Source organism: Salvelinus fontinalis, chromosome 26 (genome assembly GCF_029448725.1).
Source record: "Salvelinus fontinalis isolate EN_2023a chromosome 26, ASM2944872v1, whole genome shotgun sequence".
Taxonomy (NCBI): Eukaryota; Metazoa; Chordata; class Actinopteri; order Salmoniformes; family Salmonidae; genus Salvelinus; species Salvelinus fontinalis.
Genome location: NC_074690.1, coordinates 28,341,198 through 28,413,286, shown reverse-complemented (window position 1 = coordinate 28,413,286; position 72,089 = coordinate 28,341,198). Strand labels below are relative to the sequence as shown.

Here is a 72,089-nt window from a genome sequence, read left to right as displayed (position 1 = left end):
ACAATGACATTCTAGATGTTTCTGTGCTTCTTTGTGGCAACAGTTTGGGGAAGGCCCTTTCCTGTTTCACCGTGACAATGCCCCGTTCACAAAACGAGGTCCATAGAGAAATGGTTTGTCGAGATTGGTGTGGAAGAACTTCACTGGCCTGCACAGATCCCTGACCTCAACCCCATCGAACACTTTTGGGATGAATTGGAAAGCCATCTGCGAGCCAGGCCCAATCGCCCAACATCAGTGCCTGACCTGACTAATGCTATTGTGGCTGAATGGAAGCAAGTCCCTGCAGCAATGTTTCAACATCTAGTGGAAAGCCTTCCCAGAAGAGTGGAGGATGTTAATTGCAGCAAAGGGGGGACCAACTCAATATTAATGCCCGTGATTTTGGAATGAGATGTTCGACGAGCAGGTGTCCACATACTTTTGGTCATGTAGTGTATTTAGGACAGGAGATACATATCTGTGATTACTTAATAATTACCTGTATAATGTGTATATCCTTAATTAGTCTGGATATACTGGCTGATGGCTTAATTGAGATTGTAATATGCTGCTTTGTGAATTCATTGATAAACATTTGAAATCAACTCAAGCCATTCAACATACTTTCTTGAGTTTATAAATGCATGAGAAGGCTCTGGCCTAGCCAGTATGTTAATACCGTATGCATCTATTAACTTTCCACCATCCCAACTGTTGTTCAGCTATCCGTGTGTGTGTGTGTGTGTGTGTGTGTGTGTGTGTGTGTGTGTGTGTGTGTGTGTGTGTGTGTGTGTGTGTGTGTGTGTGTGTGTGTGTGTGTGTGTGTGTGTGTGTGTGTGGAGTAACAGTTCAAGAGCCAGTGACTCCCACTTTTAGGGCTTGAAAAACATATTTAGGTACATGCAGCTTTTCTGAACTCACCCACCACAACGACTTCTTTGATTTAAGAAATTCTGCGTCATCATAAGCAGCGGAGTAGAATGTGCCTCAGGCATGTCAAATAATGCATTTAGGTCACATCAGGATAAAATCACATACAAAAAATGGACTAAATATTAATTTATGTTCAAGCATCAGCCAATTAAAAGTAGTACACGTGATCAAAGACTAGATGTTAGCTGTTCCCATTATAAACTCAGCAAAAAAAGAAACGTCCCTTTTTCAGGACCCTGTCTTTGAAAGATAAATCGTGAAAATATCAATGACTTCACAGATCTTCATTGTAAATGGTATAAACACTGTTTCCCATGCTTGTTCAAAGAACCATAAACAATTAATGAACATGCACCTGTGGAACGGTCGTTAAGACACTAACAGCTTTCAGACGGTAGGCAATTAAGGTCACAGATATGAAAACTTAGGACACTAAAGAGGCCTTTCTACTGACTCTGAAAAAAAACTATAGAAAATGCCCAGGGTCCCTGCTCATCTGCGTGAACGTGCCTTAGGCATGCTGCAAGGAGGCTTGAGGACTGCAGATGTGGCCAGGGCAATAAATTGCAATGTCCGTACTGTGAGACGCCTAAGACCGCGCTACAGGGAGACAGGACGGACAGCTGATCATCCTCGCAGTGGCAGACCACGTGTAACAACACCTGCACAGGATCGGTACATCCGAACATCACACCTGCGGGACAGGTACAGGATGGCAACAACAACTGCCCGAATTACACCAGGTACGCACAATCCCTCCATCAGTGCTCAGACTGTCCGCAATAGGCTGAGAGAGGCTGGATCGATTTGGTGGTGGAGGGTTCGTCATGATCTGGGACGGTGTGTCACAGCACCATCGGACTGAGCTTGTTGTCATTGCAGGAAATCTCAATGCTGTGCGTTACAGGGAAGACATCCTCCTCCCTCATGTGGTACCCTTCCTGCAGGCTCATCCTGACATGACCCTCCAGCATGACAATGCCACCAGCCATACTGCTCGTTCTGTGTGTGATTTCCTGCAAGACAGGAATGTCAGTGTTCTGCCAAGGCCAGCGAAGAGCCCGGATGTCAATCCCATTGAGCACGTCTGGGACCTGTTGGATCGAAGGGTGAGGGCTAGGGCCATTCCCCCCAGAAATGTCCGGGAACTTGCAGGTGCCTTGGTGGAAGAGTGGGGTAACATCTCACAGCAAGAACTGGCAAATCTGGTGCAGTCCATGAGGAGGAGATGCACTGCAGTACTTAATGCAGTTGGTGGCCACAGCAGATACTGACTGTTACTTTAGATTTTGACCCCCCCTTTGTTCAGGGACACATTATTCCATTTCTGTTAGTCACATGTCTGTGGAACTTGTTCAGTTCATGTCTCAGTTATTGAATCTTATGTTCATACAAATATTTACTTATGTTAAGTTTGATGAAAATACATGCAGTTGACAGTGAGAGGACGTTTCTTTTTTTGCTGGGTTTATAACTTGGCACATTTAGCACTATGCTAATCTCACCAGGTGGCAGTGATTTATTTCCTGTAACATATTTCACATCAGATTATCAACGATTTTAAACTTCATCCACAAACAAATGGCATTTTTTATGGTCAATTTGGCCACCAGAAGGACATGTTTAAACGTCCAAATTCAAGTTTACTTATGTTTCCCTTCACTTGGTCTGTTTCAAGTGTAGAGTACCAACATTGCATGAATGTCACATCCTTGACTAGGTTACTTACTAATGTTACATTAGACAAAACTTGTTTTCGCATATAGGACAAAATCCAAAAGTTTTTGCTTGTTTCACGTTCACTTTAGCTGTGGCTTCGAGCCCCCCTCCTGTCAAACTTTTTTGTTAAGGAACTGTTCACTGCCGGTTGTCAATGCGGATGCTCGATTAAAATTATGCATATGTGACGAAATGGATGGTTATAATAATGCGTATAAGGGTGTTTTCACACTTGGTCCCTTTCAGACAATGTTTTTGAACTCAGTGCTGTCTTAATTGTCGATAGGTGGTCTTTGTTCGGTTCGCTTGAATTTCGCGGTTTAGTTCCCTTTTTTAGGGCATTGTAAACACAAAACTCCCCACGTTCGCTTGTCATTATTCCCGCACCACACACTAGACTACTGCAACACAACACCGTTTCCCCTGCCATAACCCCTCATATTGGTGCCACGAAAGAGAAAAGATTATGATGTGCATGTTAGAGGAAAACAGGTGCTGTTTTTGGATATTGATTAGCGATTTTTCTAGGTTGCACAGGAATTGAAAATATGTCTAATTTTTTGTTCAGGATTATTTGTTTTCAATAACTGATCTATGGGCTAAAAGAGCTCCATACTATTATTTTGATTGTGGGGTTTGAATAGTGTGAGAAGACAACAACTTACTTGATGAGAATCACAACATAGGGTACAGAATCTATTCTAGCTCTTAAAGGGGCAGCAGCCTTCACGGGGTGTAAAATTTTCAATTACAGCATTATTTAATCTGCAGTTATTCTATTACCAATTATATTTACATCTTCATATTATCTTCTAATTACAACTATTATGTCTCATATTTTAGCTAAATGCAATCTATTAGCTTCGAAAATGTAAGTAGGTATATCTAGCTGTTCGACAACACATTCTGATGAAATGGCTTGTCCTGCTGTCACGACTTCTGCCGAAGTCGTTGCCTCTCCTTGTCCGGGCGGTGTTCGGCGGTCGACTTCACCGGTCTTCTAGCCATCATCGATCCATTTTTCATTTTCCATTGGTTTTGTCTTGTCTTCCCACACACCTGTTGTCAATCCCATTCATTACCTGTTGTGTATTTAACCCTCTGTTTCCCTTCATGTGTTTGTCAGAGATTGTTCATTGTCAAGTGTTGTGTTGATTGTGTATAGGTGTGCGACGGGTCTTCGTACCCAGATTTTGTTTTATATTTTTTCCGTGAGTGTTATGGAGCAGATTACTGGGACTTTAATTAAAGTACTCCATTCTACACTCTATTTGACTCTCCTGCGCCTGACTTCCTCTGCCACTTATACACGCCATTGTGACAGAATCTCTGACCATAAAAAATGAAGTCAGCAGGAGGAGGCACTTCGCTAATGGAGGTTGAGGAACGCGTCCTGGAACACGCGGCGGAGATTGACAGTCTGTGCGCTGCCATGGATCGCATTGTCCAGAGTATGGACCGCTGGGAGAGACAGGGAGCTTGTCCAGTACCTCCACCACCTGGAATTCCTTTGAACGTTTTTTATCCTCCGGAACGGAACAGGATCCAGTTATCCCTACCCACGGGATACAATGGAGATACTGCCAGCTGCCAGGGTTTTCTCCTAAAACTGAACTTGTATCTGGCCACGGTCTCTCCAGTACCATCAGACCGTGAGAAAAGCTTCGCCCTCGTCTCATGCCTTACCGGGAAAGCCCTGGAGTGGGCCAACGCTGTGTGTGGAGAGGATAAGGCGTTGGACCATTTTGAGGAGCTCATCTGCCATTTCCGGAAGGTATTCGACCACCCATCCGAAGGCAGAGCAGCAGGTGAGCTCCTCTATCATCTGAGGCAGGGGAAGAGGAGTGCTCAGGAGTTCGCGTTGGAGTTTAGGACTTTGGCTGCCGGCGCTGGATGGAGCGACAGGGCCCTGATCGACCACTACCGTTGTAGTCTACGCGAGGACGTCCGTCGGGAGCTGGCCTGTAGAGACACCACCCTCAACTTCGACCAACTGGTGGATATGTCCATCAGGCTGGACAACATGCTGGCTACTCGGGGACGTCTAGATCGGGGTCTGGTTGTTCCATCCTCCCGCACTCTCTCTCCCGAACCTATGGAATTGGGAGGGATGGTGCGCAGGGAGACCGGAGGGGGTACCCGCTCGAGCACCATCTATGATCGCAGAGATCACACTGCTGATCGGTGCCGGGTTGGTTCCTCTGGGAATAGAGAAGGCAGGCAGGGCACTCTGGCATCACCCCAGGTGAGTAGGCACCATACTCATCCAGAGCCCTCTGCTGCATTTATGTTTGTCTCTGTCACCTTTCCGGATTTTTCCCTGCATTCCCAGTATAAGGCGCTAGTAGATTCAGGCGCGGCTGGGAATTTCATTAATAAAAATTTTGCTCATAGTTTAGGGATTCCTGTTGTTTCTGTGGATATGCCTTTCCCTATTCATGCCTTAGATAGTCGACCAATAGGGTCAGGGTTTATCAGGGAGGTCACCGCACCTTTGTCTATGATAACGCAGGAGGGTCACAAGGAGAAGATTAGTCTTTTCCTTATTGATTCCCCTGCGTATTCTGTGGTGTTAGGCCTACCCTGGTTAACTACTCATAACCCCACTGTTTCTTGGCCACAGAGGGCTCTCACGGGGTGGTCGCGAGAGTGCTCAGGTAGGTGTGTAGGGGTTTCCGTTGGTGCTACTACGGTGGAAAGTCCAGACCAGGTTTCCACCGTGCGCATTCCCTCAGAATATGCCGATTTGGCACTCGCCTTCTGTAAAAAGAAGGCGACTCAATTACCACCCCATCGACAGGGGGATTGTGCGATAGATCTCCTGGTAGACGCTGCATATCCCAGGAGTCATGTGTATCCTCTGTCGCAAGCGGAGACAGTGGCTATGGATAATTATATCTCTGAATCCCTGCGTCAGGGGTTCATTAAGCCATCCATTTCACCCGCCTCTTCGAGTTTCTTTTTTGTGAAGAAGAAGGATGGCGGTTTACGCCCGTGCATTGATTATCGAGACCTTAATAAAATCACGGTAAAATATAGTTACCCGCTACCTTTGATCAATACAGTAATGGAGTCAATGCGCGGGGCCCGCTTCTTCACAAAATTGGATCTCAGGAGTGCGTACAATCTGGTGCGTATTAGGAGGGGTGATGAGTGGAAGACGGCATTTAGCACCACCTCAGGTCATTATGAGTACCTGGTCATGCCATATGGGTTGATGAATGCTCCATCAGTCTTCCAATCGTTTGTAGATGAGATCTTCAGGGACCTGAACGGGCAGGGTGTAGTGGTGTATATCGATGATATTTTGATATACTCTGCTACACGCGCTGAGCATGTGTCCTTGGTGCGCAGGGTGCTTGGTCGCCTGTTGGAGCATGATTTATATGTCAAGGCTGAGAAATGCTTGTTCTTCCAACAATCCATCTCCTTCCTAGGGCATCAGATTTCCACTTCAGGAGTGGAAATGGAGAGCGACCGCATTACAGCCGTGCGTAATTGGCCGACTCCAACCACGGTAAAGGAGGTGCAGCGTTTTTTTAGGGTTTGCCAATTACTACCGGAGATTTATCCGGGGTTTTGGTCAGGTTGCAGCTCCCATTACCTCACTGCTAAAGGGGGGACCGGTGCGCTTGCAGTGGTCGGCCGAGGCGAATAGGGCTTTTGGTAAACTGAAGGCTCTGTTTACCTCGGTGCCTGTGTTGGCTCATCCGGATCCCTCTTTGCCATTCATAGTAGAGGTGGACGCATCCGAAGCTGGGATAGGAGCAGTGCTCTCTCAGCGTTCGGGTGTGCCACCGAAGCTTCGCCCCTGTGCTTTCTTTTCGAAGAAGCTCAGCCCGGCGGAGCGTAACTATGATGTGGGGGACCGAGAGCTGTTAGCTGTCGTAAAAGCCTTGAAGGTGTGGAGGCATTGGCTTGAGGGGGCTAATCACCCTTTTCTCATCTGGACTGACCACCGCAATCTGGAGTACATCCGGCAGGCGAAGAGACTAAATCCTCGCCAGGCAAGGTGGGCCATGTTTTTCACTCGTTTTGTGTTTACGCTTACTTACAGACCAGGCTCCCAGAACGTCAAGGCAGACGCATTGTCTCGGCTGTATGACACAGAGGAGCGACCCATGGATCCCACTCCCATACTCCCAGAGTCGTGTTTGGTGGCGCCAGTAGTGTGGGAGCTGGACGCGGACATTGAGCGGGCGTCATGTGCAGAGCCCTCTCCTCCTGAGTGTCCAGCTGGTCGTCTGTACGTTCCGTCTGCTGTCCGCGACCGATTGATCTATTGGGCTCACACATCACCCTCCTCTGGTCATCCTGGGATAGGTCGGACGATGCGCTGTCTTGATGGGAGGTACTGGTGGCCCACTTTAGCTAAGGACGTGAGGATTTATGTTTCCTCCTGTTCGGTGTGCGCCCAGTGCAAGGCTCCTAGACACCTGCCTAGAGGTAAGCTTTTACCTTTACCCGTTCCTCAACGGCCGTGGTCGCACCTGTCAGTGGATTTTGTGACTGATCTTCCACCTTCACAGGGTTACACCACGATCCTGGTCGTTGTGGATCGGTTCTCTAAGTCCTGTCGTCTTCTCCCTTTGCCCGGTCTCCCTACGGCCTTACAAACTGCGGAGGCTCTGTTTACACATGTTTTCCGGCATTATGGGGTGCCTGAGGATATAGTGTCTGATCGGGGTCCCCAGTTCACGTCAAGGGTCTGGAAGGCGTTCATGGAACGTCTGGGGATCTCGGTTAGTCTTACCTCAGGTTTTCACCCCGAGAGTAATGGGCAGGTGGAGAGAGTTAACCAGGATGTGGGCAGGTTTCTGCGGTCCTATTGCCAGGACCGGCCAGGGGAGTGGGCGAAGTTCGTGCCCTGGGCAGAGATAGCCCAGAACTCGCTAAGTCACTCCTCCACTAACCTTACCCCTTTTCAATGTGTATTAGGGTATCAGCCGGTTCTGGCTCCTTGGCATCAGAGTCAGACCGAAGCTCCTGCGGTGGACAATTGGTTTCGGCACGCTGAGGAAACTTGGGAGGCAGCCGACGTCCACCTTCAGCGTGCCATAAGGCGCCAGAAAATTGGCGCAGACCGTCGCCGCAGTGAGGCCCCGGTGTTCGTACCAGGGGACAGGGTCTGGCTCTCGACCCGAAACCTGCCCCTCCGCCTGCTCTGCCGGAAGCTGTGTCCGCGGTTTGTGGGGCCGTTTAAAGTCCTGAGGAGAGTGAACGAGGTATGTTATAGATTACAACTGCCCACTAATTACCGTATTAACCCCTCGTTCCATGTGTCTCTCCTCAGGCCGGTGGTGGCTGGCCCACTCCAGGAGGCTGAAGTGCGTGAAGTTCCTCCGCCTCCTCTAGACATCGAGGGGGTCCCGGCGTACGCTATTCGATCCATTTTGGATTCGAGACGTCGGGCGAGGGGCCTTCAGTACCTCGTGGACTGGGAGGGGTACAGGCCGGAGGAGAGATGCTGGGTTCCGGTGGAGGACGTTTTAGATCCTTCCATGTTAAAAGAATTCCACCGCCTCCATCCGGATCGCCCTGCACCTCGCCCTCCGGGTCGTCCCCGAGGCCGGTGTCGACGCGCTGCTGGAGCCGCGTGTCAGGGGGGGGTAATGTCACGACTTCTGCCGAAGTCGTTGCCTCTCCTTGTCCGGGCAGTGTTCGGCGGTCGACTTCACCGGTCTTCTAGCCATCATCGATCCATTTTTCATTTTCCATTGGTTTTGTCTTGTCTTCCCACACACCTGTTGTCAATCCCATTCATTACCTGTTGTGTATTTAACCCTCTGTTTCGCTTCATGTGTTTGTCAGAGATTGTTCATTGTCAAGTGTTGTGTTGATTGTGTATAGGTGTGCGACGGGTCTTCGTACCCAGATTTTGTTTTATATTTTTTCCGTGAGTGTTATGGAGCAGATTACTGGGACTTTAACCTGTCTAGGATCAGCGTGGCGCTAGCGGCACCCCCCCCCCCCCCCCACTGAAAAACCAGTGCCGCGAAATTCAAAAAAAATATTTTTTTAAAATATTTAACTTTTCACACATTAAAGTCCAATACAGCTAATGAAAGACACAGATCTTATGAATCCAGTCAACATTTCCGATTTTTAAAATGTTTTACAGGGAAGACACAATATGTAAAGATGTACATCTATTACCTAAAAACACATTAGCATAATCCACCATCTTTTATTTGTCCACCAACACCAGTAGCCATCACCAATTCGGCTAAACTAAGATATTTATAGCCCCTAACCAACAAAAAAACTCATTAGATGACAGTCTGATAACATATTTATGGTATGGGATAGGTTTTGTTAGAAAAAAGTGCATATTTCAGGTATATGGCATAGTTTACAATTGCACCCACCATCACAAATGGACTAGAATAATTACAATGAGCAACGTGTTTACCTAACTACTAATCATCAAACATTTCGTAAAAATACACAGCATACACGAATCGAAAGACACAGATCCTGTGAATACAGACAATATTTCAGATTTTCTAAGTGTCTTACAGCGAAAACACAATAAATCGTTATATTAGCTTAGCACATAGCAATTAGCAGCCCAGCATTGATTCTAGCCAAAGTGAGCGATAAAAGTCAACATCGCCAAAAGATATTAATTTTTTCACTAACCTTCTCAGAATTCTTCCGATGACACTCCTGTAACATCACATTACAACATGCATATACAGTTTGATCGAAAATGTTTATATTTAGCCACCAAAATCATGGTTAGACAATGTGAAATGTAGACAAGCTGGTAAAGAAAACGTCCTTGCGCCACTTAGACAGTGATCTACTCTTATACATAAATACTCATAAACGTGACTAAAAAATATAGGGTGGACAGGGATTGATAGACAATTTAATTCTTAATACAATTGCGTTATTACATTTTTTAATTTATCCTTACTTTTCAATACAGTTTGCGCCAAGCGAAGCTACGTCAAAAAACATGGCGTCCTAAGCCACTAAAATGTTTCGACAGAAACACGATTTATCATAATAAAAATGTCCTACCTTGAGCTGTTCTTCCATCAGTATCTTGGGCAAAGGATCCTTTCTTGGGAGAAATCGTCTTTTGGTGGAAAGCTGTCCTCTTGCCATGTGGAAATGTCAACTATGTTCGGGATGAACTGAAAAGCGTGCCCAACTTTTCACATCGTTGCAAAAATAAATGTCCCAAAATCGCACTAAACGGATATAAATTGCTATAAAACGCTTTAAATTAACTACTTTGTGATGTTTGTAACTCCTATAACGAGTGAAAAGATGACCGGAGAAATATAACAGGCTAAACTAACGCTTGGAACAGGAGAGGGTCGGTGTCTTCCACGCGCGTTACGCAGCAAGAAAAGACTTGCTAGCTAAAGGTTTTTTTCATTTGTAGGGCCTGTGAACGAGCAATCGAGCCCGTTGGAATCGTCATCACGTAAAGGCATCCAGGGGAAGACGTAAGAAGTGTCCGTATAGTCATAGCAACGACAGAGCCCTTTTAAATGACTTCAGAAAAGTGGCCAACGTTTCTCAAATCTGACTCCATGTCAGGGAAATTGCTGTAGAATGGGCTCTGTTCCACTTAGAGACAAAATTTCAACTCCTATAGAAACTATAGACTGTTTTCTATCCAATAATAATAATAATATGCATATTGTACGATCAAGGATTTTGTGGGAAGCCGTTTAAAAAATTAGCCACATTAGCATAAATAGTCTAAACAGCGCCCCCATCCCCAACAGGTTAATTAAAGTACTCCATTCTACACTCTATTTGACTCTCCTGCGCCTGACTTCCTCTGCCACTTATACACGCCATTGTGACACCTGCACTGTAAAAACCCTGCTATAACCCAGAGTGCATTGAGGGAATGTTGAAAAAGGTATTGGTACCTTTCTAAACATAGCAATATGAATGCAAAGAGGACTCAGACCACAAAATAGGTGAAGTGAACTGGCAAAATAGTTGAGTCCTCATTCATAAGGAAGGGCAGTGTGAATAAAAAGAGAACTGAGTTATTTCGCTTTTTTTACCCCAGACTTCACTTTAAAGAGGACTTAGATCGGTTGTTCTAAAGAGGACTATATGTGAAAACACCTTAACCTTAAAAGGTTGTACATGTAATTGTAGCCCACATAAGAAATTAAGTGGTGTTTTTGGTCAAACAGTAACATTATACTATGCTATTATATTTGATATGTTAGGCCTATGTAAAATAGTAATTCATCAATAAGTGATCTTGCGAGAAATTGATTCAGCTTTGATCCAAACTTTATTAAACGAGCACCATTCTGAAAAGCGGTGGAGCGTTGCTCTGGCATCGGCAGCATTACACCCCTGTATAGCAGTAGCCTATGTGTCGGTCTGCAAGAGGGTGAGAAACTCCTCATTAAATAGATTTTTTATCTTTATTTACACGGTTTTGGTTGCACTTCCTTTCAGAACACACTATCACAATAAATGTAATTCTACATTTCAAAGGACAAAACAATATCTCACTTGGGATTGAAACTTGCTACAAACAGTGAATAGTACCAGGAGACAGGCTGGCTACACTGCTAATGATCCAGTTGACATTTCTTGCATGTTTAAGTAACTTTGAATAGCAGATCGTGCCATTTGACTTCTCTTAAGGACGCTTCCATGAACAAGTGTTGGATCATGTCCAACTATGTCAACGATTTTAATAAGCTGGAGAAGTTAGTATATGGCTTAATGTGCCAGGTTATGAAATGAAAACAGCTAACATGTAGCTTTTGATCACGTGCAACTATGTCAACAGTTTTAGTTGGCTGATGCTAAACTTAAACTAAAACTTAAACTGTTTCTAATGTTCCCAAGTATGGCCCCACTATTTGTAATCTACTGGCACTGCCATTTCCTGTTGAGGCGATAACTGTAGATTCTCCACAGTGCGCTGGGGCATGGACCAGAGAGGGGTTTTGAAGAGCCAGTCTGTGGGCCTGGGGGTAGGGATCAGTAGGGGTGTGCTCTGACTTCAGACTGTCCATTCAACATTGTAATATATTAGCCTGGCTCTGCCAGAGCCTGTGGTGGGCATCCTAATTAGAAAGACATAGATGTGTTTCAAATAGCACCCTATTCCTTATATAGTGCAGTACTTTTGACCAGGGCCAAATAGGGCTCTGGTGATAAGTAGTGCACTATATAGGGAATATGTTGCCATTTGGGACTCCAGTATTGGGTAAGCTAGCTGGAAGGGAATTGTTATATCAACTGGGTTATGTGTATTATCGATCTGCTACATGATCATTGAGTACACGTGTGACTGTTGAACCAATAAAACAATAAATGTTTACTTTGTTTTAGATGGATTTATTTTACAAGTTATCCAGTAAGGGTCACTGTGAGGCTTGCCTCCTATCTCTGCATTCACCTCACATGTCACACTTCTAACATATTCTCAGATAACACTAGGTAACATATTTTCAGATAACACTAAGTAACATTCTCAGATAACACTAGGTAACATATTCTCACATAACACTAGGTAACATATTTTCAGATAACACTAAGTAACATTCTCAGATAACACTAGGTAACATATTCTCACATAACACTAGGTAACATATTTGTATTTGTTATTTAACCTTTATTTAACTAGGCAAGTCAGTTAAGAACAGATTCTTATTTACAATGACGGCCTACCCCCAGGGACGGGGGCCTGGGATTAAAAATAAAAAAAATTATACAGTATAAATATAGGACAAAACACCCATCACAACAAGAGAGACAACACAAATCTACATAAAGAGAGACCTAAGACCACAACATAGCAAGGCAGCAACACATGACAACACAGCATGGTAGCAACACAACATATTAACAACATAGTAGCAACACAAAATGGTAGCAGCTCTAAACATGGTACAAACATTATCGGACACAGACAACAACACAAAGGGCAAGAAGGTAGAGAAAACAATACATCACACAAAGCAGCCACAATTGTCAGTAAGAGTGTCCATGATTGAGTCTTTGAATGAAGAGATTGAGATAAAACTGTCCAGTTTGAGTGTTTGTTGCAGCTTGTTCTAGTCGCTTGCTGCAGCGAACTGAAAAGAGGAGTGACCCAACGATGTGTGTGCTTTGGGGACCTTTAACAGAATGTGACCGGCAGAACGGGTGTTGTATGTGGAGGATGAGGGCTGCAGTAGATATCTCAGATAGGGGGGAGTGAGGCCTAAGAGGGTTTTATAAATAAGCATCAACCGTTGGGTCTTGCGACAGGTAGAGATGACCAGTTTACACGAGTATAGAGTGCAGTGATGTGTCCTATGAGGAGCATTGGTGGCAAATCTGATGGCCGAATGGTCAAGAACATCTAGCCTCTTGAGAGCACCCTTGCCTGACAATCTATAAATTATGTCTCCGTAATCTTTCATGGGTAGGATGGTCATCTGAATCAGGGTTAGTTTGGCAGCTGGGGTGAAAGAGGAGCGATTACCATAGAGGAAACCAAGTCTAGATTTAACTTTAGCCTGCAGCTTTGATATGTGCTGAGAGAAGGACAGTGCACCGTCTAGCTATACTCCCAAGTACCTGTATGAGGTGACTACCTCAAGCTCTAAACCCTCAGAGGTAGTAATAACACCTGTGGGAGGAGGGGCATTCTTCTTACCAGACCACATGACCTTTGTTTTGGAGATGTTCAGAACAAGGTTAAGGGTAGAAAAAAGCTTGTTGGACACTAAGAAGGCTTTGTTGTAGAGCATTTAACACAACATCTGGGGAGGGGCCAGCTGAGTATAAGTCTGTATCATCTGCATATAAATGGAGGAGAGAGCTTCCTACTGCCTGAGCTATGTTGTGGAAGTAAATTGAGAAGAGCGTGGGGCCTAGGATCAAGCCTTGGGGTACTCCCTTGGTGACAGGTAGTGGCTGAGACAGCAGATTTTCTGACTTTATACAATGCACTCTTTGAGAGAGGTAGTTAGCAAACCAGCCCAAAGACCCCTCAGAGACACCAATACCCATTAGCCGGCCCACAAGAATGGAATGTTCTGCCGTGTCAAAAGCATGGCCAAGTCAATGAAAATAGCAGCACAATATTGCTTAGAATCAAGGGCAATGGTGACATCATTGAGGACCTTTGACCTTTAAGGTTGCAGTGACACATTCTTAACCTGAACGGAAACCAGATTGCATATCCGAGAGAATACTATGGACATCAAGAAAGCCAGTCAGCTGAATGTTGACAAGTTTTTCCAACACTTTTGATAAACAGGGCAACATAGAAATAGGCTTTTAACAGTTAGGATCAGCTTAATCTCCCCATTTAAATAAAGGACGAACCGTGACTGCCTTCCAAGCAATGGGAACCTCCCCAGAAAGGAGAGACAGGTTAAAAAGGTTAGAGATAGGTTTGGCGATGATAGGGGCAGAAACCTTAAAGAAGAAAGGGTATAAACCATCTGACCCAGATGTTTTTTTGGCATCAAGTTTAAGGAGCTCCTTTAGCACCTCGGACTCAGTGACTGCCTGCAGGGAGAAACTTTGTAGCGGGGCAGAGGACAAAGAGGGGAAAGCATCGGGGATAGTCACATTAGAAGGGGTGGGAGATAAGGAAATGTTGAATGGGCAAGGAGGCATGGCTGAGTCAAATGGGAATCCTGACTTAATGAAGTGGTGATTAAAGAGCTCAGCCATGTGGTTCTTGTCATTAACAACCACATCATCAACATTAAGGGACATGGGCAGCTGTGAGGAGGAGGATTTCTTCTCCAGGTCTTTAACCGTTTTCCAGAACTTCTTGGGGTTAGATCCACAGAGAGAGAACTGCTCCTTAAAGTAACTAACTTTGGCCTTACCTGATAGCCTGAGTGCACTTATTTCTCATTTGCCTGAACGATAGCCAGTCAGCCTGAGTATGTGTGTTCCGAGCCCCTGGTTCAAAGATCACGGTCGAACCAGGTGCTGAACCTGTTTTTAATACTCATTTCTTTATGGGGGCATATTCTCAGATAACACTAGGTAACATATGTATTCTTTTATTTAACTTTTATTTAACTAGTCAAGTCAGTTAAGAACAAATTCTTATTTACAATGACGGCCTACCCCAGCCAAACCCACAAGGCCAATTGTGTGCCACCCTATGGGACTCCCAATCATGTCCAGATGTGATACAGCCTGAATTCGAACCAGGGACTGTAGAGATGCAGTGCCTTAGACCGCTGCACCAATCGGGAGCCCATATCTCAATTTTCTCAGGTAACACTACATTCCGTTGTTCTCGTACCTGTGTAGTAACAAAGTTATAACAAAAGTAACATTGTATTACCAGGTAGTTACATCTTTATTGTTTGGTGTGTGTATAATGATATATTAATCAAATACTTCAGAGAAAAGGTTAATGTGACAAAAGGAATGTGTGTCTAGGTCCCCAGAGGGAATCCTTCCACCTCAAATATTAACAGAGTTACAAAGCTTGATACCCCTTTTTAAAACAAGTGATGCCCCTCTCTAAAACAATGGCTGTCAAAGCACAGAGCCCCAGAGCTCAAACAACACACAGATGAGACTTCACCGGACATCACATAGAAGCTGTGATGAAGCTGCTGTCAGAGTGAGAAGCACATCCCTATGGCCCTTTAGCCGTTCTAACCGTCAGATAGTGACAGTGCTCAGGTGCCTTCCTCAACCACCCACCCAGTGCCTCACAAATGCTGACCTTTTCCTCTCATTACAACATTTCATAACCAACAACCCCAGTCTATGTGAATCAAAACAGCTTGATTTAGGGCAAGTGTAAAATAGTGCAAAGTGTGGGATATCGGACATTTAAGTGGCTAAACTTAGTGGTAGCAGCTGTATAGATATAGGCACAGAAGGACATTTTGTCCAATGCAATAACAAACTTCATTATTAAAATGCTCTCAAAACATTAGCAAAGCATTGTCAAGCTATCTTTGTATCTTTAATTGTTACAGTGGTTGTGGAATATTAACTTATTTGCAAATGTTAATCAACTTTGAAAGGCAGGAGAAGAGCAGTATCCTGTTAGAATGGCTCAGAGGGAAAATATGTGCTCCTGTCGAAAATACGTTGGAAAAACCCCTCATAAATATCGGTGATGAATTCGTAATTTTCACCTCAGCCTGTCCCTTTAATCGTGGACCAGCGCGTGACACCCAATCAGAAGCAGCTAAGGTCCGACAACTTCCAGAGGGAGAGATGCTCATCATGAGCGAGAGAAAGGGAGAGAGAGACCACTCCGTGTTCAGTGTGTCGGTCGCATACAACGGATTCACACAGGCGCACCTTTGATTGAACTTTCTGCTACGTCAAACCGTGGTAAGTGTCAATGTGTTTTATTTAACTGTGGATGCTGAAATAGCGGTCGTGAAATATTGTCTTTTTGACTGTCTTTTACAATAGACGAGCACTTTAATGTGTTCAATTGTTCGGTAGGCTGCGCTTCCTCCAGTTTGTTAAAAAATAACTGATAACTTCAACAAAGTTGCTTTCATTTGATAATTTAGAATTAAACTATCTCATAACTTGGTCTAATTGATCTTATCAGGCTAAAACCTGAATGTTTTCTCGAAAATAAAAATGCACTAGCTTTGTGTCGAAAAAGCTGCATATTTTCATGTTCCCTGTATAGTCTGTCATGATACAATCAGACCCCTTAATTTAATCCGATTTAAAGTTATCTAAGTTATTTTTTATTGTTATGTCTTTAGTGATAGTGTTGTTTGGCACCAGTGGCGCAAGGTGTGGGTTCCTGTTTCATGTTACATGTCAGGGAATTATATCAAGGCTCCCTTGTAAAATATAATTGTTTTTTAGATTAAATGGATTATGATGGCCATGTTTGTGGAATGGTAATGGGAAGTCTCATGATATAGTAGACTACTGTAGGTTACTGTTTATAGTGGTATTGTATTAGTGGTAAAGCACTCATAGCCAACAGTGAAAACCTTTTGTATGCCCTATTAGAAATGCTTGGTGTGTACTGTTTTATTTATTGTTTAGACACTGGCGCTCTATTGCTGTGGACCTGGACATACTCTAATGTAGATGTGGGTGTTACCCTAAATCCAAGTCTAGTCTACCCGTTAGTCAGAGCTGAGGCAAGACACCTGTATCTCCGTTCTCAGACGGCTATGTCCTACGTGCAGAGCATGCCCCAGGAGTTTGTGAATGATAAATTATGTAATAAAAGAAAATATAGGCAAAACATCGCCCTTTATTTTCCACAGCAATAATTAGAATCTATTTAACCCATGAATTCCAGGTGGTTGCCAAATAGCATTTTTAATGACTAAGATAAATAAATAATTGTGTTAAAGATCAATTAGCCTGTTCAAATTAGTCAAACATTTTTGTGGTGTGTATTCATGAATAAGAAAGTGTTTATTTTGGTAAAGCATGACTGATTATTAACACACCTTCTTGAGCACATAGTACTGCATAGCCGACTGTACCAAGACAGGCAATGGGTCTAAAACAATTTCTCTGAATGTTAGAAGCCTGAAATACTGAAATGCTGTTGTAAAAAGCTTGCAATACTATTGATTGATGATGATTATCTTATAAATGACCTGTTGTGTGGATGTTGTAAATATACCCAACATTCAACATTCTGAGTGTCTCCAGTACTATAGAAAGCCCAGCTCTATGCTAGTTTCCCACTACCCACCCAGGTCATTGTGACCTTTGGAACAAACTGCTTTCCACTGATTACTCCAGCAGAAAAGATTGGTTATCCCACTGTCTTAAACCTAGATTAAAACAATTATGTGACCCTTCACTATAGGGAATTATGATTAATTTCTATGTCCACTATGTGAGGTGCTCCAATTGAGTCTCATTTGGAAAATCCACACATCTCTTTAATTGTGCCCTCATGTGGTCACAGAGGAACATGCACACAGGAATGGATGTTCCCATATGGGTATATTGATCACACAGTAATGTTTTCACACCTATGTGTCTCTTGGAATAGCCTTTTTCTTAACTACTTTCATCTTACATGTCTAAAAGTGTTATTGAGAGTGAGTGTGAATAGTACATGCCATCCACTGTATTCTCAGAAGACCTATTCTTTATTCACATCATCCGTCAGCAGTTTCATTTTACCACAGCGTAATCCGAGTGCACTCACATTTGTCAAACAGTATAATCGAACTGAAATTATTTTAGGTCTGTATGTAAATGTAACTAGATTTGTAAATAGTGTTGTATGCTAATTAGCTTGTGTGTCACCTCATTTGACAATGGGCCATTGCCCCGTGTGTTTGTCCAGCTAGCGAGAGGTTGGAATGCATTGACTAGCACAGGTCTGTCATCAGTTACACAGGAACTTACATATAAAGGTGTTTGTGATATTTTTATTGATCAAACTCCTGAAATTTGGGATGACACCATGAATACTGGTCTTCTGAGAGAACAATGTACTATATCCAAGCCATTGAATAGCATAGGCAGAGCTATAATGAGTTACTGAATTGTTATATTCAAATTAACAATTACTTTTGACAACAAATCTGCTCTTCTGCCTGGAATAGAATAATTAAATTGTCTTTCGAAGACAACTTATGCCCCTTTTCAAACATTTTCATGCACTGTTTGACAGCCATGGCAATTATAGCTTACTTGAGAGGGAGCCTTATCAGCAGTCAGCATGTCTATAACAAGGCCTAATGTTGTCATTAAATCTCTCTTTGTTTTTTAACACTACTGTACCTGGAATAACAAGGACAAAAATAGTCTAAAATAACAACATACATTCCCATGATAATCTATCATTGGACTGAAAACACTACTGTACATTTAACACACAAAAAATACAATAAATAGTTTTCAAAGATCAGTGAAGGCATGGGAATGAATGTATTCTTTTCAGATAGGTTGGTGTACTACCAACTATGAAAACAAGCCCATCGATTTGTTATTGATTGAGAGCTGCAACCTCTAGTACAAGTGTTCTTTGCCACGGGCCTTATTTTGTATCATTGAAGGATTGGCTGTAAATGTGAGTTTGGTGTTTGAAATAGAGAGGAGCTCTTTCCCTGTTAAAGCTAATAGATTGTTTATTTCTTCCCAGTGCAGAATCCCCACCCTGAGGCTAACACGCACGCTGGTGTCATACCCACACACAATCTCTTCTTTCCATTAGAAATGTTAGCTTTATTTGTTTGGTTAGTTCTCAGGCTTTGTCAAGCATAATTGAATGTGAAATACTTCACAGAAAGAGATTTGAAAAGAGGGCATTGATGTAGGAAAGCTAGTTTGAAACATAATTGCTCACGGACCCACTCGCTCTATTAGAATGGCAGCTAAGTTTTCAGAAACACTCTTTGTATCTGCCATTTCAATTATTGAATTTAAGAAGTATGGGAAAGAATGAGAATTTGTTGGTAAAAATGAAAAGCAACGTTTAAATGTTTATTTTGTGCGATAGTTTAACCCTTGTATCCATCAGCTGCAATGTGTTAACTGATGCAATAGACGTATTTGCTCTCCTATTGACCATTTGCAAGACATTTAGCTGTGTATACAGTTAGGCCTAACATCAAGTAGTTTATTGACCAAACCTGTGGAATAACTCAAGATGGCCAGTGCTTCTTTCACATACATCTTAACCATGATGACACATGTTGACCTCTGGGGGTCATCCAGTGCTTGACCCTGCCCTCTTCCCACTGCACTGATTTCTCCAAGGGAGTTCGTCTTAATGCTGCTCCCCCTTCTGACATGTGTGGGTGTTTACTGTTAACATGGAACAGGGAGTGGAAGGTCAAACATTTTAGACTTGAAATATTGAATATCTCTTCGGCCCAACTCCCAGACACATTCTTCTCTTGCATGAGGACAGTAGGAGTTGGTTGAATATGGACAGTGGTTTTGAATTAGATATTATTATATAATTTTTTTCCTATGGTTTTGGCAATTGCTAGCAGTCTCATGATTCCTTTATGGTTCATTAGAGAAGCTGGAACACGGCCATAGAACAAGCCTACTGGGCACAGACGTCAATTCAGTGTTTATTCCACGTTGGTTCAATGTAATTTGAAACAGTGAAACGACGTGGAAACAACGTTGATTCAACCACACACACACACACACACACACACACACACACACACACACACACACACACACACACACACACACACACACACACACACACACACACACACGCACACACACATAAACAGTAGCTCCACCAGACGCTGGCACATTTGCATTGTAATAGAGAGGCAGCCACATTCCAGTTCCTGGCCACAATGGCGGAGGAAAAGCTCTGACTTGAAGACTCCTGCTGGGTCTTTGCACAAGCGGACCATAAAGCTGCCGTTCTCACACTTTCTCCTCCTCCAAGGAGGAACCCAAACAGCCACCCACAACACACACTGGGAGACACTGGGTTACACACAGGAAGCCCCATTGACGACGACGCCATAAATGAAAGACACACACAGGTTAAGAAGGTGTAATCTTCTTTAGTATCCAACACTAAAGCAATGAACCACTACACACGCATGGATGATTGAGGAAACAAAACAGCTTTGGGAGGTCTAAACAAGACAACACACACAAATGTATTTATCTGGAAAACTGTTAGCTGACATCTATGTTTGGGTGGAATGTGTTTGTCCTCAAAATGCAATCATGTAAGAAGAACTTCTGTAGGTGCAATGGTGTGGAACTGACATGTGTCCCGCCATTCAAAGACAATGATGGAAACAGGACCAATACATACAGAATCAGAGGTGGCACAATGTAATGAGCATTGCCTCCAAATCACATCATGCCTCTTTTCTGGTTACGTAATTAAGAGGTCCCATCTGGTATGAGCATGACAGCGACCGACGCTCCTTGACAGTAATTGTGTTGGTGCACATGGCAGTTCCATTCAGGAAAACGCACACACTCAACATCTATTATCTCCTCTTGTTAAGATTAGTGCACACATTTTGATGGGGAGATTATAGTGGGAGTGGGGAGGGACTGGGACCCTTGTAAGTGATGGGAGATGAGAGGGGGAGATGGGAGCAGGGATTAGCACCCATGTTTTGTGACAGTCTTCTCTACTCAGAGAATGCACTATAATAGTTGTACAAGCTCAAATCAGACTGCTCAATGCAAATAGGTTTTTTGTTCTGAAGGGAGGATTGCTATATTGAGTAAGATATGTCAGGTTATCATTCATCATTTGATTTCACTCATTGTTTTGTTTTCAACGGTACAAAACAAAGAAATAACAGATGTTACATGAGAGGAGGAAATCTTTATCACTTAGAGCAGACAAGTCAAAGAGTGTTGCAAGCAGAGCCAAGCAAAGTGATAGATAATATGGCATCATGAAGTCTATAGTCTAGACAGACTCCCCTCCCTAAACAGACAGATCAATAGGTATTGATGGCCTACTGGTCCCTGGGGAATGACAGTCAGCTGCTTGGCTGCCTATCGCTCCGAGTGCTGGCAACCTGATAGCAGCCCCCCTCCTAACATCCACCACCCAAATGCAATTTACCTTCCAGACATACATTTTTTTTATAGGGAAGTTGGATACTGTGGAATAGATATAGAAAAACATGTTTTTCTGGCCTTGGGTGCTTTTAGTGTGCTTCTATTATTTTATATCAGCCTTAGCTGCTGTACCATACCAAATTCATACGCTTTTGTAATACAGTACACATTAAAACTGTTCCAAAAGTTAGTCAACAGCTGATAGTTCCACCTCCATGACTTATTCATTAGCAGTCTGCAGACAGTGTGCGTGTTTCTGTGACAGGAACACCCATTAGGTGCCTTTATAAGGCTGCTCTGTCCTGTTGTTGTAGCAGTCCTTTCACCTGTTGACCGCCTACCCCCTCTCCCTCCTCACACACAGGCAGCCCAGGGCTGACATTCTCCTTTCTTCACCTCTAATTGCTCCTGTGGGACTCATTAGGCCCACTGTGGCTGTGGCTGTGGCAGTGGCTGCGGCAGTCTCATCAGGCTCGCTGAGGCAGTGTCTGAGGCAGTCTCATCAGGCTCGCTGAGGCAGTGGCTGAGGCAGTCTCATCAGGCTCGCTGAGGCAGTGGCTGAGGCAGTCTCATCAGGCTCGCTGAGGCAGTGTCTGAGGGAGTGGCTGAGGCAGTCTCATCAGGCTCGCTGTGGCTGAGGCTAAGGCAGTAGCTGAGGCTGTCTGCAGGGTGGCAGAACAGAAGGGATGAGCTGCTGCCCTGGGTTCTCACCCCCACCACATGACACAATCTTAAGCCCAGTTCTTCACTCCTGTCACCCCCACAGGTGTTGCTAGTCTATTGGTCCTCGCTCTCCACCCGCCTCCCCGCTGACTCCCCACAGCCTGTCAGACCCCCTCTAACCCCCCTACCCCGCACTACTCTTCAACACCCTACGGCACAGCCCTCCTCCCCTTTAAATCTCCCTGCCATGAAATGCAAGGCTATAAAGGCAGCAGGGAGAGAACGAGTGTCGTGTCACCTGAAGGTCATACTAGATGGTCTAGTAGGTTTGTATTGCAGTGACATGAGATGGCATGGTGTCCAAAATAGAAGATAGATTTTTCCCCTGTGTGTTTGTATTATGTCTGTATTAGTCTGTATAATGAATGTAATACTAATCTATATGGTAATGTATATTGGATGCATTTAGATAGATATTGTATGTATCTCATCCAGAATACAGACTCTGAAATAAATATGATGTGTTATTAATATAATGATTATTCAGCTTAATGTTTAATAATATTGAGCAGTCTTTGGATGGTTTTAATGTGTTATTGTATTAACGTACAGAGGTAGGCTCCAGTGAATCTTAACCACTGGCTTGTTCGTTCATCTCACACAAGTTGATATTCAGGCTGCACTGCATGGACCCTTGTCTCTCAGCAGGACCTGTCAATGCATTCACAGACATTTTGTAGTGGGAATGTATGGGAAGCTGTGTGTCTGTGTCCTCTGATATAGTATGTAAAAAAAACACTCTAGATCCAGGTGACTTCCCCCAGTGAGAGACTCTCAGGGGATTTAACAGGTCAGAAAGCTGAGGCAAATGGCTCCCGGCTGGGCTGGGGCCTTGACTAATGTGCTTCACTAGGCTAGTCCCACTACTCTACTTTGCAGTTTTCTAGGCCTCACTTCCACACTGATATACACAGGGATTAATCCCATCAACTGAACATATAGTAAGAACCCCCAGCCCACGGTCCCCAGTACCCTAGCACACAATTACAACCCCCTGGGGTCCTTTTAACCAGACTGATTCTGACAGCAAATCAATACACTTTAGTATCTGTTGGTACCTTATTCAATTAGTCTAATTCATAAAGCAGGCATAATGGTCCTAATGGAAGAGAGGTTGAAAGGTTGAATGGCAGCAGTAGAAAAGCGACGACATGATTGCAGGAGTTAATCCGCCCATCTTAATTATGTATTTTAAACTGATTCGTGGCCTCTGCATCCGTCCCTGTCACCGTTAGTGAAGCAGTGTTGACCCTTAGCTTTCTATGCTGATGAGTAGGCACACATTTAATGCCAGCACCGACACTGTAGATCACACGTCGTAGAGGGGAAACAGAAATGCACTGAATAGAAAATACATCTGCACTACCCTCCCCTTTCCACTGCAATCACGTTGGCAATTTCCTTGATAAGTAGAAAAGGGGCCGAGGCATGGCTTGACGAGTGAAGCCGCTGATGATTGCTGGAGATGATGTTGGTAGCAGGATGCTTCTGTGTGTGTGGTTTATATTTCATCTGGTCAGCATGGCATGTTATTAGGTTGTATAACACCAATGCAGATAGTGTTCACAGTAGATACAGAAAAGGACATTACCATAAGTGACATATTGGCTCTGTAAGTGTTCTGTTCTCTAAAATAGAGCAGTGCATGTGGATGTGGACTATCGATTAATTGATTAGTGTGCAAACCCCTTTTAGTCTTTTCTGTGTTAAAGGCTTATTGAAATCAAAGGCATTCCATTTTTTTCAATTAAGGTTTTCAATAGCATTATTCAATTGTCTGTTTGTTTTTCTGTTAGATTTTATTGTCTGTTAGATTTTCTATTTCTACTTTGCACATTCTTCCACTGCAAATCTACCATTCCAGTGTTTTACTTGCTATATTGTATTTACTTCACCACCATGGCCTTTTTTCTCCTTTACCTCACTTATGTCACTTCATTTGCTCACATTGTATATAGACTTATTTTTCTACTGTATTATTGACTGTATGTTTGTTTTACTCCATGTGTAACTCTGTGTTGTTGTATGTGTCGAACTGCTTTGCTTTATCTTGGCCAGGTCGCAATTGTAAATGAGAACTTGTTCTCAACTTGCCTACCTGGTTAAATAAAGGTGAAATAAAAAATAAAATAAATAAATAAATGATACCCCATATTATTCAAAATGGATGGAAATTGGAGGGGAAAAAACGAAATGGGAAACAAAATTATCTCCAGAGTGAAAATATGTCCCTAAAATTGTTTCTCATCTTCCCCTCCGCAAGGTTTCCCCACAGGCATCAAGGAAGAGGACTATGAGAGTGAAGCCCAGCTCCCTTAAAGGACGTAAAAACCAGCGCGGATAGAGGATTGGCGTTCTGTGGAAATACCACAATTCCACCATGAGGACTTGCTTGCTGACCATTATATGGGCGTGCTTGTCCCTTTATGTGAACTCCACGTCTATTAGCAGAAAGACTGTGTTAGAGATGGGAGGAGAGGAGGACAGCGATGGAGCAAAGGGAGGGAAGACACTGAAACGTTTCAAACGAGGATGGATGTGGAACCAGTTCTTTCTACAGGAAGAGTACACTGGGAGTGATAAGCAGTACATTGGCAAGGTATGTCCATTATCCTCCTTTTGTTTAATTGTTGCCATGCACTTCAGTGTGTGGGGAAAACTCCACTGTCTGCAACTGTTGAATTCCGGCCTTGACACAAAGATAATATGAATATTGAGAAATCTTCCAGAGCATCAAATGCCAATTAGGCTTGGGCGGTATACCGTATATAACGTATACTAGGGTATTTTGAAATACCGGCGGTAAGATTTTTAAAACCGTACAAAAAATGTCATTTTATTTGACATTTTTGGGGGGTTGGGGGCCCACTAAAGCTCGGCTGCGGGGGTGCGTGCTACACCGCTGCTTATAACTATAAGTAATGATAACACTTTATTTGGATAGTCCATCTGTAGATGCTCTACAGACTATCAGTAACATTTTAATTAACTATCTACTTACCCCTTACCCTAACTTTAGTTGCTAATCAACAGATCGTTTTTTGATAGTATGACCACCCATAGAGCATCTAGAGATGGAAAATCCAGACTATCCACATAAAGTTTGACCGAGTTAACTATCTATGCTCAGGGCTCCTGCTATGCATTTGGTTTGCTAACTTGCTAGATAAGTGGCTAGATTGCAAGATCAAGCTTCTTGGTTACAGCAGAGACAATCAATCGCCTCCTGTATCAAGATCCCTGCTGCCTACATTTGTTTTGTGCGTAAAAAAACAACATATTAATATAGCACCCCTTGTGTGCACTACCGGTAATACCATATACCCCGGTATGGTACAGGAACAGTATGAAAATCTGGAGACCACCCAACCTTAATATCAATGTCTCTGGCCAGATAAACCTAAGACAATATCCCCCCACGAGAATTGGGATATTCTGATGTACAAAAACAGCATGCATTGCCACCTTTACCTCAGATCTCAGAAGACAATAGATAGAGCCATGAATCAGAAGTAGTATTGTGGAGTAGCTAGATGTGGAGATGCCTGCAGCACTGCAGGGGGCCTGTTTTAGGAGGCTAGAGATAGAAGAAATACTGGAGCTACTGAGGCCATGTTGTACCCTGTTGTACCCTGTAACCCTCCAGGCTCTTACAGCGAGACCCAGCTCCACAGAGCATGCAGGGAGATGATCAAGGATGGAGAGAAAAAAGGGAAAACGCAGAGTGGGAGAGAAAGTTATTCTGGAGCCACCACCACTAGTCTTGCATTAGGTTACTCTGTGGAGCCCTGGGGAGTGGAGCAACGCTGTGTGGTGGATTATTTCCATATGCATTGTAGAAAATGATTCACCTTGTCAGGTCCCTCTTTTTTTCACCAAGCCTGGCTCTGTGCTGCCATGCATATAATAAGATGTTATCTGTCAGATGTGATGTTGACTGTTCTGTCCTCTCTGATGGAACTGAACAGCCTTGTTGTGTGTTATAGATGTTCAGGCCAAGACCGCGCGTGAGTCACCATAAAAATGTACCTTTATAATAAAGCATTCCATGCATTATCACATTTCCAGACTTGTAAGTAAGATATCGTACTATTACTAAAGTGATGAGTAAATTGGATAGTCATAATGTAGGCTAATAATATAACTCAATCACTGTTCGCAAAAAAGACTGTTCGATGCAGTGCATAGTGGAGTAGGCCTAGGCTACAGTGCATTTGGAAAGTATTCAGACCCCTTGACTTTTTCCATAGTTTGTTACATTACAGCCTTATTCTAAAATGGATTAAATACACATTTTTCCTCATCAATCTACACATAATACCGCATAACGACAAAGAAATAACAGGTCCACCTGTGGTAAATTCAATTGATTGGACAAGATTTGTAAAGGCACACACCTGTCTAGATAAGGTCCCATAGTTGACAGTGCATGTCAGAGCAAAAATCAAGCAATGAGGTCGAAGAAATTGTCCAACGAGCTCCGAGACAGGATACTTTCGAGGCACAGATCTGGGGAAGGGTACCAAAAATGTCTGCAGCATTGAAGGTCCCTAAGAAGACAGTGGCCTCCATCATTCTTAAATGGAAGAAGTTTGGAACCACCAAGACTCTTCCTAGCACTGGCCACCGGGCCAAACTGAGCAATCGTGGGAGAAGGGCCATGGTCAGGGAGGTGACCAAGAACCCGATGGTCACTCTGACAGAGCTCCAGAGTTCCAGATGGACAACCATATCTGCAGTACTCCACCAATCAGGCCTTTATGGTAGAGTGGCCAGACGAAAGACATTCCTCAGTAAAAGACACATGACAGCCCGCTTGGAGTTTGCCAAAAGGCACCAAAATTCTCTGGTCTGATGAATCCAAGATTAAACTCTTTAGCCTGAATGCCAAGTGTCACATCTGGAGGAAACCTTGCACCATCCCTACAGTGACGATTGGTGGTGGCAGCATCATGCAGTGGGGATGTTTTTCAGCGGCAGGGACTTGGAGACTAGTCAGGATCGAGGGAAAGATGAACGGAGCAAAGTACAGAGAGATCCTTAACGAAAACCTGCTCCAGAGCGCTAAGGACCTCAGACTGGGGCGAAGGTTCACCTTCCAACAAGACAACGACCCTAAGTATACAGGCAAGACAAGGCATGAATGGCTTCAGGACAAGTCTCTGAATGTCCTTGAGTGGCCCAGCCAGAGCCCGGACCTGAAAATAGCTGTGCAGCGACGCTCCCCATCCAACATGACAGAGCTCGAGAGGATCTGCAGAGAAGAATGGGAGAAACTCCCCCAATCTTTTAGTTATTTAACCTTTATTTAACCAGGTAGCCAAGTTGAGAACAAGTTCTCATTTACAATTGCGACCTGGCCAAGATAAAGCAAAGCAGTGTGACACAAACAACAACACAGAGTTACACATGGAGTAAAACAAACATACAGTCAATAATACAGTAGAAAAATAAGTCTATATACAATGTGAGCAAATGAGGTGAGATAAGGGAGGTAAAGGCAAAAAAAAGGCCATGGTGGAGAAGTAAATACAATATAGCAAGTAAAACACTGGAATGGTAGATTTGCAGTGGAAGAATGTGCAAAGTAGAGATAGAAATAATGGGGTGCAAAATAAATAAATAAATAAATTCCCAAAGATTGGGAATCTCAGACGACACGAAAGAGAGGTTGAACAGGCTAGTAATAGGGGTTGCAACAATTTCGGCAGATAATTTTAGAAAGAAAGGGTCCAGATTGTCTAGCCCGGGTGATTTGTAGGGTTCCAGAATTTGCAGCTCTTTCAGAACATCAGCTGACTGGATTTGGGAGAAGGAGAAATGGGGAAGGCTTGGGCGAGTTTGTCACATTTGTCGTAGTGAGGAGACCAAAGCGCAGCGTGATGTGAATACATACTTTTAATGTAAGACGAATAAACACGAAGAACACTAAACAGACTAACAAAATAACAAAACGAACGTGAACGCCATAAACAATGAGTGCAGACATGCAACTTCACATAGACAATAACCCACAAACCAAACTGGAAAATGGCAACCTAAATAGGATCCCCAATCAGAGACAACGATAAACAGCTGCCTCTGATTGGGAACCAATCTAGGCCACCATAGACCTGCATATGTCTAGACTAGACACACACACCTAGACATACAAAAAACACTAGACAAGACAAAAACACACATACCGCCCTCGTCACACCCTGACCTAACCAAAATAATAAAGAAAACAAAGAATACTAAGGTCAGGGCGTGACAGTACCCCCCCCCCCCCCCCCCAAAGGTGCGGACTCCGGTCGCAAAAACCTGACTCTAAAGGGGAGGGTCCGGGTGGGCCTTTTTTATGGCGGTGGCTCGGGTGCGGGACGTGGACCCCGCTCCACCTTAGTCTTGGCCCACTTAGGTGGTGCCTCTGGAGCGGGGACCCTCGCAGCGGGCCCCGGACTGAAGACCATCGTAGAGGGCGCCACTGGACGGAAGGGCGCCTCTTGACTGACGAGCGGCTCTGGCTGCTCCGGACAGGAGGGCGACTCTGGCAGCTCCAGACAGGAGGGCGACTCTGGCAGCTCAGGACAGGAGGGCGACTCTGGCAGCTCTTGACTGACGGGCGGCTCTGGCAGCTCCTGACTGTCGAGGTGCACTGTAGGCCTGGTGCGTGGTGCCGGAACTGGTGGTACCGGGCTGAGGACACGCACTTCAGGGCGAGTGCGAGGAGCAGGAACAGGGCATACTGGACCCTGGAGGCGCACTGTAGGCCTGGTGCGTGGTGCCGGAACTGGTGGTACCGGGCTGGGGACACGCACCTCAGGGCGAGTGCGGGGAGGAGGAACAGGGCATACTGGACCCTGGAGGCGAACTGTAGGCCTGGTGCGTGGTGCCGGAACTGGTGATACCGGGCTGAGTACACGCACCTCAGGGCGAGTGCTGGGAGGAGGAACATGGCATACTGGACCCTGGAGACACACTGTAGGCCTGGTGCGTGGTGCTGGAACTGGTGGTACCAGGCTGAGTACACGCACCTCAGGGCAAGTGCGGAGAGGAGGAACAGGATACACGGGACCGTGGAGACGCATTGAAGATCCAGAACATAGAGCTGGCTCAATATGTCCTGGCTGGATGCCCATTCTAGCCCGGCAAATGCGAGGAGCTGGAATAGAGCGCGCCGGGCTAAGAATGCGAACTGGAGACACCGTGCGCATTTCTGCATAACACGGTGCCTGACCAGTTACACGTGCCCCATGGTAAGCACGAGGAGTTGGCTCACGTCTCCTACCTGATTCAGCCAATCTCCTCGTGTGTCCCCCCCCCCAAAAAAAATCTTGGGGCTGCCTCTCGGGCTTCCGTGCTAGCCATGTACCTACATATCTTCGTTGTTCCTCTATTCTCCTCTATTCTCCCTCGTAGTATCGCCGTTCCGCTGCTTCTAACTCCTCCTTAGGACGGCGATACTCCCCTGGCTGTGTCCAGGGTCCATCCAATATTTCCTCCCATGTCCAGGATCCTTTTCCATCCAGTTTTTCGTCCCAGGTCCATTTCCCCATTACGCGCTGTTCCCTCCTATCACGCTGCTTGGTCCTTGTTTGGTGGGTTATTCTGTCACGTTCATCGTAGTGAGGAGACCAAAGCGCAGCGTGATGTGAATACATACTTTTAATGTAAGACGAATAAACACGAAAAACACTAAACAAAATAACAAAACGAACGTGAATGCTATAAACAATGAGTGCAGACATGCAACTTCACATAGACAATAACCCACAAACCAAACTGGAAAATGACAACCTAAATAGGATCCCCAATCAGAGACAACGATAAACAGCTGCCTCTGATTGGGAACCAATCTAGGCCACCATAGACCTGCATATGTCTAGACTACACACACACACCTAGACATACAAAAAACACTAGACAAGACAAAAACACACATACCACCCTCGTCACACCCTGACCTAACCAAAATAATAAAGAAAACAAAGAATACTAAGGTCAGGGCGTGACAGTGTTGCTGTGGGTGGTGCAGTACTGTTGCCCGGGGTGGAGGTAGCCAGGTGGAAAGCATGGCCAGCCATAGAAAAATGCTTATTGTTATTCTCAATTATAGTGGATTTATCGGTGGTGTCAGTGTTTCCTGTCCTCAGTGCAGTGGGCAGCTGGGAGGAGGTGTTCTTATTCTCCATGGACTTTACAGTGTCCTAGAACCTTTTTGAGTTTGTGTTGCAGGAAGCAAATTTCTGCTTGAAAAAGCTAGCCTTGGCTTTTCTAACTGCCTGTTTATATTGGTTTCTAGCTTCCCTGAAAAGTTGCATATCACGGGGGCTGTTCAATGCTAATGCAGAACACCATAGGATGTTTTTGTGTTGGTTATTAAGGGCAGTCAGGTCAGGAGAGAACCAAGGGCTATATCTGTTCCTGGTTCTAAATTTCTTGAAAGAGGCATGCTTATTTAAGATGGTGAGGAAGGTATTTAAAAAAAATAACCAGGCATCCTCTACTGACGGGATGAGATCAATATCCTTCCAGGATACCCCAGCCAGGTCGATTAGAAAGGCCTGCTCGCTGAAGTGTTTCAGGGAGCATTTGACAGTGATGAGTGGAGGTCGTTTGACCGCTGACCCATTACGGATGCAGGCAATGAGGCAGTGATTGCTGAGATCTTGGTTGAAAACAGCAGAGGTGTATTTAGAGGGCAAGTTGGTTAGGATGATATCTATGAGGGTGCCTGTGTTTACGGCTTTGGGGTGGTACTTGGTAGGTTCATTGATAATTTGCGTGAGATTGAGGGCATCAAGCTTAGATTGTAGGATGGCTGGGGTGTTAAGCATGTTCCAGTTTAGGTCGCCTAGCAGCACGAGCTCTGAAGATAGATGGGGGGCAATCAGTTTACATATGGTGTCCAGAGCACAGCTGGGGGCAGAGGGTGGTCTATAGCAGGCGGCAACGGTGAGAGACTTGTTTTCAGAGAGGTGGATTTTTAAAAGTAGAAGTTCAAATTGCTTGGGTACAGACCTGGATAGTAGGACAGAACTCTGCAGGCTATCTTTGCAGTAGATTGCAACACCGCCCCCTTTGGCCGTTCTATCTTGTCTGAAAATGTTGTAGTTAGGAATGGAGATTTCAGAATTTTTGGTGGTCTTCCTAAGCCAGGACTCAGACACTGCTAGGACATCCGGGTTGGCAGAGTGTGCTAAAGCAGTGAATAAAACAAACTTAGGAAGGAGGCTTCTAATGTTAACATGCATGAAACCAAGGCCATTATGGTTACAGAAGTCATCAAAAGAGAGCGCCTGGGGAATAGGAGTGGAGCTAGGCACTGCAGGGCCTGTATTCACCTCTACATCACCAGAGGAACAGAGGAGGAGTAGGATAAGGGTACGGCTAAAAGCTATGAGAATTGGTCGTCTAGAATTTACGGAACAGAGAGTAAAAGGAGGTTTCTGGGGGCGATAAAATAGCTTCAAGGTATAATGTACAGACAAAGTAATGGTAGGATGTGAATACAGTGCAGGTAAACCTAGGTATTGCGTGATGATGAGAGAGATATTGTCTCTAGAAACATCATTGAAACCAGGTGATGTCATCGCATGTGTCGGTGGTGGAACTGAAAGGTTGGATAAGGTATAATGAGCAGGGCTAGAGGCTCTACAGTGAAACAAGCCAATAAACACTAACCAGAATAGCAATGGGCAAGGCATATTGACATTAAGGACAGGCATGCTTAGTCGAGTGATCATAAGGGTCCAGTGAGTATTGAGGTTGGTTGGGGTAACGGCGATTCAGATAGCTAGCCGGGCCATCGGTAGCAAGCTAGCATAGGATGGAGGTCTGTTTTTAGCCACCTCGTGCGTTTCCAATGGTAGATTAGTGGGGTTCCGTGTGGTAGAGGGGATCAATCCAATTGGCAAAATAGATATAGTTATAGTGACCCAAGGAAAATTGTCCGATAGACCTATTCAGATAGCAGCCGATAAGACAGCTAACAATTAGCGGGCGGCAGATGGGAGTTCAGGTAACATCGCGACGGAGGGGCCAGTTGGATAACTCCCTCGGGCAGATAACGTCGGTAGTCCAGTCGTGAAGGCCCGGTGGGCCAAGCTTGTAGCATCATACCCAAGAAGACTTGAGGCTGTGATCGCTGCCAAAGATGCTTCAACAAAGTACTGAGTAAAGGGTCTGAATACTTATGTAAATGTGATATTTAAGTTTTGTAGTCTTTATAAATTTGCCAACGTTTCTAAAAACCTATTTTTGCTTTGTCATTATGGGGTATTGAGTGTAGATTGATGAGGGGGGAAAACGATTTAATCAATTTTAGAATAAGGTAACGTAACAAAATGTGGAAAAGGTCAAGGAGTCTGAATACTTTCCAAATGCACAGTATATCAGAGACCTTGGTGTCAGTATTGACTCTCTATCAAAATAAAGGTTAAATCAAATGTATATGACTGGAGACATTAGCAGAATCTTTTTAATTACAGGGTAGCCTGTACTCTGCTGAAACTGACAAGCAGATCAAGAAAAACGACGTTGTCTGCAACTATCTAATAGGCTTACGGAAAGGAGAGACATAAATAAAATATGATCTAACGTGGAGGAGGAAATTATTGTCCAAGAACAAACTTTAAAATGGCAATGACCCAATAATAAAATAAAGACAGTGAATACGCGCAATCACCGGGAATATGGCCAATGCTCCGCGTGTGCCAATAAGATAGGCTACCGTTCGTTCTATTAAGTTTAGAGTCTTTTCCTTGTCTTCTCTTTGCAGCAATAGGCATTTGGTTTCCAAACTATGTTTTCCTGCAATTGTATTTTGAAATGTTGCGATATGAATGCCTGGGCCTCTCTTTCACTGATATTCGCAATTCAACAATCATCTAGTGTATTTCGTATTTGCCGTGTGCGCTGCCCTAATTGCGGGCCCTTCCTCTGATTCTCCAAATCATGCTTTATGGTGTAGTAGCATATTTTGAATGAATCCATTTATTTCTGTATAGACAGGAGTAGGCTAATTAGGATATATCATTTTGGCATAGACGCCATATTTCATTTTTTTTTGGGGGGGGGGGGGGGGGGGGGGTAGATGTAGATCAGCTTTAATCTAGATAGATTGTGGCTTCTATCAATGTAATTGTCTGCATAAATTCCAACCCCCCATATATAGATTTTTATAAATATTATATTTAAATATTTTCTTTTTAAATATATTTTGCTTCATTATTAGTTTCCCATGACCCTACCAATCCTCCCCTAAGTAAAATAATGGACAACAATACTTAGGCTTCGACTTCCAGTTTATACATACTACATACATTTCACAGATAGTATATTTAAAATGTGTTATCTTTTGTTTGTTTTTAGTCCAAACCTTCAGTTACCCTCAACCCCTCCCATCTACAGTTGAAGTCGGAAGTTTACATACATCTTAGCCAAATACATTTAAACTCAGTTTTTCACAATTCCTGACATTTAATCCTAGTAAAAATTCCTGTCTTAGGTCAGTTAGGATCACCACTTTATTTTAAGAATGTGAAATGTCAGAATAATAGTAGAGATAATTATTTCTTTCAGCTTTTATTTCTTTCATCACATTCCCAGTGGGTCAGAAGTTTACATACACTCAATTAGTATTTGGTAGCATTGCCTTTAAATGATTTAACTTGGGTCAAACGTTTTGGATAGCCTTCCACAAGCTTCCCACAATAAATTGGGTGAATTTTGGCCCATTCCTCCTGACAGAGCTGGTGTAACTGAGTCAGGTTTGTAGGCTTCCTTGCTCACACAAGCTTTTTCAGTTCTGCCCACAAATGTTCTATTGGATTGAGGTCAGGGCTTTGTGGTGGCCACTCCAATACCTTGACTTTGTTGACCTTAAGCCATTTTGCCACAACTTTGGAAGTATGCTTGGGGTCATTGTCCATTTGGAAGACCCATTTGCGACCAAGCCTTAACCTCCTGACTGATGTCTTGAAATGTTGCTTCAATATATCCACATAATTTTCCATCCTCATGATGCCATCTATTTTGTGAAGTGCACAAGTCCCTCCTGCAGCAAAGGACCCCCACAACATGATGCTGGCAACCCGTGCTTCACGGTTGGGATGGTGTTCTTTGGCTTGCAAGCGTCCCCCTTTTTCCTCCAAACATAACGATGGTCATTATGGCCAAACAGTTCTATTTTTGTTTCATCAGACCAGCGGACATTTCTCCAAAAAGTATGATCTTTGTCTCCATGTTCATTTGCAAACTGTAGCCTGGCTTTTTTTTGGAAAGTGGCCTTTCAGGTTAGGTCGATATAGGACTAGTTTTACTGTGGATATAGATACTTTTGTACCTGTTTCCTCCAGCATCTTCACAAAGTCCGTTGCTGTTGTTCTGGGATTTAATTGCACATTTCGCACCAAAGTACGTTCATCTCTAGGAGACAGAACGCGTCTACTTCCTGAGCGGTATGACTGCTGTGTGGTCCCATGGCGTACTATTGTTTGTACAGATGAACGTGGTACCTTCAGGTGTTTGGAAATTGCTCCCAAGGATGAACCAGACTTGTGGAGGTCTACATTTTTTTCTGAGGTCTTGGCTGATTTCTTTTGATTTTCCCATGATGTCAAGCAAAGAGGCACTGAGTTTAAAGGTAGGCCTTGAAATACATCCACAGGTACACCTCCAATTGACTCAAATGATGTCAATTAGCCTATCAGAAGCTTCTAATGCCATGACGTAATTTTCGGAAATTTTCCAAGCTGTTTAAATAAAAAATCGTTTTTTAACCACTCCACAAATTTCTTGTCAACAACCTATAGTTTTGGAAAGTCGTTTAGGACATCTACTTTGTGCATGACACAAGTAATTTTTCCATCAATTGTTTACAGACAGATTTCACTTATAATTCACCATATCACAATTCCAGTGGGTCAGAAGTGTACATACACAAGTTGACTGTGCCTTTAACCTGTCTAGGATCAGCGTGGCGCTAGCGGCACACCCCCCCCCCCCCCCCCCACTGAAAAACCAGTGCCGCGAAATTCAAAAAAAATATTTTTTTTAAATATTTAACTTTCACACATTAAAGTCCAATACAGCTAATGAAAGACACAGATCTTGTGAATCCAGTCAACACTTCCGATTTTTTAAATGTTTTACAGGGAAGACACAAAATGTAAAGATGTACATCTATTACCTAAAAACACATTAGCATAATCCACCATCTTTTATTTGTCCACCAACACCAGTAGCCATCACCAATTCGGCTAAACTAAGATATTTATAGCCCCTAACCAACAAAAAAACTCATTAGATGACAGTCTGATAACATATTTATGGTATGGGATAGGTTTTGTTAGAAAAAAGTGCATATTTCAGGTAGACTTCATAGTTTACAATTGCACCCACCATCACAAATGGACTAGAATAATTACAATGAGCAACGTGTTTACCTAACTACTAATCATCAAACATTTCGTAAAAATACACAGCATACACGAATCGAAAGACACAGATCCTGTGAATACAGACAATATTTCAGATTTTCTAAGTGTCTTACAGCGAAAACACAATAAATCGTTATATTAGCTTAGCACATAGCAATTAGCAGCCCAGCATTGATTCTAGCCAAAGTGAGCGATAAAAGTCAACATCGCCAAAAGATATTAATTTTTTCACTAACCTTCTCAGAATTCTTCCGATGACACTCCTGTAACATCACATTACAACATGCATATACAGTTTGATCGAAAATGTTTATATTTAGCCACCAAAATCATGGTTAGACAATGTGAAATGTAGACAAGCTGGTAAAGAAAATGTCCTTGCGCCACTTAGACAGTGATCTACTCTTATACATAAATACTCATAAACGTGACTAAAAAATACAGGGTGGACAGGGATTGATAGACAATTTAATTCTTAATACAATTGCGTTATTACATTTTTTAATTTATCCTTACTTTTCAATACAGTTTGCGCCAAGCGAAGCTACGTCAAAAAACATGGCGTCCTAAGCCACTAAAATGTTTCGACAGAAACACGATTTATCATAATAAAAATGTCCTACCTTGAGCTGTTCTTCCATCAGTATCTTGGGCAAAGGATCCTTTCTTGGGAGAAATCGTCTTTTGGTGGAAAGCTGTCCTCTTGCCATGTGGAAATGTCAACTGCGTTCGGGATGAACTGAAAAGCGTGCCCAACTTTTCACATCGTTGCAAAAATAAATGTCCCAAAATCGCACTAAACGGATATAAATTGCTATAAAACGCTTTAAATTAACTACCTTATGATGTTTTTAACTCCTATAACGAGTGAAAAGATGACCGGAGAAATATAACAGGCTAAACTAACGCTTGGAACAGGTGCGCGCCGGTGTCCTCTAGGCTCATGACGCAGCTCCCAAAGAATGACTAGCTTCAGAGTTTTTTCATTTGTAGGGCCTGTGAACGCGCAATCGACCCCGTTGGAATCGTCATCACGTAAAGGCATCCAGGGGAAGACGTAAGAAGTGTCCGTATAGTCATAGCAACGACAGTGCCCCTTTAACTGACTTCAGAAGAGTGGCCAACATTTCTCAAATCTGACTCCATGTCAGGGAAATTGCTGTAGAATGGGCTCTGTTCCACTTAGAGACAAAATTTCAACTCCTATAGAAACTATAGACTGTTTTCTATCCAATAATAATAATAATATGCATATTGTACGATCAAGGATTTTGTGGGAAGCCGTTTAAAAAATTAGCCAAATTAGCATAAATAGTCTAAACAGCGCCCCCATCCCCAACAGGTTAAATTTTCTCCCCTTTTCCCCCCAATTTTCATGGTATCCAATCGCTAGTAATTACTATCTTGTCTCATCGCTACAACTTCCGTACGGGCTCGGGAGAGACGAAGGTCGAAAGCCATGCGTCCTCCGAAGCACAACCCAAACAAGCCGCACTGCTTCTTAACACAGCGCGCCTCCAACCCGGAAGCCAGCCACACCAATGTGTCGGAGGAAACACCGTGCACCTGGCCCTCTTGGTTAGCGCGCACTGCGCCCGGCCCGCCACAGGAGTCGCTGGAGCGCGATGAGACAAGGATATCCCTACCAGCCAAACCCTCCCTAACCCGGACGACGCTAGCCCAATTGTGCGTCGCCCCACGGACCTCCCGGTCGCGGCCGGCTGCGACAGAGCCTGGGCGCGAACCCAGAGACTCTGGTGGCGCAGCTAGCACTGCGATGCAGTGCCCTAGACCACTGCGCCACCCGGGAGGCCACAAAACAAGTTTTATTGACTCCAACCTCCAACTTCCAATATCTGAAGACCATCCAGTTTTGATTTCTAGCTGCCATATATTTTCCACTGAGCTGTGAGGTTTCACAAAAGTTCTGAACCCTTCTATTTTTGTAGTTTCTACAGATTGTAAATTAACCGTTGTGTGATGGTCATGTTTTTGTTATTCACCCAATGTTCACAGGTCTGATGGACCCACAATATTATTGGGTTTTTAAAACTATACAGACATAACAATTTACGTAAAAATACTTAATATTTAATACTTAGATATTGACTTATATCAATTACAAGACATATAGACAGCATACATGGTTCATATTTGCCATTTACCTCTGCTAGATCACATTTATCAATAAAAGCGCTATTTTTTTTAGTTGATAAAATATGATTTTTGTAAACAAAAATAAATTATAATCAAGACATAGGTGGAATAAATCCTGTTTATCTTGAACAAATATACACGAAACAAGGTTTATCACTATTGATGTTTATTGCTTTTTACTGAACAAAGTGGAAGGACAAATTTGACAGTACATACAGTATTTTATGGAAATGATCGTTGAGCCCCATTGAAAAGAAATTAAGGCTGGTCTACACACCACATGACAGAGTTTTACTGTGTGTGTTGCAAATGTATTTCTTGCACTTGATGCATGTGTACTGTGTCTTCCTGTCCTTCTTGGGTCCACACACATCGCAGCGCTTCTTCTTGTTGCTACCGGCTGCAATCTAGAATGATGAAAACACTTAGTTCAGGAATTTGACTAACAGCTCACTCACCCATCTCACTCACTCACATATATAGTTATAGCAGGCCAAGGTAGGAGAGTCAGGCACACACGCATGCAACAACATCACTCACACTTACTTCCGGTATTGGAGTTGTTTGTTCTGTGGGTCGGACGGATACAGCACCAGCATCTTCCTCTTGAATCCTCCTCACGATGGCTGCAGAAGCTGGGGTCCTTGGGATATCACAAGTGGCCAGCGTAGGGTTCTTCTTTTGCAGCTTTTGTCACCAGCTTGTCTAAATTGTCCACCCCTCCTTTTGTGGCATTGTAATCCATTATGATTCTGTTTTTTGATGTTTCTGGCCACAAATTCTCCCATCCCTCCCATTTTTTACTTTCTTTGGCACGTATGACACAAATTCCATAATGATTTTCTGGATGGTGTCTAGGATGAACAGTTCAAAAGAAGACTTTATGTCCTGCACATGAGTAACTGCCATCAGCGTCGGCCCTGGTTGCATCCTTATCACTTTGGCAGCCAAGCGGGGTGGCTCATTCCTTGGGCAACAAGACCATTCAATTTCACCATTTTGTTGACATCCATATTTCTCCTCCTGCAGGCTGCTGATTAGCTGGTTGCTGATGGGCTGGTCCTGGGGCTGGCTGCTGACGGCTGGTCCTGGGGCTGGCTGAGGGTCAATCTCATCCTCTTCTTCCAACTCACTGTCAGACTCCAAATTGACAGACATAATCCTCATATTTGGAAAATTCTTCATCTTCCAAAGTGGAAGACGCTCCTTCCACACTAGTTTTTCTCTCTGCAAAATAATTTCAAAGGCCCCCTGAGCAGAGATTATTTTTGCCATACTGATTGATTGTGTTAAGGAGCCACACATGCAAAGCTATTTATTTGTTGTGTCCCTCCCCCAATTTGCACCTGGCTGCGGTAGAGTGTGGGAAAATACTGAATTCTTTACAATCTATCAAAATAATGTATTGTAATAACATTGTGCAGGTTCCCGCAAGACATTGTGTAGTTTCACACACTACAAAGGGTAAAGAGTGTGAGAAAAGTGGGAGACAGGCAGGGAGATAAATAGGTTATTGGTGCTATGTTGAAACAGCAGGCCCAGGGAGGAGGAAGACAGAGTGAAGGCACACAGCAAACCTTTTTGTTTAATATTTACTTGTTTTCACCTACACACACACTTTTCCACACTCTTATAACCCTCTTATGGGTTATAAGAAATCCACTTATGTTATATAAATGTGTAGGGGGGTGCACAGTGTGCACTCAATGAAAGTATGTTATTTTACATGTTCTTCACAGAAAATGAGCCAAGGCCAATGAGTCTCAGGTTTAAAATATAATTCATTGTATCATTTTTATTTTCGTAAACACTGAAAATGGGTCCCACCCGATCACTCCACAATGGTTAAAGATAAACACATTTGCTACGAGTATAATTACGTTGATCAATTTACTATGACTTTTCAAATCACCCAACATAGTTAACTTCAAGTAAATGTTGCATTTTTTCAGCCATTCCTGAACCTGTGACCAAAAACAAGCTACATATGGGTAGTATCAAAACAAGTGATCTAATGATTCTGAGCTGGGATGATTGTTTCCCCCATATATATATATAACATTCTATTGGTTGCAATAATTTTGTATAATAATTTTAATTGAAAAACTTGTTTATTAAACTTGTCATTTAATTCAGTTTACTTCAGGAGAAGCTTAGCTTCCCTTAGCCTTATTGAACACCGCCTATGTGTTTAGGTGTATCACCAACATAATTATAGCACTGTTGAAATGCATATAAGTGTGATGCAGTAAAGATGGGACACACACGGAGGATGGTAGAGGATAAAGCCCCATTCTATACCCATTGCTCAAATTTGCATAATGTCTACTTAGAGGCATGGGAATAAGAGATGAGATGCGACAGAAACATATTTGCTCAGAGGAGAATTGCAGGTATTATGTGGTACATGTTGGATTCAGGTGATTTTCTAAGACATCTGTGGGAGGCGTCAATCATTCATCCTTTGTCATATCTAGGCTTCATACCATCTTGGCTTTCTTCGTTTTCAAAGATTCTCTCCTTTCTTTCCCTCAATCATTGTCAACTCCTGTTTCATTCAAGTGTGCATGTTCTGAGACTGCCTTGTACTTTGACAATTACCTGGCTTGCTGTGTGTTTTCAATGACAGTGATAAGAGGGCATTGAGAGTACACTGGGATGTTCACTAATTAATTCAATGAATCTCTGTTTGGATTGGTGTACTACTGTATAATCTCTAGCAGTTTAGATAGACAAAAGGACCCGGAGAGGTAGATAATATACTGTTTGACAGATAAATGGGTAGGTATTAAATGTGTGTACTAAATAACATATAACCTTTATAAGCCAGGTATGCTGGTACAGAGAAACCGGAGCGTTACTTTTTAGATTTTTAGTCCTAATACAAATCAAGACGTTGTCAGCAAAGCAAGACCGTATTAAGAAAAGACAGAATGAGTCACTCACCATCAGCACCCGTCACCTACCCTACCTGTCACTCACACTCCTCCTCACAATCCATCAACTGTCACACCATCTAATGCAAAGTGTAAATCGGTTGGTGTTTTACTAGCTGACCTCCGGAGTTGGGGTCAGGGATAGGGAGTTTCCCCATTGGCGTGCTAGTCCAATCCCTAAATGGACTGGAATATTTATATGGAATAAACCCTAGGTCTGTTAAACGCAGTTGTTGTATAGTATATTCAGATGTAGGACCTTAATTTAAGCCAGTTTGCTAAAGTAGTATAATAATCCTACATTAACAGGAAATGTTCATTATTATGACGTGTCAGGTAGCCTAGTGGTTAGAGAGTTGGACTTGTAACTGAAAGGACGCAAGATCGAATCCCTGAGCTGACAAGGTTAAAAGTCTGTTGTTCTACCTGTGAACAAGCAAGTTAACCCACTGTTCCTAGGCTGTTGTTGAAAATAAGAATTTGTTCTTTACTGACTTGCGTAGTTAAATAAAGATAAAAAAACAAGTTTATGTAGATTATAATGAATAGTATAGAACATGAAGGCCCGCACACTGTTAAAGCTCCCAATTCACCGATTTATTGACAAGGTTTCAATCCGAAACAGATCTTCGTTCGTTGATTATAATTAATTTAACATTTTTGTAGAGGTTGATAGATTTTCCGCTAGGGCAAATCAAGTCTCACATTTTAAAGTGGAAATTAGACTTTAGAAGACTTTTTAAACCTTGAATACACTCCAAGTTTGCATTTCCTGTTGTGCTGGAAAATTCTCACCATCAAAAGAGTGATGAAATTAAGATCCTACATCTGTAGTATACATCTGGTATTTGCCTTGCTGACTTCAGGCCCCATTTCTCCAAGGAGACAAATATGTTGACTATGCTTTTGATTTTCTATGGCAGCTTCAATCTGACATGGACAAGGGGGATGGAACCCTGAAGTACATTCTAACCGGGGACGGGGCTGGAGACATATTTACTATTGATGAAAACAATGGTGACCTCCATGCCAATAAGAGACTGGACAGAGAGGAGAAGGCCTTCTATACCCTCCGAGCCACCGTAGTCAACAAGAACACAGGCCTGAAACTGGAGCCTGAGACAGAGTTCATCGTTAAACTTCACGATATCAATGACAATGAGCCTAAATTCGCAAAGGAAGTTTACACTGCCAGTGCACCTGAGAGGTCTAATATAGGTATGTGCTCTTTCACTTTAATTTTACCTTTGACATGACAGGGTCATGACCTTTCAATTTATGTTTTAACCTTTGATGATTAAAGATCAGTAAAATTTCAAGGTCAATGGTGCCTTAATGTGTCAAATATTTTGTTTGCTTTTCTTTGAACCATGAATGGTTTTGAAAGTTGATGTGAGTTCATATTCATCCTCAGCCATTATCTTCCGTTCTCAGGTACTTCAGTCACCCAGGTAACAGCCACGGATGCAGATGACAGCATGTACGGGAACAGCGCAAAACTACGATACAGCATCAGCCAGGGGCACCCATACTTCTCTGTGGACCCAAACACAGGTTTGTCTGTCCGTCTGTTTGTTTGAACCACCAGCAATGCTCTTTATTCCTCAAAGCAATTATTACTACAATGAAGAGAGAGAGACAGTAATGTAATGTTCAGAGTCAGACTGCCAGAGCCATTGCTATTCTCTCAGCCCCCTGTGCATTTTCCAAAGTATACTGAAACATTTAATCATTTCTAATGTGCACTCTGGAACATCCTGTCGCTCGTTCTGTGTTTAAACAAATGGAAACAATAAAAGCCTCCAACTGGCAGATTATTGTGTGGCTTAACAACGATATGGTTTATCCCTGATGTGACATGGAAGATGATGTCCCCATCACACCAGAGGACATGAAATCCTAAGAGCTTTGGAAAAAACTAGATGTTTCTGAGGGTTTATCTGAAAACAGTCATGTGGCAGATGATAGAACCCATTCACAGAAACAAAACAAGCCAGGCCAGATGGTCTTGTGTGCTATCTAATGGAAGGTCGGGGCGGTTGCCATTTTTTACTGTTCCATACAAATAATTAGGTTACATACCGGTATTAAATGTTTCTCATTAAATTAAAGCACAAGGTCTTAGCAATGTGAAACGATTATGGTGACCATTTCTTTGCAAGAGGTGCTTCTTTCTCAGAACAGTTATTAGTTACATTATTCCCATTGGTAGTTGTAACTATAGTAGTTGCTGATACAGTATTTAAATAAAGGACATGCACATAAATTAGGTCACTCTAACTATACCCACATCACTTAAATCTGTTTGGCATGGTGGCACCATGAGTAATCCCTACAGGACCAGAGAAGGATAAATGTTCTTAGCTAACTCATTAACAATACATCTCATTATATTATATGACACATGAATATTGTATTCTTCTGGTTTGTCCTCAGGTATCATCAGGACAGCCCTGGGGCCTGGAGAGATGGACCGGGAGAAGCGGGAGCACTACCAGGTGGTGATTGAGGCCAAGGACATGGCGGGCCAAAGGGGAGGCTTAACTGGAACCACCACAGTCAATATCACCCTGACCGACGTCAACGACAACCCCCCACGCTTCTCTCAGAGTGAGTAGAAGACTAAGAGTGAGGCACAATGACTGGAATTATACTGGTGGTTGAAGTATACATAGTAGTCCTAGTATAAGTGGTAGTGTCAGTGTACTGTGTGTGTAAGTGTGTCCATCTTATATAGGGTTAGCTGTGATTAAATTGCAATGTCGGGTCCCACGAAGTGAATCAGCTTGATAATCCTGTTTAGATGAGCAGTGTAATACTGAGTCTCTCTCTCCCTCTCCCTCTCCCTCTCCCTCTCCCTCTCCCTCTCTCTCTCTCTCTCTCTCTCTCTCTCTCTCATGCGCCCACACACACACACAAATGAGAAACATCCCGGAATCTGTTTGACTTTGACAGATTGCTTAAGTCATTACTATTCTGTTAGTGGTTGGATGGTGGAAAGTAAAGGGGTAAAACACTTCTGATACACTCCACACACACAGTGTGAAATATGCCTTCTCACATCTCTCTCTCCACCTTGTCAGTTGATGACACCTTACAGCAGGAGGCTTACACCCCCAGTCAGCACCATGCTAGAGGAAACAGAAACTGTCTAATTGGTCACCATGAGCACAATGTTAATTCACCACTAACACTGCTGCAGGGCAGTGATACAGGCTCACAGGCTCCCTAACAATCTGAATTGTTAAATGTGTTAGCATCAGAAACATGGAAGTGTTGAGGAGAAGCTGGCACAAAAAAAACACTCACTCACCATGCCAAAGGAAGCCAAACAACCTCTTCTATTTGTGACAAGCTTATGCAATTCTGTTCATGGTTCCAGGCTGTCTTGGCTCCATTTTGTTAAGACGCTTTCCTTATACTCTCCAACATAATTAGTGACACAAATGGTGAAATGGGAGTGAATGCTACAAATGCAAATAGTCTAATATGAAGTATCTCAAAGTTAATTTTTTAGAACATCCATTGATTTACATACAGTATGTGTGTCTGTTTGTGATTCCAGGTATATATCAGTTCAGCGTTCCAGAGTCTATAAAAACTGGAATCCCAGTTGGGAGAATCAACGCAGTAGATAAAGACCTTGGGAAGAATGCGGAGATGTACTACAGTGTTGTCAGTGGGGATGGCTTGGACATGTTCGATGTCATCACGGACAAAGACTCACAGGAGGGCATCATTACTGTTCTAAAGGTAATATCTGTTAACCCTGTGAATGACAAAGATAGTCAGCCAAAACTCTAGGGCATATATATCCTATTATCAGCCCTGGATAGGCCTGAGGCCATTAGACCATCACAAACGCTATTATCAAAATACATTTGTACTGCATCATTACAAAACATGAGTCATCTACTATGTTCTATTGTGTCCCTGTCCCTGCAGTCGTTGGACTATGAAAAGACCCGATCCTACACACTGGAGATCCAGGTCCAGAACACTCAGACCTTGGACACTCGCTTCCTGGGGTACCTACCCACCAAGGACATGGCCACAGTCAGGATCGGCATAGAAGATGTGGATGAGCCTCCTCTGTTTGAGAAAGCCAGCTACGTGATGGAGGTGAAGGAGGATGCAGCCGTGGGTACTGCAGTAGGGTCTGTCAGGGCTATGGACCCGGATGGATACAACAGTCCAGTCAGGTTAGTTAGAGCACTGCTTTGTTTTCCCTCCAGCCCACCCATTCAGTTCTCCTGTACGTACCACCCACACCAAGGTCATGGGGAGATTGGTTATAATAATTTGTATCAGGGGTCATTTGATGAGTGTTAAAGGTTGTGTTGCAGTATTTTTTTTAAATGTAGAATGATTAGAGTTGAATCAGCCATCTCATTAAATTTGGAGTCGAGAATACGTTGTGTCCATAGGAAGACTAATGAGTGAAGGACAAGCTGTGTGTTTTGCTCATCTCCACACACATGCACACACTTTTTTTGTGAGTTCTTATCAATGTCCAAAGTCCCTTAATTACCACTCCTCATGGAAATAAACTGAAAGGGCATTCCAGGATACATTTAATTAGATCATTGCGTAATCCGCTGGATGATCAAACTGATAGGGCTGGTCTGTTCTGTGCCTCTGTTCAGGGCTGTTTTCCTTCCAGGCCAGTCAGGGTAAAGAAGAAAGGGAGGACAATAGAGTGATTTAAGTCCCATTGGCTGTTTAGGGCAGATCCCCAGGGTGTGCAGTATTCAGAATAATTTTATGAATACACAAAGAGGGCTGGAAAGACTAATTCCGTGCAAAAGGGTTGTCAAGTGCAGCAATAGAGGTTGTAGGGGAACGGAAGAAAATAGTCCATGCTTTTATTTGTTCTTATATCAATATTTGTATGCATATTTTACAGGTACTCCATTGATCGTCGTACTGATCTAGACAGGCTTTTCAACGTGCATTCTGGGAATGGGTCCATATTTATCATAAGACCTCTTGACCGAGAAGAAGCTGCCTGGCACAACATTTCTGTTATCGCAACAGAGTTCAGTAAGTCTTTCTCAGCTTTATCATGCACATGAATTCACAATACAAACACTTATACCAAGGCTATGGAGTTCAAGGATAATATTCTGTCCTTTGTTGAAACATACAAAACATAATAACATTATACATAATTATTTATTACAATTATTATACATTGTTGTGATGTGTATGTTTTCTACACACAGACAAACCTCTGCAGACCAGTTGGCTGCCTGTTTATGTCCGTCTTTTAGATGTCAACGACAACGCACCCAAGTTCGCCTCTTTCTACGAGACATTTGTTTGTGAAAAGACTAAGGCTGGACAGGTACAGAACATGGATCCTCCACTTACGTCCCATGATAGATTGACATGATTTTATTATTCTCACTGCTATAATTACGTCCATATCCTAGTGACATCTAGAGGTGCTACAATAGGTACAGTATATGCCCAGGAATACCCATGTATGTAAATGGTGATAAAGCACTGTGATGAGTACTGCAGTCCTCTGGGGTAGTGATTGGTCTCCAGGGTCTACTTTGTGAGGCGGCTGATGAGATAATCTATCATGGCAGCACAAGGCAGGTGACAGTAGCTGTCACACATCAAGGGCATGTTTAAATAGGTGCCCAACACATGCCTTCTCCTCTACTCCCTTGCCTTTCATCCCTCCTTCATCCCTCTGTCATTATTCATAATCATAAATTCACTGAGGTGTTTGTGTTTGCTGTGCTTCTGTTTACCAAGCAAGGTCCCTTGAGAGGACTCAATAAAATCATCCACAATATATCTTCCACAATGGTTATTTATGCCACCGATTAAATAAACATATCAATCTGTTTGGTCTATATAGATGGTCTATATCCTAGAAGTTTAGCCTCCAATTTTTCCTCTGATGTCACAAACCGGGGGAACCAAAGAGCACCTTACTATTATTATTATTGCGATCTGAGAGCACACAGATTGTTTGTTTTTTATCAATCTGTTTGTTTATCCCGTAAACAGAAGATCCAGACGGTGAGTGCTGTGGATGCAGATGACCCGGTGGGTGGACACAAGTTCTTCTTCAGTCTGGCTATGGAGGGGGCTTACAGAGGCAACTTCACAGTCAAAGACAATGGCGGTGAGTACTGTACTGTAGGATATTTTGGGGTCTCTATCACACCTGTCATCACCTGATATTATAGTGAAGAAGACCAAGAAGGAGAGTGATGAAGTGCTGCATCAGATGACCTGGCCTCCACAATTAACCGACATCAACCCAATTGAGATGGTTTGGGATGAGTTGGAGTGCAGAGTGAAGGAAAAGCAGCCAACAAGTGCTCAACATATGTGGGAACTCTTTCAAGACATTTTAGAAAAGCATTCCATGTGAAGCTGGTTGAGAGAATGCCAAGAGTGTGCAAAGCTGTCATCAAGGCAAAGGGTGGCTACTTTGAAGAATCTCAAATATAAAATATATTTTGATTTGTTTAACACTTTTTGGGTTACTACATGATTCCATATGTGTTATTTCATAGTTTTGCTGTCTTCACTATTATTCTACAATGTAGAAAATAGTAAAAATAAAGAAAAACCCTTGAATGAGTAAGTGTGTCCAAACTTTTGACTGGTACTGTATGTTGTTTCTCTCCCTAGATAACACAGCTGGCATCCTAACCCGGCGCTCCAGCTACAGCCAACTGCACAAGAGCATCTACCTGGTTCCTGTGTTGATCACGGACGGGGACTTCCCCATGCAGAGCAGCACGGGGACGCTGACGGTGCGCGTGTGCACCTGCGACCGCGAGGGAAACATGGAGCTGTGCAACGCCGAGGCCCAGACCAGCTCAGCTGGACTTAGCACCGGGGCCCTGGTGGCTATCCTGCTGTGTGTCATCATCCTCCTCAGTGAGTATAGCTGTCTGTCTGTCTGTCTGTCTGTCTGTCTGTCTGTCTGTCTGTGTGTCTGTCGGTCTGTCAGTCTCTGACACATCTCCATCTCCAATTTAGTCATTCATATTAATGTATGCAAACTGTTTGGAAAATATGTCTTTAATAAGAAATTTCACAGGTTATAGTGTAGTTCAATTTGCCCCTTCTGTATAACACGCACGCACGCACGCACGCACGCACGCACGCACGCACGCACGCACGCACACACACACACACACACACACACACACACACACACACACACACACACACACACACACACACAGGCGCTTCTAAGAAAAGCCCTACATTTCCCAGAAGATAGCCTATTTCACTCTTGGCTGTCTACAGTAAAAGTGTTATATATAGAGGATCAAAACAAGTCTGAGGGGATTGAGATTGTGGACAGGATAGTAATTCAACAGGACTGGCAGTAAAATTAACCTTTTATACACCAGGAGTTACTTTAATACAACATGGAATGCAATTACCCCAATATATTATGTCAGCAGCATTAACTACATATACAGTGTAATGGAAATGCATTTATTTAAAGGTGCAATATGCAGAAATCTCTCCAACATTTCATAGTTTCTAAAATATTAATAGTTAGCCTCATTTCAGTTTATGTGACAAAATAAGCAATGTATAGTGTAGAGAATCATTGTACCATCTAAGTAAATATATTTACAATAACCAAAAATATTGTATTTTCAGGCTGGTCTACAAAAACAAAAGTAAAAGACGCAAAAACGAAACTTGAGAACGGGAAGCATAGAAATAGCACACATAGATCAGATCTATTACTTCTTAGACTTGCATTCAATGAGAATGACATATCTGTTACTTACATTTCTATATTTGGTCGGATCGCCTAAAAAGTTACATATAGCAGCTTTAAAATGTGGCACCATTCTTGGTTATTTATCAGTTAGTAGTTGCAATCTCATTGCGATGTTGGAATTAAAACCTTTTTCAGCATCTCTACTGCAGTCGTTTCTAAATTGTTACTGGGCTGTGGATACATGAAGCAGGCCGTGTTCTAATGCAGTGTTCACTGCAGCATGAGCAGCAAGCTAATATGAAATCACCCAGCCCTGAACAGCAAACCTCTCTCTAACGCTGACGCTCCATCTCTCCCTCTTTCTTTGTGTCCATCTCTGTCTCTCTGTCCCTGTCTGTCTCTTTCTCCCTGGTTATCTCTCAGTGATCATAGTGCTGTTTGCTGCACTGAAGAGGCAGAAGAAGAAGGAGCCTCTGATCATCTCTAAAGAGGACGTGCGAGACAACGTGGTCAGCTACAATGACGAGGGGGGCGGAGAGGAGGACACCCAGGCTTTCGACATCGGAGCTCTGCGTAACCCGGAGGCCATCGAGGAGAGCAAACAGAGGCGGGACATCATCCCTTCGGGCACTCTGTACCCCCCTATCAGACGGACAGCCATCCCGTCGCGGGACAACGCAGACGTCCGGGACTTCATAAACCAGCGGGTGCAGGATAACGACAGTAACCCCACTGCCCCCCCTTATGACTCTCTGGCCACATATGCCTATGAGGGAACCGGCTCAGTGGCTGAGTCTCTGAGCTCCTTGGGGTCAGCTTCCTCTGAAGGGGACCAGGACTACAACTACCTCAGTGACTGGGGGCCCCGCTTTAGGAAACTTGCTGACATGTACGGGGCTGAGGACAGCGACCTTGAATCCTAACACACCACCTGAACTGTTTGTGCGTGGGAGCTAGGAGGATGACCTATGAACTATGACTGACTGTAATCTGTCTTCTCAGAAAAGAGGATAAATGTTGCAGCCCAAGTTTTTTACAAAGTGCCCTTTTATTCCTTCCAACTCAGTAGGCCATAGTTCCTTCTGACGGCCAGACCAGACAGAGACTGTGCAGCTGTGTGGATTTTTTTTTACTGCAAGGCCGACCTTTGAAGAGAGGATGAACTTCAGTCCCTCAGTTGAAGTTAAGAACCGGAGTTCAGTGTAAAAAAAACTATAAAAAGATACATTTATTTTTCATTTCTGTTTACGTCTGTCACTCTATGCTGCATTGGAAGGAAATACAACACTGATTACACATTTCTCTGAAAACTTCTGTGTATTCTTAAGTGATATCTCCTTTAGTTCCTCTGTACTGTTACTGAAGTGCAATATGTTGTACTTGGTATATTTGTGTGTTTTAGTGAAATGGAACTTTGCTTTTCCAGGAACAAGGAACTGGAATTGAACATATCTTAAGATATTCTTCATACCTTTTTTTGAAAAGTCCAAATTCTTAAAAAGGAAGGAAAGCCCAGCACCAAAATAAAACATTGCTTCATGAATGTTTACGGAACTGAAGAATGGACAGCCACTCTGTACATATGCTCTATTCCTCTATCAAGCCTTCTGTTACACAGACAGTTCACTATCTAAGAGCAACTCTCTGAAAATGTGATTTGACACAAGAACTGTGTGTATCTATCTCTGTACATGATGATAACTGAAGAAATGGAGGGAAATGAGGAACGATGCACCAAGATTTACAGTGAATTTCAGCAACATCTGACAACATTAGCATAATCCATAATCAGTCAATCATCAACAATCAATCATTGTCATATTAGACGCGATTGTTCCAACAATATACACACACATGTGGTTTACTTACATCAAGTTAGCACAAAAGCCCTCAAGGTGAATGAACATGTCATTCATATTATCTTACATAATAGTACTTACCAAGGAAAACAATCATTCTTAAACATAATACCCGAGTCATGCATTTGATTAGCTAAAACAACATGTAGATTCAGCATTGGATTGGAAGTGCTGTCACAAAGTACAGGGAGTTTTGTCTGAAGGTGGGAAGAGATTACTTCATTTTATTATTAAATATGGATCTTAAAAAGCCATTGACGAGGTCATTTTGAAGCAACTGCAGAGAAGGAGATTGATTGACAATGAAAAACAGATAGTCTACCTTTCTGTGTTCATAATACAGTTTATACCTACAGAGAGCAAGCATTTACATTAAGAATGAACTAACACCTTTGAAATGAACCAAAACTATACATAGCATCTGAAGTAAATATTTCATTTAGCCATAATGTGTTGGCTAATTGTTCTGTTCTCTCTGTGCCAATATTGGATGGGAATGCTTTTCACTCTCTCAACTCATCACACTAAATAGCTAAGCGAACATAAGCAGTCACTCCAAAACAACTTCAAAATGAAAGAAGCAAAGACGGGATCCAAAGGATCAATTACAGCTGATCTGTGCTTCAACATTAAAAGTTTTGCGGATAATGATGTGTTTTCTTTGGAGTACATCATTCTGATTTGACATCAGGACTTTTCTCAGTAAAATTGTTTGACTAAATAATGGTAAATACTGTGGTTGAAACAGTGCTTTGTTGCAGTGATTTGGGAGCGTAGCGGATGTTCATGATGTATTACTTTGCTTTTTATATTGTGATTTTAAAAAATCTATATTTATAGGACACATGCTGAATTAATATTCTTGAAACACAAGCGTCCAGCCAATATCACTGTTTTGATGTCTTTTGGAGGTGTACAATTGTATGTTGATACTACGGCTACATTACATGTTATATTATGATGTATTAACAATTGTCCAATTTTATCATAATAAACTTTTCCAGTAAACTACAAAAGAAATGGTTTTATTTCATTATCACCTCTTAGCTGTAAAGTCCCCTGTTTAGGGGACCTGCGTGGTTCTGGTCTGGGTTTCCACCAATATTTTTGCTTATAAATTGATCTGTGGACACCGTAGATCAAAATAGATAGCCCTGCTTCCCATGGACACAGTAGTCTATTTGTTGTGCCTGTGTGATGTAGGATGGGAAATCTGTAACCATTTGAAGCTGTGATGTCCCTCCTACCATTTCAATCGCTCTTCCAACTGTCAATCAAATCCTGGCTGAACCCTACCTCACAGCCACTGACAAAGCACATGCCTGCAATCCTTACATCGTAGCGCAGCAGGGGAGAGTGGTTTCGTCACTGTAGTACAGAGATCGATTTATAGCCATTAATCTAAAATAATTCATTGATTTTAAACAAAAAGCACTGTTTCTGTTTGTCATAGCTGGACAAGATTAATATGATGGGGGCAGATGTTTTGATCAAGAGAGACCTTCATAAAATATGCACATTTTCTCTAACACTAAACATACAAATATGTATTTTACAGGTATAAGAATATTTAATATTTGTATTATATTTGTATTGTGTACTTGAGCTTGTCTCCTCGAAAGTGACTATACCTCAGTAACAATTTTTAACAGAAAGGTGAGATTTTGACCTTTCTTGTAGTATGCAGCATTACTAGTTATTGTTTATGGTCCTCTCATGATAAATAAAGACTTTTGTGGATTACGTAGATTACATTTTAGATTACATGTAGTTACATTTAAGAGGTAACCCAGCTACAATGCTATATATAGCCTGGTGGAACCAGCCTGATCGCTTTCACAATTCTGTTTTAGGGCTGAATTCAAATCAGTAGAGCCGGAGGTCAGTGTTATAGAGTGATTGAAATTTAAAGGTAATGTTTCCACGTTTGCATAGACTGCATTCATGGTAAACGCGGCATATGTCGGCTCAATCGAAAATGACTGTTACCTTTTAACCGTGCTGCAACGCAGATGTTCAGCACTATGGATTGAATCCAGCTCTTACTGCACATAAAATTAAACAGAATGATAAGCCCAGTGTAGAATGGTGTACGCAGCATCAGGCTGGTTCCACCATGCTAACAATACTACTGTATTATCACACAAGCTGCTCACTGACATCTTTCTCAGACTGGCTACATTTCAGTACCGATGGCCTATTCTACTGTACTTATGCCAAATGACTCACTCTGGCTCCCTCCCAGCATTACCTAGTTAGGACAATCTGTGATTGAGATCTGGAGATATCGCAGGACTGGAAACCTGATTTAGAGAGAAGGGATTCATTTCTAAATGGATCTAGGTTCAGCAGATCAGATGTGGTGCAGATGGTGACATTTAAGACAATGCCTTTGTTCATTGAATTGTACCAGCCATCTCTCTCCCACTCGGTAAATACTTGTGATAGCACCTCATCTGATGGTGTTTGCTAAATTTGCCTCATCCAATTGTAGATGAAAATCCAATGCTGAAAATGTTACAATTGGAAGTTAGTCTGCCAGTTCCATTGTTGGAAATAACACAATGGATAAAAGCATAATTTTAGTCAGCCGAGAACCATATGTTGTTCAAGTGCTGCTCATGTTTTAATTATTGTCGCTAGTTGTCATTCAGGAAGTGTGTTCAAGTTCAGACGTCTTAAAAGCAGAAGATTACGTGGCATGTCAATGGCATCAGCAACTCTACAAAGAAGCCAACCATAGTCATCATACATGTTGAGTGATGCATGAATAGAAATGTTTTAAACCCATTTCCCTACTGTCCATAGGAGCTCAAGGCATTTGCAACCTGCCAGTAACTAAAAGGAGAGAGAGACCCACATCAGTTTCCACCAGCTAAATATCATGCAACACAATGAGCTGGCCAAAAGCACATCAACTCTAGCCACCATATCACATTAGCACCAGCATTAGTGCTAAGAGATGTAACTTTGCATTAGTAAAAGAACAGTGCATTACCAGTCCAGTTTTATTAGGCCTAGCCATTTCTTCTCTGTTAATCTTTAACGGGACTGTCATGTGAGGATAAATGCTGAACGCTCCCTCTCTCTCTCATGTCTCTCTGATTTGTGACCTGAATGCATTTAATCTCAATGGCATTATAGCACTATACCTCTTTTTTATGTAAAGAATCACCTTGGATGTGTTTTTTTCCTGACAACTGGATATCTATATAGATGGAATCAATGCCATATACTTATTTGGGGGTGAAAGTATTAGAGGCTTTGGTGCAATAATGAATATATTTGTATATGGACAGCATAGAGTCAGGTTCATGTCTTTCTCTTTGGATAGGATGCTAGCGGGTGGGACCATGTGACTATGCCATCGCTGTACATGGCGGTACATGACATCTGAACTTATGAACAAGTGCCTGACCACTAGATTTTGCAAGTTCACTTTGCATAATTCTCATCAGAACTCTAGGTGGAGCCATCACCTTACACCAAATTGTTCATTTCAAATGGATTAACAAAGTAGTGAAGTGTTTAGGTGCTTGATTTCTTTATGCAGAAGTCCTCAGATCCTCACACACATACGGTCAATGGTTTGCCATCGAATTCTTTATTTTTTCTTGAATGAAAGGAGACTACTATTGAAGTGACTTCTGTGTGGTGGCAAACTATGGGATCCAACATTGTTTTCTATCAATCGCCAGTCTCAATAGGACTGGCAGAAGGTTTTGGTTCCAACGGGCCTTCTGAAACATAGAATATTAAACTAATACCGTACAGTGAGGTTTTACACAGTTGGAGGTTTATTTTGGGGGGTTTAAATAGTGATAAAGTGCTTTGACTGTTGGTAAAGTGCTTTTGTTTCTTTAAAAGGCTATTTAGAATGTATTTTAAGTGTGTTCAGCATGGTTGCCCTGCTCATATTTTGGCTTTGTTAGGGAGACTAAAACATTTAAAAAACTTAGATCTATTTTGCATTTATAACACATCTTGTTCACATTTAATTTTGACCAGAGAAAGCTGTATATGTTTTGGTGTTCACTCTCATCCGAGTGAGCCTCAGACTAAGCCGCCTGTGACTAGTTTAGCTTTTAAACAACTCACAATGAAATCCATTATGCATTGTATTGTCACAGCTGCAAAATAATGACGTGACTTTGCAAAGATAAATCGAAATAGGACTCAGGGAGAGGAGAGACGAGCATTTCAATTCTATGACTGACACAGTTATCACTCGCCAGGAGCTTATGGATGGAAGCTCATCCAGGGAGAGGGATTGTTAGGCACTGTCATGTTGGCTACATTTGATGGATTACTTTAATTAATATCGGTTATGCCTTTCTTTCTCTAAAACACCACTGTCTCAACAGTCTTTCTCCTCAATTTCACACAGCTTTTTATTTTACTCAGCTTTGAAATGAGATAAAATCAAATCTGTCTGTGCATTCTGATTAAATGAAACAAGTAAGGTTTGATAATTTCACCAAATTGAAGAGCGGGATGGCATGTCACATTTGATAGAATATTGGGTCTCCTAGGTGTTACTGAATCTGTCAAATCATTGAAAGTAGTTACAAAACAGCTTTTATTGGTATGAATTTCCATTGTGTTTTGGTAAACATAACATACTGATTGAGATCCAAATAGAGAGGTGTAGTAAAATCCAATTTTGTTGACCTTCAGACTTTCAAACTTTGACATAGAGTCAACCATCGGGAAGCTGGATTAGGGTTACTGGGACCCAAATCTATGTGGAATAAGATTATAAACTCCCAGGGTTGGACGCATGGCTTTAGGTTCTCAGAATCATGTCTGGCATCGGTTGTCGAGCACTTTGCAGTGTTTTTTTTCTTCCCATTTGTGTACATGTAGTGGCATGACAAGAATACTGTCAAGGCTTAGCACTTGTTTAGCGGAAGATGCAGCCACTGACTGCAGTGTGTTAACATCCAGGGAACACTGAGACATTGACTGTATTTGTCTACACCATTTTAAGAAGCAGCAAACACTCCATCTTGGGCTCCTTTTGAAGTTCATATGTGTGTGAGAGCAGGTTGGTGGCCATGTATTGTGTTGTGAATGTGTACCGGTGCAGACAATAAATGGGTAAAACGGGGACAAATCAATATAAACATAGTTTGGTGTGTGTGGACTAACCACTGCAGCGCTATTGGAGGTGCTTCTTCAACTTTTGAACTATTTCAAGATCACTGAGCAAACACAATTTTCTGTCTGAACAGATCAGGGTTCGCCATCAAACTAAACACATTAAATGTGCTAACATCTTTCTCCAATGGGTTGGAAGATGGACTTTCCACATAGACCAATCCTGAAAGAAATAATTGGCATGTTTGCCACGGACCATCTTTCACAAAGGTAACCTTGTTGGCCTCAGTACAAAGTCTGAGATTTTTACCATTTAGTCATAAATATTCATTCATTTGATGATACAGGAGAAACGTGTCTACAGCATTGATACATCTTTGTGTCTTTGTTTTTCTCTTCGTTTCCTTTAAGTCTGCATAGAACATTCTCTCTCTCTATAATAATACAGAGATATTGCCAAACAAAACCAGAATGTGGCACTGTAAAATGTATTTTTGGTCTTAACAGTCCTGTCAAAATAACACTAATGCTATTGGTATTTTAGCTCAGTACAGTAATGGCACAGATGACACACTAATACTCTATATGTATAATTCAATGAAGAGAAAGGGATGAGCACAGATCACAGGGTACTTAGAGGATTTCCGCCTTTTGTCTGTTCCATTTGCACAACAGCATGTGGATTTGTTGTCAATCGGTGTTGCTTCCTGGGCGGACAGTTTGATTTCGCAGAGGTGTGGTTGACTTGGAGTTGCATTGTGTTGTTTAGGTGTTCCCTTTATTTTTTTGAGCAGTGTATATATACTGTATGTAAATAGTATTGAAATATGATGTAACTACACTGAAATATGTAAGAAAGTGAAAAAGCTGTGAAAATCTCAATGCTATCCAATCTGTAAGTCGCTCTGGATAAGAGCGTCTGCTAAATGACTTAAATGTAAATGTAAATATGGAAGGGGTCACAGCCTCAAAAGGCATCCACACGAATAGCGAGCAGCCCACTCCATATTCCAGAGGGATATCTAAAAGCTGAGACTCCATCTCCATTAGTTATTTTTCAAGTTGGAAGCTGCTCTTTCCTTTTTATACTTATTCCTGACTACGTTTCATTGATAAAATCATGTTTATCAATTAGCAGATGAATGAAATTGCTAATCAATGAGTCAATATGTGGAAAGACACTTTTGATTTAATTACTTTTGTTCACGCTTAATGTGTAACTGGAAAACACAGCATCTTAAGTACATAAAGTTACATTTTACCCCCATTTACTGTAACAAAGTTATTTTGTAAATGGATTCTCAACCCTGAGAAAAGAGTTGAGAGAGAAAGTGTCACATTTTCTGCATGGTTGCACTAGCGGTTCTAGGGGGCGGGGGGGGGCAGTGCCCCTGTGACAACAATTTTGGACCCCCTTGTGGCCCCCCTAAATGTGGAGTATGAAATAGTTTGTACATAACACATTTTGGCTACCTTTCTTTTTTACATCCATTATTAGACAGTGGCAACGATGATGATTATGAACATGGTCTTTTGCCTGCTAATGCCTGCAACGCAGTGAAGAAAACGATGACAACAATAACGTCTAATGTAACTGGCCCCTCTAACAGTACAACTGGTCCCAGCTTGGCCCCCCCAGTTGAAATGGTCTACAACCGCCACTGCATGGTTGGTCTACAAATAGAACCGTCTCTCTCAATGGGAGAACAATTCAAGAAAACGTATTGAACGCCGGGTCCAAACAGGATTGCTAATCTTTTTCAGGAGACACAGCCCTTTTAAGTTAGAGCATGTGTGGCCATTAGGGCCACTTAACTGATCCTCATGACAAGAGCTTCATTGATTAAGCTGGAAGGGCCCTCTTTAACCTGCCTAGCAACCTATTTTATAATTTATCCTCCATTTGTTAAAGGAGGCAAATCTTAATGTAGCAATCCACTACAGCCATCTTTACTACAACCATCAACTATTGGCTGTAAGGGTAATATATCAACATTTAATTTGTTAAATTTGTTTATCATCTCGGCTTTTCTAGTGTTAAAACTTAATTTAGCCGGATTAGTTGTTGGGAACAGAATGTATTACACTTACTTGTGACCCAGTATGAATAGACTAGCGATCATACATTCCAACTGAAGGTCACTCACTCTCAACATAAATTTGACATGAGCTTTAATGTGAGATGGAAATTGATCATAATTGGCATACTGTGGTATGACCCTTTTTGCATTAAAACAACACCTGATTTAATGGTAAGCGACACTAGTCGCATAGCAATGTTTTTTTTTTTTGGCTTGGTTATAAATATTCAAACAAACCAAACTAGTATAATCTGGATGGGAAAAGATTCATTGGAGGATTAAAATTAACTTTGCAAAACGCCCACATGGTGGTAACATACATGCCAAGGCCCCAAGTCAGAGCACATTTCTCCCTCTCACTGCGTGCACTCTCTGAAAAAGCAGCAAACACCTATTGTTGAAAAAAGTCCCTCTTTGTCCGTCCTTTAAGAATTCTTCCAGGTACTTCAACCAAACCCCCATACCGAACATAGCTTTTCTCTGTCTCAAAACTCTGGAGAGCCGATGACCTCCTGGGCCTCTTCAGTCAGTGTCTTCCTTGAGGACCCTCAACGTGGAACGCTGAGGGCTTTATTCAGCTGCTTCTGAAGATGCTTGTGTTCTTACCTTTAAGGGCCGTCGAGAGTAGGCCATCAGGTACTTCCTGACCAGCGGCATTATGGGTAACTCTCAAGGACATAATCCTTTGGCCGCCTCTTCAACTGTGGACAAGATGGGGGATGTGATAGAATGTGATAGAAGGGCCTCAGAATCTAGACTTCTTTCTTTCTGGCTAATCCTGATGACGTGATGACTTTAGAATTCATATAACTTTTAATGTATCTCTACCCCTCTCTGTAAGTGTTGATTTAACATAGTTGGTTTGCCGCCATGACCAACAAGGAATTAAAACCTTTCATCAATATGACTGTCCCATATTCACTAATGAAATCTCGTTGAATAAGGCAGTATATTAGAATTTGCCCTCTCCAAAGACGAACAAGATCATTAGGAGGCATGTGATGCAACAGAGAGAATAATAGATTCAAAAACATAACATGAAAACTCCCCAGATGAAAGAGATATCATTAAAAATGTCAGCCCAAAATTGATGAATCTGAACATTCAAAAAGTAACCACATTTTTCTCTGAGATGTGGGGAGGTAGAGCAAAAAAAAAAATATATATATATATATATATATATATATATATATATATTGTCTGTTGTTTTTGGAGAAGGGTGCAAACGATAAACCCAATCTTTGGGATGAGGCAAGTTCCAGGTCCAGAAGGGAGTGTGGGTTGGGTTGGAAGGTTGTAATGGGAGAGAAGTGGAACTAAAGTCTTAATTCCTGACTGACTTTGAACTAGAATACCTCTCCTATCCCAGAGGATAGGAGAGGATAGAGGAGTCGTAGGAGTTATTGGATAGGTTCCATGTTATGATGCTTTCCAGCTGCAGGTCCCACATATGGGGAATTCTAAGATGTTGGACTGAAAATGTTTTGCCTGATTAAAAGCCCTTTTACCATGAAAAAGTCCTCTATATTCTCGTTTGCACATCTATTCAGTTTACTTTTAAGAGACAGGTGATTGATTAGCACAGAGTACCTGCTTGGAGAATAAAAGGTGAATAACCCTATTCAAAAATCTACAATACAGACATTCAATCAGGTCTTTCTAATGGATATTAAAAATAGAATGAGAGATGTGAGAGAGGTCTAACAACAGAATGATGAATGAAAAGAGACAAGTAGGCTTATTCATTTACAAAGGGGTAGTCATACTCTAGCTTGCTAATTAGGAATGTACAGTAAATACTATTGCTTTACATTGTTTCCACCAAGTAGGTAAACACAACTAAGCATAATTTACACTAAATGTGCTATTTAGATAATGTTGTCAATTAAATCATGTTGTTTCCTTGAATATCAAAACGCCAAATTCCTAGTTTCAGGCATTTTGTATAGCAACAAGCCAACTCATAGGAGTTGAAAATAAGATTAAATAGAATGTTGCGAAATGCACCTCTATTCTCAGAGGAGCCACTAATTCTCACCTATGGAGGCCGAGTGAAGATGAGTGGGCCGTTCCTCCTCCAGCACAACAAAGAATCATAAAGAATATGGATGTGAGGATATAGAGAGATCAACCTGAGGGGGAGCTGGAGCAGAATTCCAATTTATCACCACAACCTAGCCCTTTCTCACTTTTATCTGACTCTAGAGAGCGTTTACCATTCACCTCTGTTCTACTCCTGCTCTTTTCATTCCTCCCTCTATACTACTATACTGCATAGCTGGCTCAGTCTCTTCACTTCTCCCCCCTCTACCCTGGAAGGGATGCTGTCGTCTACAATTGTCTGTGCCGTTAACAGGGAATAGATCAAAGTTGTGGACGGAGTCTCAGGAGCAAGCAGATCAAAGTCAGGATATATTCTCATCTGGAATGATAGGCAGCCTGATCAAGGTTTCAGGAAGGGGGGTCTGCTCTTACAGAGGGACATTCAACCATCAAACACCAAGGGAGGGACATGAGGCATGGTGCCACAAACACATTCTAGTTCACAAAGTGGAACTCATCACACATTTTTTCGAGAATATAGAATAACAGTTGAATTCTGCTGTCTTGAACTGCATGCTGTTCATGATGTCCCAAACGTTCTACAGGCCAGTGTGATCTGCTGGTCTAAGAAGAAGTGCTGCAGAGCGGAGAAGAGATAAAGGACTGGGAGATCTAGAGAGAGGATGGTAATCTTGATTAACATTTCTATTTGTATGTATAATTCACAGTATACGATGTTGTTTCGAGCTCCCATAGGGCGGCAGACAATTTGACGCAGCGTCGTCCGTGTTAGGGGAGTGTTTGGCCGGGGTAGGCCGTCACTGTAAAAGAAGAATTTGTTCTAAACTGACTTGCCTAGTGAAATAAAGGTTGAATAAAATAAATAAACAAAATACTCCAGAGTTCCAAGATGGAACGTTCCGTCAACATAGTGCCTGTGCCTTTCATTATTAGTTTAGAGGGATTGGTCATATTTGTTGCATGCATTAATTTGCATATTTGTAATATAACATAACAATACATTTCTCATGTCTAGTGGCTTGGAATGGTAAAGCGTCCACTTAAGGGTCCCCTTTGACAAGAAATGTGCTTCAGTTAGATGCAAATGATGGATTTCTATGTGATGTGTGATGATGGGGTTGGTCGACTGCCTGGAAACTGTTCTGAATATGCTTTAGAATAGAAATGGTTGCAACATGAATTGCAATTTTATTTAATGGGTGAGTGCCAGCACTCAACACAGTCTCAGTAAGAGAGACAGGGTAGTGGGTGGCAGATTGGAGAGTTGAAGTGGAGTCTGGAGCGTTGAGGCAGTATGTATAGGTGTAGCACCTTAATTTGACCTATTTTCTCACAGCAAAATTATCCTGCAGCAACATGATTTGAATGGTCAGTCCATATTGTTGCTTGATCGGTGGTTAAGGAGATTTCTAGTCAGTTGCACAACTGAATGCATTCAACAGAAATGTGTCTTCCACATTTAACCCAAGCCCTCTGAATCAGAGAGGTGAAGGGGGCTGCCTTAAATGCCATTATCAGCACCCAGAGAATTGTTGGGGGTTAACAGCTTTGCTCAAGGGAAGAATGCCACATTTTTCCACTTTGCAGGCTCAGGGATTCGAACCAGCAACTTTCCCTTTACTGTCCCAACGCTCTTAACCGCTAGGCTATTAGCTGGCTAAAAGTCTGCTCCATGAAAAGTGAAATACTGTTAATATCCAGTAACTGTGTTTAAGCGTGAGTTTTTAGTGAATTTAGGTAAATAATGAAGCTCATCTGCATTTCCTGCCGTGCAGGAAAATTCTCAGCAACAAAAGAGTGATCAAATGATGATCGTACACCTGTATTATAGTCAAAAATGTGAACAACATGGGGTTGGGAACAACGAAATATAAGGGGACAAATCTATCTGTCTGGGAGCCAACATGGCACTGACAGAGAGAGAGGAGAAAGAGAGAGAGGGAGATGAAGAGAGAAAATTAAAAAGAAAGCGAAAGAGAGTCCACCAGATTAGGTAAGAGAGAGAGACCAAACAAAGATGACCTCCCAGCTGTTCCCGTGAAAGCCCTGCCCTGGTCTCCTGTGAGAGCCCTGCCCTGGTCTCCTGTGAGAGCCCTGCCCTGGTCTTTGAACACCTTAATCATGCTTCAGTTGAGGGGGATCTGATGGGTCAATACTGTAAGTGTAAATTATGCCCTGTGTGTTATGGATTGGATCTGTCACCCGAGCAGAGCATGGGGTGTATCTGCTCCAGCTGGCCAGCTAGGTATATATCAATCTTCAGTGAGTTGGGAGGGAGGTGGGTAGGGAGTGGGGCTGATAACAATGCATATTCACTCCAGTGTTTAATTGGTATGTTGTAATTACTTTGCCACCATGGCCTATTTATTGTCTTACCTCTCTTGTCTTACCTCATTTGCACTCACTGTATATAGACTTTTTCTACTGTGTTATTGACTATATGTTTGTTTATTCCATGTGTAACTCTGTGTTGTTGTTTGTGTCACACTGCTTTGCTTTATCTTGGCCAGGTCGCAGTTGTAAATGAGAACTTGTTCTCAACTAGCCTACCTGGTTAAATAAAGGTGAAATATAAATGAAATAAAATCTGTACAGTTCTGCTGTACACATCCAGTACATACACAAAGACTAAAAAAGACACAACAACACAGACACAGGAACACATACATACACACGCTACGTCCACTCCAATGTGGCATAAATCACAACCTGTCTAGGTGTGGCATTACGCTGTGCCACCCCATGTCCCTCAGGAACCAAACTGGCAGTTCTACATGCTCCACTGTTTTCATCTTTTTACAATCGATCATCCCATCAACCTAACGCACGGTATGAAAACAGCTGGCCTAGCTGCATGGACATGAGAGAAATTGTGGTCTGAACTTTCATGTTTAGTTGAGGGAGAGAAGGCTACAGCAAATCCCCGACACTATATGTATGAAAGGGCAACCATCTTGATATAAATGTCTTGTTCAAAGACATTATCACAGATACTGTATTAACTTGATATAAAAATTGGGGACAGTTGTGTAGCTGTATAAAAACATGATTGAATATGAATATTTCCTATAGATGTCTATATTGAGCACTGACCTAGAGAGATCACAAGAGAGCACTTGATCAATATAGGCCTAAACTATCTTGAACAGGAATGAATAAGAGCTCATATTATGAAAAAATATATATAGCCTGTCTAACACATCTTGTATAGTACCACTACCATCTAAAAACACTTACTATTCTTCCTGAGAATCTATTTGAAAATGAATAATGCAGCCTAGACTACTGCAAGAGCAGAATAGGAGAATTCAACAGTTTAGCTCTCTGCACATACAGAGAATATAAATAACTTCCACCATAGCAGATAGCCAAGGGTGATGTAGCCAGAGGCTAAACAGCTGTTTGCAAGGGTATGACGTCTCCAATCTTCCCCAAAGCATGACTTAAAGATGCTTTAAAGACAGGGCCGGACTACCCTGGGGCACTTACCCCTGGGGGTGACGTTATGTTGAGATTGCAGGTTCACCCATCCTCCGCACATATTGATACTGTGGTATGAAATAGGGATGCCATTGCTGTTGATGATACTGTGCACTACGATATGATACTGTGCACTACAGTGAAAGAAGCATCTTAAAGCACATTTTTCCTCTGAAATTATATTAAGCCATGACAGGTCAACTAGCAATGATTATTATTTTTTTTTCTATAATTATGTTAATCTCAGGGAAATATTGTGCCAAATACACACTTTTCTCATATATCCCACCATCACACTGCCTACTGTTGCTTTGACTAGGACTACCATTGAGGGGAGTTGGGTTGTAACAAATAGGTGTGTTCCTTTAAATTAAATTCCAAAACTCATAGTATTGAAGTGTCAATTTAACATGCAGCATGATGACAAAGTTGGGTGCATTGTGTTTGTGAGGGTTTATTAAACCAGTTGACAGGATGTGACCTCACCAAGAGTGTCCTTCAGCAGATAATGCAAATGTCCTGTGGTGGAGAGATTAGTGAATGTTCTGTGACGCTGTATCCTGTCAAAATTGCCCACCAATAATGACCCAAGTACAGTTCTATATGCTGCTATTTCTACAAGTGAGGCCAGGAGGATGCACATGACTGCACTGTAGAACTCAAGCCTTTTATCCACTCTGATAGTCCACCACAAATCCGATATATGAGCGCTGTTCACAGAACACTGAAAATAACATTCTTTGAATCAAATAATGCTTTTTCTGCTCTCTTTATTCAAGAATAACTTAGAATGGCACACAGAACACCACCATCTACTGCATGAGAGCGCATAGCACAGCATAATCCATACATCAACCGCATATGGAAATTAGGGACATAAAAAAGAAGCAAGAATTTACTTTTTCCCACTTTCATGTTCCAGACAGAAATGGAAATGAATTACTTAGCAGAGTACAATGTAGTGAATATGCTTTTGCGGAGAACAAAGGTCTATAAAAGGTTCAGTAGTTCAGACAAGTGTGGAGAAGAAAGCGTTCGGGCGAGGATAAGATGAAACGGACTGCCTAGAGAGAGCTCCTTAATGCCACGCGAAGTTGCCCAGCTAGCACATAGAGCTTGGTGAGAGCGTGGTTGTCCTAGTGTTCTTTTGCATACAACCTTCCAACAATGTTGTGGGAATGGTACAGGATACCAAGCTAGCACATAATATTCTGAGAACCATATGTTTCTTAGGTGAGGATTTCAGTACTTCAGCATAACTTTTCCTGCAGGTTTCTTCACGGTTCTATTTAAAGTCATGTTCTCAGAACTTTCAGAGAATATTAAGAAACAATGTTCTTCTGTGGGAATTTCAGTACAGAAGCATAACATTTTCTGCAGGTTTCCTCATGGCCCACTAATTGGCCACACCTGATCTTAATGAGTGCTTGTTTCCTTTGAAATGGAGTTTGTTTGAATAGACTAAAATGAACACCTTTGTATGAGTTAAAAAACCATGACATGCTAGCTCCATCCTGGTGGTGCAGTAGACTAATTTCATGGTTAGACAACAAAAGAGCATGCGTTCGAGACAGTGTGCCACAATAAAACAGAAATGTGTTTGCATGATTAATGCCTAAGAAATGTAATTTCCGTCTGTGCTTGGAATTCAAAACAGTTAAAGCTGCAATATATAACTTTTTGGGCGACTCGACCATATTCACATAGAAATGTGAGTTAAAGATCTGTCATTCTCATTGAAAGGAAGTCTAAGAAGTTGTAGATCTGTTTTATGTGTGCTATTTCTATGATTCCCGTTCTTAAGTGTTGTTTTTACGTCTTTTACTTTCAGTTTAATACACAACTTCAAACAGCTGAAAATACAACATTTTGGGAAATTGAAAACATATTTCACAGCGGTTTAAATAGTACAATGATTCTCTGCACTTGCTTATTTTGTCACATAAAGTGATTACATTTTAGGCGAACTGATTAGGTGATTAGGCGAACTATTCAAATTTTAGCAACCAGGAAATGGCAGAGGGATATCTGTATATTGTATCTTTCACCCAAACTAAGCTAGCAGTGTTATTAATAGTGTTATTGAAACATTCAGTGAAAGTTAAGAAACTTATTCAATAACTTCCAAATACCTATAATTTCTGTTCTCAGAACGTTAATAAAATCTCCCAGGAAAACTTTCAGGGAACCATCCTAAAACGTTCTCAGAACCTCCCTGCAATGTAAACAATAACGTTCCTAGAACAGGAAAAAATGTCACTTATGTTCTCAGAAAATTAAAAAATATACGTTTTACCGGTCAGGAAATGTATGGCTTTGTTCCCAGAACCAATGCGAAATGAAAAATGTACATTCCCACAACATCCAAGGAACCAAATGTGCTAGCTGGGTGACGAACACTGTCTCACATTTAGATTTGCCATTGAATTATTCCCTTCAGCAGGAATGGTACAGAGACAGTGTACTCTCATTAATGTTAGATGGTTCCTCACCCTGAAAGTAGTCTATGGGCTAGGAGAAAGTACATGTTCTTCTTAAAACAGCCACTACCAACTTCAGCTAACTTTAGCCAATGCTAGCTGAAATTGCAAGCTGCACTGCAAACAATAATTATAGCCCTACTGTTTCAGGAGTACAGTGCATTCGAAAAATATTCAGACCCCTTGACTTTTTCCAAATTTTGTTACTTTACAGCCGTATTCTAATATCGATTCAATTGTTTTTTCCCCCTCAATCTACACACCATGGCCCATAATAACAAAGTGAAAACAGGTACTTTTTGCTAATGTACTAATAATCAAAAAAATAAATACACATAAGTATTTAGAACCCTTTGCTATGAGACATGAAATTGAACTCAGGTGCATTCTGTTTCCATTGATCATCCTTGAGATGTTTCTACTACTTAATTGGAGTCCACCTGTGGTAAATTCAAGTGATTGGACAGGATTTGGAAAGGCACACACCTGTCTATATAAGGTCCCACTGTTGACAGTGCATGCCAGAGCAAAAACCAAGCCATGAGGTCGAAGGAATTGTCCGTAGAGCTCAGAGACAGGATTGTGTCGAGGCACAGATCTGGAGAAGGGTACGAAAAAACTTCTGGAGCATTTAAGGTCCCCACAGTGGCCTCCATCATTCTTAAATGGAAGAAGTTTGGAACCACTAAGAATCTTCCTAGAACTGGCCACCCGGCCAAACTGAGCAATCGGAGGAGAAGGGCCGATGGTCACACTGACAGAGCTCCAGTTCCTCTGTGGAGATGGTTGTCCATATGGAAGGTTCTCCCATCTCTGCAGCACTCCACCAATCAGGCCTTTATAGTAGAGTGGCCAGACGGAAGCCACTACTCAGTAAAGGCACATGACAGCCTGCTTGGAGTTTGCCAAAAGGCAGCTAAAGTACTTTCAGACCATGGGAAACAAGACTGCAGTGCTAGCCTCCCTACACTGGCTTCCCTTTAAGGCAAGGGCTGATTTCAAGGTTTTACTGCTAACCTACAAATGGGCTTGCTCCTACCTATCTTTCCGATTTGGTCCTGCCGTACATGCGTACATGTACGCTACGGTCACAAGACGCAGGCTTCCTAATTGTCCCTAGAATTTCTAAGCAAAGAGCTGGAGGCAGGGCTTTCCCCTATAGAGCTACATTTTTATGGAATGGTCTGCCTACCCATGTGAGAGATGCAGACTCGGTCTCAACCTTTTCTCTTCAGTAGGTCATATGATTGAGTGTAGTCTGGCCCAGGAGTGTGAAGGTGAACGGAAAGGCTCTGGAGCAACGAACCGCCCTTGCTGTCTCTGCCTGGCCTAGCCTGTTCCCTTCTCTCCACTGGGATTTTCTTCCTCTAACCCTATTACAGGTGCTAAGTCACTGGCTTACTGGTGCTCTTCCACGCCGTCCCTAGGAGGGGTGCGTCACTTGAGTGGGTTGAGTCGCTGACGTGGTCTTCCTGTCTGGGTTGGCGCTCCCCTTGGGTTGTGCCGTGGCGGAGATCTTTGTGGGCTATACTCGGAATTGCCTCAGGATGGTAAGTTGGTGGTTGAAGGTATCCCTCTAGTGGTGTGGGGGCTGTGTTTTGGCAAAGTGCGTGGGGTTGTATCCTGCCTGTTTGGCCCTTTCTGGGGATATCATCGGATGGGGCCACAGTGTCTCCTGACCCTTCCTGTCCCAGCCTCCAGTATTTATGTTGCAGTAGTTTGTGTCGGGGGGCTAGGGTCAGTCTGTTATATCTGGAGTATTTCTCCTGTCTTATCCGGTGTCCTGTGTGAATTTAAGTATGCTCTCTCTAATTCTCTCTTTCTCTCTCTCTTTCTTTCTTTCTTTCTTTGTTTCTTTCTTTCTTTCTTTCTTTCTTTCTCTCTCTCGGTGGACCTGAGCCCTAGGACCATGCCTCAGGACTACCTGGCATGATGACTCCTTGCTGTCCCCAGTCCACTTGGCCGTGCTGCTGCTCCAGTTTAAATTGTTCTGCCTGCGGCTATGGAACCCTGACCTGTTCACTGGACGTGATACCTGTCTCAGACCTACTGTTTTCAACTCTCTAGAGATAGCAGGAGCAGTAGAGATACGCTCAATGATCGGCAATGAAAAGCCAACTGACATTTACTCCTGAGGTGCTGACTTGTTGCACCCTCGACAAATACTGTGATTATTATTATTTGACCATGCTAGTCATTTATGAACATTTGAACATCTTGGCCATGTTCTGTTATAATCTCCACCCGGCACAGCCAGAAGAGGACTGGCCACCCCTCATAGCCTGGTTCCTCTCTAGGTTTCTACCTAGGTTCTGGCCTTTCTAGGGAGTTTTTCTTAGCCACAGTGCTTCTACACCTGCATTGCTTGCTGTTTGGGGTTTTAGGCTGGGTTTCTGTACAGCACTTTGATATATCAGCTGATGTAGTTTGAAATACATTTGATTTGATTTTCTGGTCTGATGAAACTAAGATTGAACTCTTTGGCATGAATGCCAAGTGTCACGTCTGAAGGAAACCTGGCATTATCCCTACGGTGAAGCATGGTGGTGGCCGCATCATGCTGTGGGGATGTTTTTCAGTGGCAGGACCTGGAAGACTACTCAGGATCGAGGGAAAGATGAACAGAGCAAAGTACAGAGAGATCCTTGATGAAAACCTGCTCCAGAGCGCTCAGGACCTCCGACTGGGGCATAGGTTCACCTTCCAACGACTCTAAGCACACAGCCAAGACAACGCAGGAGTAGCTTCGGGACAAGTCTCTGAATGTCCTTGAGTGGCCCAGCCAGAGTCTGGACTTGAACCCAATCGAACATCTCTGGAGATACCTGAAAATAGCTGTGCAGCGACGCTCCCCATCCAACCTGACAGAGCTTGAGAGGCTCTGCAGAGAAGAATGGAGAAACTCCCCAAATACAAGTGTGCCAAGCTTGTTGCATCATACTCAGGAAGACTTGAGGCTGTAACCAATGCCAAAGATGCTTCAACAACGTGTCTGAATACTTATGTAAATGTGACTCACCACCTGGATTCGTTCTTATGTAGCAAAAATACTTTGTATACAAGTAGAGACTTGGAGCTAGAAAATGGTATATCATACACTGCATTTGAGAAACAATGGGAAAGTTATTCTGCTTTGAAACTTGATAAACTTGTAAACTTACTTTGAGAAAATGGCCTTTGAATGCTTTGGTATCTTATGAAGAGCTCTTCTTTGTCTACACCCATTCAGCATCATTCACACCCTCTAAGCTTTAGCCCCACCCATCTCATTTCGCTCTCGGAGCATTCAGAGCGCACACTTGACGCTCTGGCCAATGATTTGTTTACCTCTAGATAACGAGATGGCAACAATTTCATTACAATTTTTTGCCTACCTTTACTGACAGCAGCCATATTCAACGTGTGTTGTACACTTTAGCTTAAGACATGTAGCTAGCTAGGTAAACAATGAACCCAGCTAGGTAAACATTGTGTAAGATCACACACGTCAAGTAACGTTAGCTAATGAGCCAGCCAGCTAACGTTAGCTAGTTAAACAACAATGAACAGAGTGCCAAATCATGTCATTACTACCCTGCATGAATCTACTGGGAGCAAACCAACGAGGTTCAATGTAAGCTAGCTAACATAACCTCCTACACGTAACGTTAGCTAGGGAGCCAGCCAGCTAACGGTAGCTAGCTAGCTAACAGTACACTTTAGCTTAAGACATGTAGCTAGGTAAACAATGAACCGAACTAGATAAACAATGTGTAAGATCACACACGTTACGTAACGTTAGCTAACAAGCCAGCCAGCTAACGTTAGCGAGTTAAACAACAATGAACATAGTGCCAAATCATGTTGCTACTACCCTGCATGAATCTGATGGGAGCCAACCAACCAGGTTAAATGTTAGCTAGCTAACATTAGGCTCGAACTAGCAAAGCAAATGGTTCTGGGATACGAATAATAATGTCATGCACATACAGAAAACTACAGCCTCGTTCCGGTCCTGAAAGGCACAAGAAAATTCCCAAACGTATCAGATTAAAAAATATTACTAAAAATATTTATAAACATGCAATCACAAGTGAAATATACCAAAACACAGCTTAGCTTGTTGTTAATCCACCTATCGTGTCTGCTTTCGTTGCAAAGCATATTTTCTAAATCTATCTAAGCTTTTCTGTGTGTATCAATCAATGCTAGAACAGTTAGCCTTATATCAGCTTGGTTAGCTTGGTCACGAAAGTCAGAAAAGCAATAAAATGAATCGCTTACCTTTGATAATCTTTGGATGTTTGCACTCATGAGACTCCCAGTTACACAAGAAATGTTATTTTTGTTCGATAAATATTACTTTTATAACAAAAAAACGCCATTTGGGTTGCGCGTTATGTTCAGAAAACCAAAGCCTCGTTCCGTTCAACGAAAATTCCAAAAAGTATCCGTAATGGTGGTAGAAACATGTCAAATGTTTTTTATATTCAATCCTCAGGTTGTTTTTAACAAACATAATCCATAATATTTCAACCGGACCGTAACCTATTCAATAAGAGAGAAAAAGAAAATGGAGAGCTACCCTCTCGTGTGCAGGAACTAATCAGAGGACACCTGACTACTTTTGAAAAATCTCGCTAATTTTTCAAAATAAAAGCCTGAAACTATGTTTAAAGCCTGGTCACAGCCTGAGGAAGCTATTGGAAAATGAATCTGGTTGATACCCCTTTAAATGGAAGAAAGATGGGCCAGGAAACACAGATTTAAAAAAAAAAATAATAATAACTTCCGGGTTAGATTTTCTCAGGTTTTCGCCTGCAGAATAAGTTTTGTTATACTCACAGACAATATTTTGACAGTTTTGGAAACTTTGGAGTGTTTTCTATCCTAATCTGTAAATTATATGCATATTCTACGATCTGGACCTGAGAAATAGTCTGTTTACCTTGGGAACGTTATTTAAAAAAATAATAATAATAATAATCTGACCCCTAGCGTCAAGAGGTTAACTTCTTGAGAATACAGGGGGTGCTATTTCGCATTAGCATAATTGCCTCTACAGACTAAACTGCCTCTTATTCAATTATTGCTGTTACTATATGCATATAACCATATTGCATTGGATAGAAAACAAGCTATGGTTTCTAAAACCGTTCCAATTGAGTCTCTGAGTCAAACACAGGTCATTTCACAGCACTTTCCCTGAGCCTGAAAAAGATTGCAAGATGTGTATGCTCGCTTCAAAGCTCTGCCTATATATGGTCACGCCACCTATGACCCGAATGACACTTCCTACTTCTTCCTATGGGTGTTTGGAAGACGTCAGAGGAGAAATTTTTTGTTTATCTTGTACTGACGTGAAATAAGACTTATTTCTTTAGCGTGACCGACAACTTCCGGTTTCTGAGATGCGCGTTTTCAGAGGTGGCATTGTCTTTTGTTATGCTGACGTTACGGATGAAAACTAGCTCCGTGTCGAAGTTTGTTTGCTACATGTGACCATATCACCGTAATGTATGTTTTTTCAATATAGTTTAATCAGATTATTAGAATTTTTTCGGGAGTTTTGCCGTGTTCCGTTCTTTGAGTTTTTTAACTTTGGGAATTGACCGTGCCAGTCGACCAGTACCAGGCTAAATGAAGAGGGGAGGTTGCCATTGTGAATGGATTGAACGACTCATCAGGACTAAGGACACCTTGATCAACATTCTGATGAAAGACCAGCAATAGTAAGACCCAATTTACGATGTTATTTCATATATCTGTCGTGCATGTGAACTGGTCGGGCGCGTCCAGCCGGTTCTGGCTGGCCTGGTTATGCTAATTAGCGATACATTTTGTTTTCGCTATAAAACATTTAAAAAATCTGAAATATTGTTTGGATTCACCAGATGTTGGGCTTTCAATGTCTGTACGCTGTGTATTTTTTCTGAAATGTTTTAAGACAAGTAATTAGTTAACACAGACTGACCAGCTCAAACAGACAGAAGCCTTCTATATGGCAAACAAATCCGAACTCCTCTATCGGCATGTCCAGGCCGCTCAACATATCTGCCAATCATGGCTAGTGGGAAGGTTGCTGACTTTTTCTGTGGCTTAACCAACAAGGTTCGTAATTATGGAGTATTGTGTGTAGATTGATGAAGAAAAAAAATGAATTTAATACATTTTAGAATGAGGCTATAACATAACAAAATGTGCAAAAAGTTAAAGAGTCTGAATAATTTCCGAAAGCACTGTATATACAGTATGTATGTTTGTATATATATACAGTACCAGTAAAGTTTGGACATACCTACTCATTCCAGGGTTTTTCTTTATTTTTACTATTTTCTACATTGTAGAATAATAGTGAAGACATCAAAACTATGAAATAACACATATTGAATCATATAGTAACCAAAAAACTGTTACACAGATTCTTTACAGTAGCCACCCTTTGTCTTAACCTGTCTAGGCTGAGGGTGCCGCTAGCGGCACTCCCCCCCCACCCCCACTGAAAAGGCAGAGCCGCGAAATTCAAAAAAAATATATTTTTTAAATATTTAACTTTCACACATTAAAGTCCAATACAGCTAATGAAAGACACAGATCTTGTGAATCCAGCCAACGTGTCCGATTTTTAAAATGTTTTACAGGGAAGACACAATATGTAAAGATGTACATCTATTACCTAAAAACACATTAGCATAATCCACCATCTTTTATTTGTCCACCAACACCAGTAGCCATCACCAATTCGGCTAAACTAAGATATTTATAGCCCCTAACCAAGAAAAAAACTCATCAGATGACAGTCTGATAACATATTTATGGTATGGGATAGGTTTTGTTAGAAAAATGTGCATATTTCAGGTAGATGGCATAGGTTACAATTGCACCCACCGTCACAAATGGACTAGAATAACTACATAGAGCAACGTGTTTACCTACTTACTAATC

General features: G+C 42.2%; 1 protein-coding gene across 1 annotated transcript; it reads left to right on the top strand.

The window, feature by feature from the left end:
• The first annotated feature begins 15,816 nt into the window (after positions 1 to 15,816).
• LOC129824054 (cadherin-6-like) lies at positions 15,817 to 50,968 on the top strand. Its single transcript, XM_055883341.1, has 12 exons — positions 15,817 to 15,954; positions 24,128 to 24,463; positions 41,305 to 41,599; positions 41,816 to 41,935; positions 42,818 to 42,991; positions 43,947 to 44,134; positions 44,327 to 44,583; positions 45,288 to 45,424; positions 45,607 to 45,728; positions 46,409 to 46,526; positions 47,042 to 47,293; positions 48,525 to 50,968. The coding sequence occupies exons 2-12, from the start codon at positions 24,245 to 24,247 to the stop codon at positions 49,022 to 49,024; spliced, it is 2,382 nt and encodes a 793-aa protein (XP_055739316.1). The 5' UTR covers positions 15,817 to 15,954; positions 24,128 to 24,244; the 3' UTR covers positions 49,025 to 50,968.
• Positions 50,969 to 72,089: the final 21,121 nt, after the last annotated feature.

Bases quoted from the DNA above. Each gene is read 5' to 3' on its own strand.
- LOC129824054 (XM_055883341.1), top strand. From the start codon at position 24,245: ATGAGGACTTGCTTGCTGACCATTATATGGGCGTGCTTGTCCCTTTAT. The intron at 46,527-47,041 runs GTGAGTACTGTA...TTCTCTCCCTAG, and splicing joins CACAGTCAAAGACAATGGCG to ATAACACAGCTGGCATCCTA. The intron at 47,294-48,524 runs GTGAGTATAGCT...GTTATCTCTCAG, and splicing joins GTGTGTCATCATCCTCCTCA to TGATCATAGTGCTGTTTGCT.